Source organism: Aethalodelphis obliquidens, unplaced genomic scaffold, assembly GCF_003676395.1.
Source record: "Aethalodelphis obliquidens isolate GAN/ISIS:26980383/991018 unplaced genomic scaffold, ASM367639v1 scaffold21, whole genome shotgun sequence".
NCBI classification, from domain to species: Eukaryota; Metazoa; Chordata; class Mammalia; order Artiodactyla; family Delphinidae; genus Aethalodelphis; species Aethalodelphis obliquidens.
Window position 1 is genome coordinate 1,569,005 of NW_020837965.1, and position 72,089 is coordinate 1,641,093.

The window sequence follows — 72,089 nt, forward strand, 5'->3', positions numbered from 1 at the left end:
TATCTCATTTAAGTCTCCCAATAACCTAAGAATTAGTAAATAATATAATATTAGCAAATTATTAATAATAAAATTTATTAGTAAATAAAAAATACAAAATTTATTAGTAAATAAATAACATTATTTTTCCCTTGGCAGGCAAGGAAATGGAGTCCCAGAGGGTTGCCATCACTTGCCCACAGTGATGAACTCGTCAGGGACAGGGGCAGGATTCAGACCCAGGTCTGCGACCACATGCCTGGATACTTCCCTGTCTGGAGCCCTGCTTCCCATCTACAGCAGGGAAGGCAAGATGAAGGACCCACTGCAGTAGAGGCGGCAGCAAAATGCTGCAACTTAATGATGGGTGCTGACAGAGCATGGGGAGAAGCCTGGGTGCACTTAGATCTGGGGGAAACTGCCCCTGACCATCATCTCTCTGTTCAGTGCCCAGATGTCCCCAAATGCCAGGCAGGAAGCCTCTTTCCTTTCCTCCCTCTGGCTTACCTCCCCACTCTGCCACACCAACTTGACTAGGCTTAAGCAGGACTGAAAAAGGTTAAGAAACACCCTCTGAGCTGTGAACCGTGACCGCAGTGGATCTGAGAGGGCAGGAAACACATACACTGGAAGTGTTTCATGGGCGTGACTAGGATGGAGAGTCAGGGTGGGGACCCTCCGGGCTGCACCTGGGAGCCAATAATGGTCACTCAAATAAGAGAACAATGCCAGTGACAAGTATATTTCTAGTTTACAAAGCTCTTCCTCCAATGCATTTTGTTGGTTTTTACCAAGACCCTTGTGAGATTGGTAAAACAGGTAATATTAAATGTATATTTATATAGAAATATTAATAAATGAATTTGATTTATTAAATATATAAAAATATATTTTCTTATTTTTATTTTTTGGCCATGCTGTGTGGCTTGTGGAATCTTAGTTCCCCAACCAGGGATTGAACCCCGGCCCTCTGCAGTGGAAGCATGGAGTTCTAACCACTAGGCCGTCAGGGAATTCCCTAAATATATATATTTTTAAATGGAATGAAAGATTCTTTAAATTCTCCAGTGCTTTACAATTGGTCATATATATATTATTGCATGATTTAGCCTTTACTTAAAATCCAGCCATAGCTCCTGGTGGCCTTGCCTGGTGTGACAACCAAGGCCATCCTCCTGGCTCCCTCCTGCTCTGGCTCCTCTCATCCTGGACTCCAGCCAGACTGAAGAGCAGATGCTTCCCCCAAAACTATTCCGACATTCTTACCTTGGTCCTTCCCTAGAATGCCCAGGGTTTTATGATGACATGCCCAAGAACACACAATCAGGAAGTGATGGAGTTGATTCAAAACCAGATTGGTCTCACTCCGAAGCACTTGCCAAAGAGAATTCTCTTGGGGGCTCAGTGGTGTACCATCTATTCCTGTGAATGAAGCAAGTGTTAGAAATCCAGGCGGTGTGATACTCCCTCCCTTCACCTGGTGAACACTTGTGTCTCATTTAAGACTCAATTCAAGCACCGCTGTACTTTCAGTGGGTTTTTTTAGATTTGACGTTCACCTCATAGTGATCAAGGGGGTCGCAGAGTAAGGATGCTGATGTATTTCTCTAGGAAGAGATGGTCATACCCAAAGACAAAGAAATGGTGTGGAGGCTCTGCACTGGGGGAGAACAGGCACGCCTGTGGCTGCTGCCTAGATTCCCACCATCATGGCGCCTGTGTCGGGGTAAAAGGATGATGTGCTGCTGTGGATCCAGGAAGTGGTAACTCCTTAAACCTTGTCACTGCTTCGCATCTTCAGTGTGACTCATTTTGATGAAATTCAGCGAACTCTGAGCACCTGCTTACCGAGTGGAGTCTTTTTTAGCTAGAAATCTCCACGATTCCCCTCCCCCAAGACTCAGGAAGCTTAGACCCAGACTGTGAAGAGACAAAGCAGAGTGACCAGTGAAGCTCAGAGGACACTGCTCCTGTTCCAGCCAACTCTCATCCCCGTGCTGGGTGCAGTGGGGACTGGGTTTCAAAGGAGCTCACAGGTGAGCAAATGAGAGACACTTGGACAAAAGAACGACACATATATACATATACATACACACATTTTTTTTCTTGTTGGGTTTAAAAGTCAATCACCAAAGTATGTATAGTACTCACTTTATTGCAGTGGTCTGGAACTGAACCCGCAATAGCCAGTATGCTGACTGATAGTTTCATGAAGCCAAAATATGTGTAAATGTATACCTTTATATGTATATATATGTAACGCTACATCTATCCAGAAGGATATTCATTGAAATACTAACTGATGGCAGTTTTCTCTAGATGGTGGGATTATAATGGTTTGATTGACATGTCTCTGTATTTTCCAATTTTTCTGCTATTATCATGCATTAGTTACATGATCTGAAGAACAAGTTCAAAGCCCATTCTCTTTTAAAAGGCTGGGATTCCAAGTCTAGGGGATGCTTTCTGCGTGAAAGGAGAGGCCTTTTCTCTTCTTGTCCACCTCCCATCCTTTGAGGACGGTTCTAGACAGAACCTCAAACAGAAGTTCCCTGCCTCTGACCAATGTCTTTGCTGCCCTCTGGTGGTCATTTGAGACCTCAGCAAGTCCAATAACCAAGTTTGCCTTCCTAAGTCCCATTTCTTTTTTTTTAAAATTTTTTATTTTTGGTTGCGTTGGGTCTTCGTTGCTGCGCGCAGGCTATTCTCTGGTTGCGGCGAGCAGGGGCTACTTTTCGTTGCGATGCGCAGGCTTCTCATTGCGGTGGCTTCTCTTGTTGCAGAGCACGGGCTCTAGGTGCGCGGGCTTCAGTAGCTGCGGCACACAGGCTCAGTAGTTGTGGCACATGGGCTTAGGTGCTCCACGGCATGTGGGATCTTCCCGGACCAGGGCTTGAACCCGCATCCCCTGCGTTGGCAGGCGGATTCTTAACCACTGTGCCACCAGGGAAGCCCAAGTCCCATTTCTTATAACTGTTTTTTACCCCCTGAGGTTGAGCATCCTTATTAAACTGAATGAGATTTGCTCCAGTGCAAGCTTCTTTAAAGCTCTTGTGAAAATGTCATTCTTGTCAAGACCAAAGGCCCCTCAGCCTTGACTGCACAGCTAGAGGGCTTGAGTTACATCATGTGAAGGGCCCTGGTGCGCACTCACCTGCTGCTTTCTAACAGTCGATCAAAGCAGTATTTGGTTTTGGTCAGTATCATTACTGTAAAGCCACCGGCACACCTGCTGAAACGCAAAAGGATGGTGCTTCTCACGGTCCGAGAACGCCCTGTACTCCCACGGAATCACAGTAAGCAATGGCTGGTTCCAGGGCCCCAAACTGGGACTCATTGAGATTGTGTGGCTTTAAGCAAATTGTGTCACTTCTCTGTTCCTTCATCTGTAACAAGGGAATTGTGACCACGCCTGTCTGGATTTAAACCCCTGCTCTACCACTTATCACTTGAATGCCTTACTTAACATCAATGTGCCTCTGATTCCTTATCTATAAAACTGGGGGAAAACAGTGTCTAATTCACAGGGCTGGGAGGATGGAATTAATTAATACATGTGAGTGATTAGATCAATGCCTGGAACATAATTAGTTCTCAATAAATTTTTATTATTATTATTACAGTTACCAGTTACCAAAGCATATTATTAGTTAAATGTCATTCTAAGAATGCATATAGTTAGTAGTAAGGGATTTATTATTTGATAAGTCTTTTATGTCTTAGAAACCATTCTAGGTACTGTTTATTTAATACTCACTGCAACCCTTCAAGGAAGGTGTTATCTTCATTTTACAAATGAGGAAACTAAGATTCAAAGAATCTGTTCTTTCCCGTCTGGCTGATTGACTGCTGCCTCCTAAGGTAGCTTGTCTTTACTGATATGTTTTTCTGAAATACTTGGTTATAAGTTAAGGTGATGCCAGTTGCTGTAACAGATAAAGCCCAAATCTCTGTGGTTTGCGTAATAGAACTGTGTTTCTCATGAATGCAATAACTCATGAGAGCAGTCCCATTTGGTGGCAGGCCTTCCACATGGTGATTCAGGGATCCTGGCTCCTTTCTATCTCGTGGTTCTGCTCTCCCCAAGGGCTTTGGAGTCCTCTGCATTTAACTGGTGAGTGAGCAAAGAACATGGACCAGGCCTGGAAGTGACATTTCTCAACTCTGTCCATATTCCATAACTTAAAGCTCAGTCCCACAGTCACACTTAACTGCAAGGGAAGCTGGGAAATGTAGTCTAGCTCTGTATCAGGAGGCAGAGGAAACACAACCTGTCAGCCAGTCTCTGCCATACCTAGCTTATGTCTTTTGTTTAATTCTTTTTTTTTTTTTGGCCACGCCACACAGCTTGCAGGATCTTTGTGCCCTGACCAGGGATTGAACCCAGGCCCCGGCAGTGAAAGCACCGCCAGGGAATTCCCCCTGGCTTATGTCTTAAATAGCCTTGAGGTCTCGGTTTAAATTTCAATTCCTCCAGTAAAAAAGCCTGGCCCCTCGAGTCTGGATTGGGTGTCTCTCCTGTGTACTGCCTTTCTTGTGTCATTCGGTGCATGTAATTGTAATTCTTTAATCATCTGTCTCCCCATTATTCTGTGGGCTGCATTCGAGCAGGGGCTATGCTGATTTCCATCACTGCTGAATTCCCAGCTCTTACACAGGACTGGCACATAGTAGGTGCTCAATAATTGCTGAATGGATGACATCTGTTGCAAATGGTTGCAGGGGCAGAAGAAGTGGTTGGGAGTGGTCTCTTGGGCTCCCCTCCTACCCTGGAGGCACTGAGTTTCAGAATCATGGACGGCTCATCCGGGAACAGGGCTGGAAAGCCCTCTGAGGTTGAGGTCGGTGCGTCTGTGCTTTAAGAGTGGAACTGAGACACCAAGTGTGGTCACAGGTTGTCTGTGCCTCTGCACCTGCCCTCAAGGAGGACCCCATGCAGACCTCTCCTCCTGCACATGTACCCAACAGGGCCTGGCTTCAAGTTTAGGAAACAAACCACTGCCACAAAGGTAAAACGATGCAGCGCATTTATCTATCTGTTGACGATTTATATACTCTCCACTTCCCCAAAAACTTTGCAGTAGCTTGTAAAATGAGCACGATAAGAGAGAGCAACTTGAATGGCAGGGAAAAACCAGTCCTGTCCTGGTGATATTAGATCATTGAAAATCTGGTAGCTCCAGACATAACAAGATAAGTGTTTTTTCCTTACAATCCAAATCTCTATTTCGGGACAATATTTAGAATGTTTTACTCTTGGGCTCTTTTTGTTCTTCTCTCCCCCTCACTGTCCCTGGGTGTCTGCTAATGATAAGCCTTGGCCTGTAGCTGAGGCTGGGATTGGGGCGGGGACTGTGAACAGCTCATAGCCTCTCTTTTCAGGATTCCAAGCCGCTCTTCAGCTCCAACCCCTTGAGCTCATCCCCACTCCTCTTCCCTTGCTACAAACCCCCTTCCACAGACTGGCGCTAAGATGAAGGTAGTAGCAATGAGCAAAAAGACAGTCCTGCTATGCTGTCAACTATCCTCAGATGAGATGAAAAAGCCAATTTAACAAGACAGAAGGGGGTGGTTGGCAGGGGGATGGGCAAGAATCCCAGCCTGGAGCCTGCTGGCAAATCATTTCGTGCTTCTGAGCTGCCATCATCTCATCTATGAAGTGGGATAACTGAATCCAGATACCCTGGGTCGGTATGAGAGTTGGGCTAACCAAAATGGCCTCAGAGGGGCAACACACTTTGCAAGGAACCCCTTAACAAGGGCAAATGTCTCAGGTTACTGCTCTCAGTACCAGCTATGGGAGGGGGGCAAATGAGGGGGAGATGGGATCGTGGGGTCACTTAGCTCTGAGCTCTTCCTGGGGAGGAGGCCAGGGTAGTCTCATGACACCCCAGGGGAAGTTGAGGTATGGGGAGGAAGACTACCGTTCCCCGCTGACGTCTCCCTTCATTAAGGCGTGTGGATTACAGGGACCCTCTAGGTTGTCTCTGGGATTTGGGGACTGAGCTTTGTCTCTGAGCCCAGCCTCCTGGGCACAGGGAGGGCAGGAGGCAGCCTGAAGCCTGGGCTGAAGCAAGCCTGGACCAGTGAATCTGAGAGAGTCTGTAGGCTGAGAAGCACTAAGACCTCAGCAAGATTTGTATTCCAGAACCTTCTCTGGCCCACATAGGCCAGTTCTGTGTTGATTCATAAAAGGGAAAGAGAAAAAAACCCTGGGTTCCAAAGGAGCAAATTTCCAGTCAGTTTTAAAAAGAACCAAAGCCCATCTGAGCTGGAGAAGGGGTTTCCCCCAAACTCTCCCTCCACACACGACAGCGATTGACAAAGATGCTGAGAAAGTGCCGGGAAGTGGGCTGGGAGAGAAGGTGGGGAAGGGGAGAGGCAGCTGGAATGGGGGGCACTTATCACCAGGCTGACAGCCCATGACCCTTCCCCCATAGGCTTCCTGGTTCCATCACCCCTGGGGTGTTTGAAATCAACTTATCCATCCTGTAGTATAGTGCACCGCTGCATGAAAACAACAGAAATATTTACCAAGGAGAAAAAAGGCCCCATAATCTTATCACCCCACCATATCAACTGTTTTCGTTTTTTGGGCTTCCTTCCATCCCAATCTTCAGAGTTTAATCATAGATCTACTGCACTTATGATATTAGCTTCTTTCTTTCTCTCTTTCTTAACATGGTGTGATACTGGGCAAGTTTCAGTTTCTTCATCTGCAAAATGTGACCCTCTCAGCATCCACCTCACAGAGTGGTGTGAGCCTTGAATGAGATCATGGCTGTAAAGTGCATGGCATGTAGTAGTTGCTCAGTAAATGGTAGTCACGATGATTATTTCTGGAAGCATCTCTCTGGTTTTCATTATAAATTCTTCTGTACTGCTAGAAATTCTGAACTCTTTATATGTATTAATGTGATAAAAGAAATTGGAACTACGTACTTATTTTAAAAGAAGTCTGGTCACAGTGAAATGTATTATAATTAGTCTTTAAAGATTCGCATCAGTAGGTGCCTTTTCCGGTACCTCTGAGGTCTTTTCTGGCCTGAGTGGATGGTAGCAGGCCACGCTGATGTAGCTCTTTTTTCAAATACGGATTCCACCACCCACTCTCTCCATTCCTGTGATGATCTGGGCATAAGAAGCACAGGGCCCCTGGGAATCCCCACTCAGGTGTCCATTCACTATGTGTTCCTGGAGAAGTGACCTTTAGTCCTCGGTGCAGGGAACGCAAAGTGCTGGGCTCTTTCTCTATCAGGCTGCAGAGAAGGGGTGGTGTTGGGAAATTGTTCATTGCTGCATCTCTGCAGAGATGAGAGCCTGAGCTGGGACATGGGCTGCTGGGGGCACTTTGATTTTAAGCGTGGCTTTGGTGAGCCCAAGGCTCCCAGGATTGATGTCCATTGCAGGTGTTTGTGCTGCCGTTTCCAGCCCACCTAAGGGTGCATTGGATTACAGGTATATCTGGGAGGATAATGGGAAAAAATTGATATAGATAGATAGATAGATGATGGATAGATAGATAGATAGATATGGAATTTAAGACTCAAGATAGTCAACCCAAAGTCCCTCTCCTTTTGGGGACTCAGTTCTTTCAATAGTGAAATTCAATCTGCAAAAATGACCAGCCGTGGAGTTAAATTATTCTTAGCTCTGGGAGGGAACTGGGAAGTCACTGGACATTTGCTCTCAAGACTTGTCACATGATGCAACACCTCTTCAAACTCTTTAAGTTGGGGGACTTCAGAGGGGCCAGGGCAGTTTGGTCCAGGGCTTCATCAATTCAATTCGTTGAATGAATGCTGTGTGCCTAGACCACGCCGGACACTGCTGTGAATACCAGGGACAACCGTGATCGGCCCGGCTGTTAGTGGGCACACGGTCAGTTTGGGAGAAGAAACAGGATATTGCCTATGGCTGTATCAGCAATAGCAGCGGCTGCCATTCACCTAGGGCACCAAATGTAAAAATCTCATGGAATCCTCCAAAAGGCTCCATGATGTATATACTGGTAACATCCTCATTTTTCTGGTGAGGAAACTAAGGTGCTGAACTATGAAATAATTTGCCGGAAGTCACATGGCTAGCTAGTGGTGGAGCCGTGATTCAATTCAGTCTATCTGACTCTAGATCACCACCACCCCTCCCGGTTATAGTTGTTAACTGAAATAAAAATGCTCACTGTAAAAGTTGTGGGTTAAGTTTTATTCGAGGACTTTCTGAGGACTAAAGCTCAGGAGACAGCTTCTCAGATAGCTCTGAGGACCTGCTCTGAAGAGGTAAGGGAGAAGCTAGGGTATATATGAATTTTTTGCTGGGAAAAACATGTAGTCAAACATCAAAAGATTACTGCTAATCACAAAGAACAGACATCTCAAGCTAATGATTTTAGAGCTTTTCTATGTGTGGGAAGATGCAATTTCTTTTGACATAATTTCACATTAAGCATGTGCACAGATGGACATAAGAGATAGCTCAAATCTCAATGTAAAAGGGTTTCCTTTCATATTATTCCTCTCGGTAGAGTTTCAAGGCCCCTCTCTTTTGCTGACATTTGATATTTGACACCTTGAGATTTTATCTACAGGCACAGAAAGTAGCAACATCATCAGTACATAAAGACCCAGCTGGGACTTCCCTGGCTGTCCAGTGGTTAGGACGCCGCGTTGTCACTGCCGAGGTCTGGGTTTGATCCCCGGTTGGGGAACTAGGATCCCATGAGCCGCATAGTGTGGCCAAAAAAAAAAAAGAAAAAGAAAGAAAAAAGACCCAACTGCATGAGGTTGCAGTAGTCACTGCCCAGTCCTGAGGACTTAATTACTGCTTTGTTATTTTGTCTCAGATTTCAGCGCCATTTTCTTCTTCTATACCTCCTCCCCTCTCCCTTTCCCCCTCCTTCTTCTCCTGCCCCTTCCTCTTCCTCCTCTTCTTCTGTAAAGTATCAAGATATTTGAAAATACTTAGGACTTCTGTTCTCATTTCTCTTCATGCATTAAAGTAATGGAAGTTGGCAGATTTCCAGTTCCACGACCGCCCAAACATTCACATGATCTCATTGAATGGGATTTCTTTAACATTATAATTCCAAGTTTGGCAACCATCCTGGTCCAGCATTAGAGGCTGCAGGCTTCAATTTTCCAGAGTAGACCTTCTGCCGTAATGCCAGTCAAGATCCCAGATGTAGCTGGGGAAACACAGGTGTTACTTGGATCATCCAGAGATGATATGCTACCAGGTGTGCGAAATCCCTGGAAGTGGGATAAAGCCAGTGACACCTCAGGAAGCAGCCAGATAGTCCATTCTCGATCATTCTGCAATAAGAAGAGACCATAGAGCACAGACAAGTCTCATCCTCATGACCCACACATTTTTTTCACCTTGAAATAGTTCACAATACAACAATTAGAAAAGGAATTGTAAACGGTACTGATGAACCTAGTGACAAGGCAGGAATAAAGATGCAGGTGTAGAGAATGGACTTGAGGACACAATGGAGGAAGGGGAAGCTGGGTCGAAGTGAGAGAGTAGCATTGACATATATACACTACCAAATGTAAAATAAATAGCTAGTGGGAAGCTGCTGCATAGCACAGGGAGATCAGCTCAGAGCTTTGTGACCACCTAGAGGGGTGGGATAGGGAGGGTGGGAGGGAGGTGCAAGAGGGAGGGGATATGGGGATATGTTTATACGTATAGCTGATTCACTTTGTTGTACAGCAGAAACTAACACAACATTGTAAAGCGATTATAATCCAATAAAGATATTTAAAAAATCAAAAAAAAAAAAGAAAAAGGAAAAGGAATTGTGTCGCATACACTTCACAATCTAAAGAAATTCCAAGGAGTTGAAGATGAAAAATTTCATAGACTCTAAGAGTTTTGAGGCTCCTCGAAGGCTTCCCCTCAGTAGATCAGCGTCCTCAGCCCATGGATAAGGCAACTGATGCTGGACCAACGATGCCCTCAAGGTTATACAGCTAGTTGGTGGCAGAGGCAGGACCAGGTCCCTGGTGACTGATACTCAGTTCTTGGTTCTCTCTGTGCCACCACACTACATCCCTCTCTACACCGAAGTAGGTGTGGTGAGGGAAGGCTTCACAGAGAAGGAGGAACATGACCTGGGCTTTGAAGGATGCATGGGGCATGGGTGGGCTTGGAAGAGGGGCCAGGCTTCCTAATGCCAGTTTAGGCTCCTCTGTGGCTTTGCTAACTGAACCGTTAGCTCCCAGAAGGTAGGCATTTGTCTCCTCCACTTTCTCCCCATTTCTGAGTTCCTGGCGTGGGGCTGGAACAAAGGGACTGTTGGGGAGATGAATGAGGCCAACTTCTCCATATCCACTCAAGATCTGACTCCACATTTTAAGAGAATTGCTAAAGCACTTGGCACTGAATAGATACGCAGCTTATAGTTCCTTCCACTTCCTTCCTTCCTTCTTACGGATGACACTTTTGAGAGTGTGTGCTTACTTACAGTCTCTGAGAGCCATCCAGCCCCCCGGCCCCCTTAGGAATGGGCCCTGGCAGCCATGTTTGTAAGACCAATCCCTGACCCTGTGAGTTGTGAGTGGCTGAGTGACACAGGGGTGGACCCCTGACGCAAACTGCACCCATGAGACCCTCTATCCCAATTTGGAATTGCAACTTTGAGGGGCTCCTCAGGCTTCTCTAATGGTTTGCACTGAGGTGATGGTAGCTTAGGAACTGGGAGACAGCCATCTTCAGACATGGAGAAGTCCCGTGCGGGAAGGCGGGAGATGAAGCAGATGCTGAGGGGCAGCACTGCCAAGAAACCCCAAGACCCAACCGCCCTGAGCCGGTGGAGGCCCCCGCCCCAAGGAGGCCTTCACCTCTTTGTGAACGCCCTCCTCCAGTCACACGAGAAGGACAGTCTGTTGCCTGGAACCCTCACCGTGCTCTGATGTTATCAAGTTTCTGCAGAAGGGACTCACTCAGCCAGTCTCTGACAGGGGAAGTCCTTGGCTGTGTTTTGTGTTAGAGGAACCATACTCTGGAAGGGGGGAGTGTGGGTGAAGGGGAACTTTCTTCTCTTTCTCAAAGGGAGACCCTTGGCCTGGTGGTCTCAATTTGACCCAAGCTCCAGAAGGAATGGGACTCTGGAAAAGACATTAATTTTTTTTTTTTTTCTTTTTTGCAAAGTTTTTTAGTCAGTGGTGTGAATGGGAGAAAAAAGACCCCAGTGGTCGCTTCAACCATTGTACTAGGTACTGGTGACCAGAGACAAGATAGGACCTTCCTGCCTCATGGTTAGTGAGTGAGGCAGATATGTGGTTAGAATTTCACAGCAATGAGATGAGACGTAAACGTCATGATAAAGAAATGCACAGGCAGGGATGGTCCTCTAAGAACATCCAACGTGGGGGGTCAAAGAGGGTTTCCTGGCAGGGATGACAACCAAGCAGGAGCCTAGGGGTGTGTAGGAGTTGGCCAGGCCAGCAGGGTAAGGGACAACCCAGAGGAAACAACAAAAATAGAAGAGCAAAGTCGAGAAAGACAATGGTGGCTGCCGAGAAGTACAAGTGGCTAAATCACAGCTGGAGGGTGTGACTTTTCAAGGGAGCTGGGGCTTCTGCAGAGTCGTGATCTCTGAACCTTTTCAACTGTGTGCTTCATCTGTTAAATTTTTTTGAGCGTGCAAAAAGTTTTAATTAGCACGTTTAATTGTTTGCAAAGCAACATTGTATATTTATCTACAAAATAGATACTTGCTCTTGTACTAATATGTCAAAGATTGTAGCTTAATTTCCTTCTGACCTTTTCTGGGGGGTTAAAAATAAATACACATAGAAATTCTAAACTATTCTCCACACCTGGTAACGCATATGGAGAATTGCTCTGCAGATGTGATCAGGAGCCCCTGCAGAATGTGGGGCACCATCTCCCTCCTCCTCTGGCTGTACACCAGCCAGATGTGTAACTGCAGCCTGAGCTGTCCCAGCCGCAGCTGACAGCCTCTGTGCTGGGTGATTCAGATCAGGAAACCTCAGCTAGGTCCGGGCTGTGGGTTGCCTCAGCCTAGACTTCTAGAAATCCTTGTGCCTGGTTATCCCAGTCTGAATTTCTGGATGTGCATACCACCGTGACAGCCCTTTTTTCTTTTTCTTTTTTTTAAAGTTAACTGAAAGCTGGACTTTATGGCTTGCAGGCTGACAGCAGAGAAGTGTAGAGCTCACCTGGACTGCTGTCTTCCTGTCTACCATTCACTTTCTTTGTCTCTGAGAGTAAAGACTTTTGAGGCACTGGGGCCTCATCTTGTCCTAGGGGCTGAGCTCCTCCAGATGAGATGCCTAATGAGGGCTTGCAGAATGGCATCTCCCTGAGCTCTTTCTGAGGACTTCAGGAACAGCTGTGACAACTAAACAATAGCACAATGACACCAACACCACCGACACTGAGCGTGGTGACCACAGGCGCCATACTAATGCCTCTTTATATAGTTATCGTCTAGTCTAACTCTCTCAACTAACCCGTGAGCGGCTACGCTGACAAGCCCCACTCTACACACAAGGAAATGGGCCTGGGAGGGGTTGACTCCTTGAGTCCCGGTCCATGGGGACCTGGGATAGTCAGGATCCCCGACTCCCAGGCTCCTTCCCACGGTAGGAGGGCTGGGCTTTGGAACCTCATCTTCTATCCTCATGCCTTTGCAAGTTGCTATCATTTGAGGTTCTGCTAATCAAGCTGGGACTAAACCAGGTCAGATGAAAAGAGAACTCATAAAAGCATGGCCTGATGATATTTACTCAGAACTGTAGGGCAACGAATAGTTAAGTAAAAAAACCCAGCAAATAAAAAGGTAAAAACTTTTTAAAAATGTATAGCTTTATTGTGGTATAACTGATACACACAAAAAAACTCACATATTTAATGTAAACACTTGGATGACTTTAGATATATGCAAACACCCATAATACCATCACCACAATCAAGGTAATAAACATATCCGTCACCTTCAAAAGACTATTTGTGTCCCCCGGCTTTATGTATCTGTGTGCATGTTAAGAACAATTAACATGAGAGGCCCTCTTAACAAGCTTTGAAGTGCCCAGGACCCAGCGTATTTTTCACTATAGGTTCTGGGTGGTATAGCAGGTCTCCAGGACTTACTCATCTCATCTAACTGCGACTTTATATCCATTGAACAACAATTCCCCATCCCACCACCCCCCTGCCCCTGGCAACCACCACCATTCTATTTTCAGCTTAAGGACATAAACACAAAGTTAAAAATAAAATAAGAAAAAAATTTTAAACTCTAGGGCATCTTGTAAAGCCTGGTCATTGTATGCTTCCCTGGCAGGAATGAGGTGGGAGAGGCCATAGGATCAGTTCACCTGTAAGAAGGAGGGAAAAGGAAAAACTTTTTCCTTGCGGTTCCTAAGATGGAGTATTTGCATTGTCGCTACTGTTTTTAACTACCATAAAAATGGCTTATATCCCGGGTCATAACATTTCAAACAATTACAAAAAGAGTAAAGAAAATGTGAAAGTTCTCCGCATCTCCAGGCCTACCCCTAGGCCCACTCTCCACAGGCAAACATTTGAAATCACATCTGGGTTTTGTGCTTCTAGTGGTTACATTCAGAATTCAAAAATATGTTTATACTTCTGTTTCTCAGCTTATCCACTTTAAATATTATTTAAAGACCCCCTCACTTTAAATAATGTGGCCATTGAATATTGAGGAATTTAATTCCATGATATGTCACCTCATTTTTCCCCTCCCAATGTTTCCTTATATTTTTGCTTTTAGTCTATTGGTAAATCTTTATCACTTGAAACAATTTGCTTAAATCTATATTTCTTGGTCCATCACGTTTTACAGTGTCTTTTTTACGGTATCTCCCGCTCTCATTATGTAAGTCACTTGAAAGTCATTTCAATGGGATTTTCCTGTCAAGCACCTGGGCTCAGTCCATCTTAGACCAAAGGTATAAGGGCGTTTTGAAAGTAATCTTTAGATAATAACAGACTTGGAAAGTCCACTGGTACATCTATTTTCTCAGCCCCTAACCGTAATCCTACCACGTGACTACATGAATTCAAGGAAGCTACACTGGCCAGTAGAATGAGAGAGAAATAATACTTTTGTGTCCTCTTAGATATATCCTTGAGGGTGATAGTGAGCACAGAGGGACTGTTATATACTCTATCCCATCTATGTCCAGGTGGTAATACAGATAAAATGCTCCCTAAATGAATTCCACAGCTAATTCAGTACCACAGGATTCTATTTACAAATACATTCATGAGAGATTTCTCATTTACGCGAATGCTTCTGTGTTTCAAAGAATAGCTCACAAGGAAAAATAGTCCTTCCACTCCTGTGTAGCATTTAGTGAGGCTACATGGGCCCGACCACGAGTCTGGTCATCTAGATTCCCGAGGACAGGATGATTACCTCTACCACGGGGCGGATAAGATTGAGGAATTGCACAGGGAACACAGGGAGTATGGGAACATGTATGTATGTCTGTCCAAACACAGAGACATTCTGTTTGCTGAGACACCAGAGTGATGAAAGAGTTCCTAGGGACATGAATTGGGAAACTTGACAGAGGGACACCTGAGGCTGATGGACAGGAGGGTTGGGAAACTTGACAGAGGGACACCTGAGGCTGATGGACAGGAGGGTTGGGAAACTTGACAGAGGGACACCTGAGGCTGATGGACAGGAGGGTGACCAGTCTTGCATAAATTCATCGGTTTTGTCGAGCTATACAAACCACCAATCCATCCATACCACCATCTCCCTCAAACTGCCACAGACTTAGAAATGTATGGAGGTACTCTGGGACTTCCCTGATGGCGCAGTGGATAGGACTCCATGCTCCCAATGCAGGGGGCCCGGGTTCGATCCCTGGTCAGGGAACTAGATCCCACATGCATGCCGCAACTAAGAGTTTGCATGCTGCCACTTAAGACCCAGTGCAACCAAATAAATAAATATGAAAAAATAAAAGAGGGCTCATGTCCTTTGCTTTTTTTATTTAAAAAAAAAGAAATGTATGGAGATATTCTAAAATACCAGTCTCTTGTATGTACGTAATAGTTTAAATTCATTTTTCTTATTATTACAGTGTACATGTTTACTAGAGAAAATAGTTGTTACCATTCTGGTGTAGAGTCTCCCAATTATACACATACCGTTCATCCCACAGTTCAGTCTCAGCAGCCTTGCCTCTTTGATTAGTCTTTTTGTGCACCTCTTTAGTATTTTATTGCATGTTGCCCATGATGGTTAATTCTGTGTGTGGAGTGGGGGAGAGTCTGATATTTGGTCAAACATTATTCTGGCTGTTTTTGTGAGAGTGTATTTACATGGGTTTAACATTTAAACCCATAGACTGAATAAAGCAGATTGCCCTCAGCTGAGAGTTTAGCTAAGTTTCTCCATAGCATTGCTGCCTCAACATCCATTTTTGGCCAAGCGGCCTGAGGGGGCCTTGAACTAACACTAGCCCTGCATGGAAAGGCACACCCTAGGTAACAGCCCACCAGGTCACAAGTAAATGTGAGTTCCTGATATGACTCAGCAGCCCTGTGATTAACAGCCCACCCCACTCCCCTTGCCCTGCCTGCCCAGCACCTTCCCCTTGTGTTCCACCTTAGATAAGACCCCCATGGAGCTTCCCAAAACCCTGCTCCTTTTGGTTTAAATTGACCAACCCAGCTTTAGCCTGGGGACCCCAAAGCACAAATAGAGGCATGTGCCCCAGGTCCTGCCACTCTTCCTGCTTTCGCCCTGCCTTGACCTCCCCTCCAGGTGTGCCCTGTGCTTCCTCCAGGACCTGTGAGTAATAAACTTCTCCATTTCGATTTCTCTTGTGGTCTTTTGTGGAACCAGGGCTCACCATCCTGTACCCAGTGCATCATTTAACAAATGTTAATTTAAGAAAGTTGTAACACCTCCCGAATCTGGTGGGCCTCACCAGATCAGCTGAAAGCCTGAACAGAACTAAAAGCTTCATCCACACATGGGTATGAGGCGTTTCTCCTGCTTGACTGCTTTCAAGCTGTCTTTTTTTTTTTTTTTTTTTTTTTTTTTTTTGCAGTATGCGGGGCTCTCACAGTTGTGGCCTCTCCCGTTGCGGAGCACAAGCTCTGGACGCGCAGGCTCAGCGGCCATGGCTCACAGGCCCAGCCGCTCTGCGACATGTGGGATCTTCCCAGACCGGGGCACAAACCCGTGTCCCCTGCATCGGCAGTCAGACTCTCAACCACTGCGCCACCAGGGAAGCCCCTAAGTCTTTTTTTTTTTTTCCTGCCTTCAGACTCAAACTGAAATATCAGTTTTTCCCGGGTCTAGAGCCTGCTGGCCTTTGGACTGGAACCACACCATTGGCTCTTCTGGTCTCCAGCTTGCCAGCTGTAGATTTTGGAATTTGCCCTCTATAATTGTGTGAGTTGGTTTCTTATAATAATTCTCTCTCTCTCATATATGTGTGTGTGTGTGTGTGTGTGTGTGTGTGTGTGTGTGTCTATATATATATATATATATATATATATATAGGTTCTGTTCTGTTTCTTTAACTAAAACATTGCCTCTTTCCTTAAGAAAAAAAAGTAAAGACTGGAAAAGTGAAAGTGCTGTACTAATCACAAGAAATGGAAATCTTCTAACTTTATAGCAACTGAGATAAAAAGTGGAAATCACTGAGCATGTTGAGTGCAGCAAAACTTTACCCAGTTGATATAAATCAGTCCAATGGATATTCAGTTATAAAGGGGGAAATATAAGTAATTAAATAATAGGGTTGAAATGCTAGAAATATAACATCAAAGATGTGCTAACAATCCAAAATTCCATCAACAATCAAATGGATAAATAAATTAATTATATTCATTCATTGGAATATCAACATCAGAAGGAACAAACTACAACTACACTCAATAGACAAACAGAGAAAATGTACAAAGAAAAGAGAAAATCAATAAAGTTAAAAGTTTATTCTTTTAAAAGATCGAGTAAACCAACAAATAGGGAAACCTATAGAGAAAGTAGATTAGTGGTTGCCTAGGGCTTGAGGTGATAGAGATTTGGGAAGTGATGGCTAAGGGGTACAGGGTTTCTTTTTTGGAGTAATGAAAATATTCTAAAATTTATTATGGCGATGAATGCACAACTCTCTGAGTATGGTAAATGCAATTTATTGTACACTTTAAATGGGTGGATTGTATAGTATGTAAATTACATCTCAATAAAGCTGTTAAAATATAATGGCAAAATTAAGATATTCACAGATAAACAAAAGCTGACAATTTATCACTGGTAGACCTATCGTACAAGAAATACTAAAGGGAGACCTTTAGGCTGAAATGAAAGGATGCAAGACAGTGCCTTGAATCCACATGATGAAAATAAAGAGGACTGGTAATGGTAACCACATAGGTTAAAAGAAAAAGAAAATTAAAATTAAAAGGGGGGACTTCCTTGGCGGTCTAGTGGTTAAGACTTCACCTTCCAGTGCAGGGGGTATGGGTTTGATCCCTGGTTGGGGAGATAAGATCCCACATGCCTCACAGCCAAAAAACCAAAACATAAAACAGAAGCAATATTGTAACAAATTCAATAAAGACTTAAAAAATAAAGGTCCACATCAAAAAAATCTTTAAAAAAATTAAATTAAAAGGAAATTAAGGACTTCCCTGGTGGCTCTGTGGTTAAGAATCCGCCTGCCAATGCAGCGGACACAGGTTTGAGCCCTGGTCCAGGAAGATCCCACATGCTGCAGAAGCAGCTAAGTCAGTGTGCCACAACTATTGAGCCACCGCGGAGTAACTAAACCTGTGTGCCACAACTATTGAGCCGGTGCTCTAGAGCCCGCGATCCACAACTACTGAGTCCCCATGCCACAACTACTGAAGCCCGTGTGCCTAGAGCCCATGCTCCACAACAAGAGAAGCCACCACAATGAGAAGCCCATGCACTGCAATGAAGAGTAGCCCCCACTCACCACAACTAGAGAAAACCCGTGTGCAACAAAAAAGATACAAAGCAGCCAAAAATAAAAATAAATAAAATTTTAAAAAATATTGTAACAAATTCAATAAAGACTTTTTAAAAAACAAAAACAAAACAACAACAACAAAAAATGGTACATTAGAAAATATTTAACCCCAAAGCAGGAAGTAATAGAGGAATAGAGGCACAAAAAAGACATAAGAACATAAGACATGTAGAAAACAAGTAGCAAAATGGCAGACATAAACTCTACTTTATTGACAATTACATTAAATGCAAATGGATTAAACACTCCAATCAAAAGGCAGCAATTGGCAGAATGGATTTTAAAAAATGTGATCCAACTACATGCAGTCAATAAGAAGTGCACTTTATTTTTTTTCTTGCTATTTGCCACAATATATTTTTTCATTTTTTTAAATTGGGGTGTAGTTGTTTTACAATGTTGTGTTAGTTTCTACTGTACAGTGACGTGAAGTAGAGTTCCCTGTGCTATATAGCAGGTTCTTATTAGTTATCTATTTTATACATAGTAGTGTATATATGTCAATCCCAATCTCCCAAATCATCCCACCCCCCACCCCCACTTTCCCCCCTTGGTGGCCATACATTTGTTCTCTACATCTGTGAAGAAATGCACTTTAGATTCAAAGACATAAATAGATTGAATGTAAAAGGATGGGCAAACATATGCCATGTAAACAATAGTCAGAAGAAAGCTGGAGTAGTTATGATAATATCAGAAAAAAAAATAAACCTTAAGAAAAGTATTAGCAGGGTGGCAAAGAAGGATAGTTTACAATAATAACAGGATCATTCTCTCAAGAAGACATACCGATTATAAACATAGATGCATGTAACAACATACTCCTTAAAATACATGAAGCAAAAACTGACAGAATTGAAGGGAGAAATAGAAAGTTCAACAATAATAGTTGAAAATTCTAACACCCCACTTTCATTAATAGATAGAACAACTGGACATAAGATTAACAAGGAAATAGAAAACTTGAACAACATTCTAAACCAACTAAACCAGACATTGATAGAAAATTCCATTCAAAAGCAGACACATGTTCTCTCAATTGCACCATGGAACGTTCTCCAGAATAGGCCATTTATTAGTCCATAAAACAAGTCTCAATAAAGTTATAAGGATTGAAATCATACAAAGTATATTTTCCAACTGCAATGGAATGAAATTAGAAATAAGCAACAGGAAAAAAATAATGGAAAATTCACATACATGTTGATACTAGATAACACACTCCTAAATAACCAATGGATCAAAAAAGAAATCACAAGGGAAATGAAAAAATAATTTGAGATGAACGAAAACAAAAACATAACACATCAAAACTTATGGGATGCAGCTAAATCATTACTTAGAGGGAATTTTCTAGCTGTATATGTCTATATCAGAATAGAAGAGATATCTTAAATAAATAACCTAAACCTCTACCTTAGGAAACTAGAAAAAGAAGGACAAACTAACTGGAAGGAAGCAGGAGGAAGGAAATAATAAAAAAAAAAGAGCAGAAGTAAATTATATAGAGAAGAGAAAAACAGTAGAAAAATTCAAGAAAGCCAGAAGTTGGTCCTTTGAAAAGATCAACATAGATGAAAAACCTTTAACTAGTCTCACCAAGAAAAAAGAGAGAAAAGACTCAAATTAATAAAATCAGAAATGAAACGGGGCATTACTATTGATCTTACAGAAATAAAAATGATTATAAGAGAATAATAAAACAATTTTATGCACACAAATTGGATAACCTAGATAAAATGTAACTTCCTAGAAAGATAAAAACTACTGCAACTTAATCAAGAAGAAATTTTAAAATCTGAATAGAATGAAAACAAATAAAGAGACTGAATTAGTAGTCAAGAACTTGCCACCAAGAAAAGTCTAGGACCTAGGTTTCACTGGTGAATACTATACAACAAAATGTTTAAAAAGAATTAACATCAATCCTTCTCAAAATCTTCCAAAAATTAGAACAACATATGAAAAGGATTATACACCACAACCAAGTGGAATTTAGTCCAAGAATGCAAGATTGGTGCAACATACAAAAATTAATCAATATAATCATATTATTAGAATAAAGAACAAAACCCACATGATCATCTCAATAGATGCAGAAAAAGCATTTGACAAAATCCAACAGCTTTTCATGATAAACTCAACAAACTAGAAGTGGAAGAGAACTTTCCCAACATGATAAAGGACATCTATGAAAAACCCATAACTACCATGATGCTCAATAGTGAAAGACTGAAAAGGATATCGACTCTAACCATTACTATTCGGCATTATACTGGAATTTCTAGCAGTGAAATTAGGCTAGAAAAAGAAATAAAAGACCTACATATTGGAAAGAAAAAAAGTAAAACTATATCTACAGATGACATGATCTTGTATATAGAAAATCCTAAGGAATTCACACACAGATACAAATTTGTTAGAGCTGATAAACAAGTTCAGCAAGGTTGCAGGATACAAAATCAATTGACAAAAATCAATTATATCTCTATACACCAGCAACAAATGATCCAAAAATGAAATTAAGAAAACAATTCTATTTATATTAGCATCAAAAAGGACTAAATTTAACCAAAAAACCCCTGCAAACTTTACACACCAAAACTACAAAACATCATTGAAAGAAATTAAAGAAGACCTGGATAAATGGGAAGACATCCCATGTTTATGGGTTGGAAGACTTAATATTGTTAAGAGGGCAATACTTCCTAAATTGTTCCTACAGATTTGATGCAATCCACATAATTTTCCAACTACCGTTTTTTGCAGAAACTGATAAGCTGATCCTAAAATTCATATGGTATTATAAGGGTTTCAGAATAGCTTAAACAATCTTAAAAAGAATAAAATTGAAGGACTCACATTTCCCAATTTCAAAACTACTACAAGAAAACAAAACAAAACATACTACAACACAGGGTACTACTGGCATAAGGATAGACATATAAATCAATGAAGGAGATTTTAGAGTCCAGCAATAGACCCACACATTTATAGATAATTGATTTCTGATAAAGTTTCCAAGATCATTCAATGGGGAAAGAATGGTCTTTTCAACAAATAGTGCTGGGACAATTGGATATCTACATGCAAAAACATTAATTTGAACCCATACTTCACACCCTACAAAAATTAACTCAGAATGGATCAAAGACTTAAATGTAAGATCTACAACTATTAAAACTCTTAGAAGAAAATGTAGCTGTAAATCTTTGTGACCTTGGGTTAGGCAATAGTTTCTTAGATATGACACCAAAAACACAAGCAACCAAAAGAAAAAAAAAATACGTAATTTGGACTTCATTAAAATTAAAACTTTTCTGCTTAAAAGGGCCCTATCAAGAAAGTAAAAGACATTATTTCAATAGAAAAAGCAAGTCATCAATCCAGGTTCAGCTTTAATTTCAGCAATCCCATTCCAAGCGACTTGAAAATATATCTCCACACAAAACTTGTACACAGATGTTTCTAGCTTCATTATTTATAAAAGCCAAAATGTAGAAACAACCCACATGTCCATCAAATGATGAATGGACAAACAAAATGTAGCTTATCTACACAATGGGATATTATTGGGTCATAGAAAGGAATGAAATACTATACATGCTACAACATGGATAAACCATGAAAAGATTATGCTAAATGAGAGAAACCAGTCACAAAGCCTGTGTGACTCTATTTACATGAAATGTCCAAAATAGGTAAACCCACAAAGATAGAAAGTATGTTAGTGATTGTCAGAAAGGGAGGGGAGGAGGGAATGGAGAGTGACTGCTAACAGGTACAGAATTTCTTTCTGAGGTGATGAAAATGTTCTGAAATTAGATAGTGGTGACAGTTGTACAACTCTATGAACACACTGAATTTTTTACTTTAAAAGGGGAAATTTCATGGTGTGTGAATTATATCTCAATTTTAAAATCTGCTAAGAAGTATGAGCAAATAAAGTAATCCCAGGAATGCAAGGTTGGTTTAACATTCAAAAATCAATTAATGTAATTATCATAAAATGGAATAAAGGGGAGAGATCATGGAATTATATCAATAGATTAAGAAAAAGCATTTGACAAAATTCAACAAACATACATTCAAGATGAAGGCTCTCAACAGACTAGAAATAGAAGGGAATTTCCTCAACCTGATGAAGGAAAATCTATAAAGTATAAAACTGTATAGGTTACTTTCTACTTAATGGTAAAGACTGAATGCTTATCTCTCCAGATCAGAAATAAGACAAGGATGTCAACTCTCAATACTTTTATTCAACACTGAACTATACACAAAGCCTATGCAACAAAGCAAGAAAAAACGGCAAATGGGTTGGAAAGGAAAAAGTAAAACTGTCTTTATTCACAGAAAACATAATCATCTAAGAAAATCCTAAGGAATCTACATAAAAGATACTAGAACTAATACATGACTCTAGCAAGGTTGCAGGTATTCCTAACTAGGTAGTCACCCAAGAAAAATGAAAGCATATATCCCCCAAAAGATTTTTACATTTAATATGCGTAGCCACTTTACTCATAATAGTCAAAACTTGAAGACAACTCAAATGTCCAACAACAGGCGAATAAATAACAAACTGCCCTTGGAGGAGACATCTTTGTTCAGGGGCCAGTTGCTACTGAACCTTTGCCCTGTGGAGCCAGGAGTGGGTGGAGAGGAAGGCAATGGGACAGTAAGGTAAGTGATACTAATCTGGCCTGGCCAGCCTAGGAATAAAGAACACTTGGTTGGGAGGTAGAGAGGAGAGTTGCTTAGCAAGAGAGGAGTGAAGGTCTCAGACAGGACTGTGAGATTTGGGAAGTAGTAACAAAGATCCCAGAACAGAAAGGATAACCTGGTACAATAGCTTTGAGGAGGGTGACTCTGGGGAGAAACTGTGTAAAGAGGACTTTGGAAAGTTGGTATGTGATGTGATTCCCTCTTCTTTTTTTCTTTTTTTTTTGCGATATGTGGGTCTCTCACTGTTGTGGCCTCTCCCGTTGCGGAGCACAGGCTCCAGATGCGCAAGCTCAGCGGCCATGGCTCACAGGCCCAGCTGCTCTGCGGCATGCGGGATCCTCCCGGACCGGGGCACGAACCCGTGTCCCCCGCATCGGCAGGCGGACTCTCAACCACTGCGCCACCAGGGAAGCCCGTGATTCCCTCTTCTTAATGCTTCTTTTGGATGAGACACTGTACTGGGATAAGCCCAGATCTATTTGGGCTATATAAAATAAATACAACAGCAGTAATAGCTATAGGCACCAAATGCTTACTAGGCACCAATCATTGTGTTAAGCAATTTAAATACGTTCAATGTTATGAGGTGGGTACTGTAATTCCCATTACATAGATGAGGAAACTGAGGCACAGAGTTTTATGTGCTCTGCCTGAGATCACACGGTTACTAAGTGGCAGAGACAGAACATTTGATTGCATATTCAAACCCAAAGCTAAGAAGCTGTTTCCCTTTTCTCACCTTCTTCCATAGAGCTTTCTCCACACCCTTTCAGGGTTGGGTGGGTGAGGGAGGGGTGCTGAAAAGTGATTTGGTAGGCCTCATATTCCCAAAGCACCTTATGTCCAAACGAGGTCATATATCCAGCCAGAAAGACTCAGCCAGGCCTGAGAGAACGTTCAGGGATCCATCCAGCATTGAAGCTACTTCCCACTGCCAGTCAGTACCACCTCCAGCGAGCCATGAACTAATAATTGTATAAATACCATAATTATCTGGTTCTAGTGCAAATATGTTGCTTTCAAAATACACCTTTTTATTACCTTGTCTTGATATACCTTCATTTTTTAATCCAGTCGGCAACTAAAAAATGGAATGGCCTCTCTCATCCTTTGAGAGCCCCTGTTCCCTTCCCTCTGGTCTGCAAGGGGCAGGTAAGAGGGGAGCCTGCCAGAAGCAGCTCTGATGCTCACCCTAGGAGCTGCCCATGGCTCGGTGGTCAGCATGGCTACACCCACAGGCTGAAGTAGGTCCAAAACCTGGGGACTCAGAAGCTGCATGGAACAAAGCATATCTGTCCAGAGGTTTCCTGAGCTTTGAGGGGGTTTGTGAGGAGTTTACCAGGTCCAGGTTGATAGGGGGCATCGCTGCTTTAGGACGCATGGTCTTCAATCCATTGGTTCTCACCTGGCATTTTGATCCCACCCTCCCCCCACCAAAAGGACACCTAGCAAGGTCTGGAGACTTCTTTTAAAATTTATTTTATTGAAGTATAGTTGATTTACAATTTATGATGTTTTGTTAATTTCTGCTGTACAGCTAAGTGATTCAGTTATACATATATACATATATATATTCCTTTTCATATTTTTTTCATTATGGTTTATCACAGGATATTGAATATAGTTCCCTGTGCTGTACAGTAGGATCTTGTTGCTTATCCATTCTATATATAATAGTTTGCATCTGCTAATCAAGGTCTGGAAATATTTTTGATTTTCATAAGTGGGGAGTTTTACTGGCATCTAGTGGGTAGAGATCAGAGACGCCGATAAACAGCCTACAATGCACAGCATAGCCCCCCACAACAAAGATTTATCCACTCCAAATGTCAAAATGCTGAAGTTGAGAAACCCTATTTAACCCTTTGGGAACAGCACATTCATGGCGGCCACTCCCTCCTAAGAAGCTTCCTACAGACCTTTATCTGGGTTTAAAGCCTAGATTAAATGGTTGGACTACAGGCCCTGCCCATGCCCTCAGGGGGAATTTCCCTATCATCACCTGGCCACCCACTCTGGCCCCTTTGCTGGTGGGCTCTGCCCTCAGGTAAATATTTTCCCTACTTGTTTGGGAAACTTTGAGAAAAATCCCCTTTTGCCATCTTGTAAGCCTTGAAGATGTACCATACTCTGCTTTGTGCTTTACCACCAAAAAAAAAAAAAAAAAATTCTTTTTTTAATAAGGCAGCTAGGGGATTTTTATTATTTTTGCTCAAATAACTAAAGAGTTGCAGTCAGTTCTTAAGATTTCAAAGGTGGCACATCCAGCACGGTGCTCAGATAGAGCTCAGAAAAAAGAGTGGGTTTGGTGTCAATGCATTAATGGTCTAGATGGGAGGGGTGATAACCTAGAAATTCTGACCTGGGCGGGTGCAGCCTGGAAAGATGAGTGGCCGCTGATGGGAAGGCCTCCCACCTCCCCCCAGCCTCCAGCCACCAGTGAGGGGCCCTTGGGGACCCCGGGGACATTTGCCTGCACTCTCAGGAGACTCTTCTTTCCTCTTCCTGGGTTTCATCTTTACTAACTAGACAGTGAGCTCTCAGGGAATGTGAGGCAAAATGCTCTAGGAATGTGAAACTGCCTCTCAGAGGAAAAGGCACAGGGGCCTGAAAATGCAGCCCGTGGAGCCAGGTGCCCGCTGAGGGCACCTGAGCATCTTCGAGGGGAGGGGAGCACACCTAACCCTTCCTGAGCCTCAGCCCCCTCCGCGGCCGGCCCCCCTTTCCTGGCTTGCTTCGGTGGACTGAACCCTAGGGTTCACGCACCCAGGTCCTGTATCAGCTCAAAGCGGGTGAGGAAAGTAGATTTGGAGCCTGTTAACCCCAGGGTGTGAGGGTGTGTGTGTCCCAGAGTGGGTGAGAGAGAATGAACAGAGATGAAAGAGCTGGGCCTGGAAGCTTAACTGGACTCTGAGGCCACAAAGTGCCCCCTCCTGGAGACATGTGCTCCACGATTTCCCCTCCATGCAATGGCTTCATGTTAGAACCATCAGGGGAGCTTTTAAAAAATACCTGAGCTCAAACCAATTAAATCAAAATATCTGAGGGTTGTCCCAAGCAAGTACTTCCTTCCTTCTTTTTGACATTGGGAGATTTCCCACCTCCTTCCAGGGAAGGAAGCCTGACTCCTGAAATCACTGTCCTGAAGGAAAAGTACCTAGTTCTGTAGTCAGCCACCCCCCAACCCCCCCACGCCGGGGGACATGCCACAGACACTCAGGAAGTTTCTCCTTTGCTAGGTTTCTTAGTTTCAATCCATTTTCTTAACAATTTGGTCAGAGCATCTCTGCTTTCGTAAAACCTGGGTCTTGGAAATGAGCTGATTCAGTAGGGGTTGGACTGAAGTCTATATTTGTGCTGCCACTGGCAAGAGCAAAGGACCAGGAGAACTAGACTGGTGTGAACATAGCAAGTTTGTGGCACTTAAAAAATATCTATTTTCAATTACCTTAAGAAGCCCATTTGTCTACAACGTATCCTGATAATTTTAAACAAGGCTGATCTAATAGGCACTTGTATTATGATACTAGTTATTGAGACACTGAAATACATACTGGCAAATGGCTGCTGTCTTAAGTTCCCAGAGTTCCCTTCCCCCCACTTACCCCCTCCCCTCCCTCAGGACCACCCCCTCTCCCACCTCTGTGATCCCACCACTCAAAAGTTATTTGCTTTCAAAGAATTACACTGCCTTACAGTGTGCCTCTCTCTCATGTAATTGGAGAAACTGTCTGTCAGCCTATCACAGGTAAAACAATGTAAAAATGTTTCCCATACTTATTATAAATATGACTGTAATACTGTATGCCTTAAAAATTTTATACCAATTTGTTCATTAGCATATAGGCTAGGCTACCATAAAGCAATCATACTGCTGCTTCTTTGTTACCCATGAATGAATCATTATACCTGTGAATAAATAGGAATTTCTTCTTTTTCACATTGTCTTTTTTTAAAAATATTTTTATTTATTTATTTGGCTGCGTCGGTGTTAGTTGTGGCATGCAGGATCTTTTGTTGTGGAGAGGGGGCTCTTCATTGTGGCTTGTGGGCTTCTCTCTAGTTGTGGCATGTGGGCTCCAGAGCGTGCGGGCTCAGTAGTTGTGGCATATGGGCTTAGCTGCCCCATGGCACATGGGATCTTAGTTCCCTGACCAGGGATCGAGCCCACATCCCCTGCATTGGAAGGAGGATTTTTGTTTTTAATTAATTAATTTTTATTTTTGGCTGTTTTGGGGGTCTTTGTTGTTGCGCTCAGGCGACGAGCAGGGGCTACCCTTCGTTGTGGTGCGCGGGCTTCTCATTGCGGTGGCTTCTCTTGTTGCAGAGCACGGGCTCTAGGCGCACAGGCTTCAGTAGTTGTGGCAAGTGGGCTCAGTAGTTGTGGCTCGTGGGCTCTAGAACGCAGGCTCAGTAGTTGTGGCGCATGGGCTTAGCTGCTCCACGGCATATGGGATCTTCCCGGACCAGGGCTCGAACCCTTGTCCCCTGCACTGGCAGGAGGATTCTTAACCACTGCGCCACCAGGGAAGGGAAGTCCAGAAGGAGGATTCTTACCCACTGAACCACCCAGGGAAGTCCCCTCACATTGCCTTTTCATTTTTGATATCTAGTGTTAGTAAAATGTATAACATCTACAGTCTTTTGTATCATATAAGACAATATTGATGTAGGTATTGACAGACAATTCATCTTATAAACAGATGATGTAAACTTACAGTATCAATAAATGAAATATAGTACTATAAACATATTTTCTCTTCCTTTTGATTTTCTTAATAACATCTTCTTTCTTCTAGCTTACGTTATTATAAGAATACAGTATATAATACACATTACATACAAAATAGGCGTTACTCGACTGTTTATGTTATTGGTAAGGTTTCCAGTCAACAGTAAGCTATTAGTAGTTAAAGGTTTGGAGGAGTCAAAAGTTATATGTAGATTTTTGACAATGCGGGGGTCAGCACCCCTAACCCCTGAGTTGTTCAAAGGTCAACTGTACTTACCTCCTGTGACGGTTGTGAGAATTAAATGAGTCATTTTATGTGCCTGACATACAGTAAGTGATACACAGCAAGGGTGCTGGGTACAGTTGTACAAATTGTTCACTGCTCAAGAGCCCTGACCTTAGAAGTCAAATAGGGGCTCACCAGTGGCCTGCGATTGCCTACCAAGAGGTGGCACTGTTTTCTAATTTGTACCAGGGCCATGCATGAGCCAACAATTGTCGTGATAGGTGTTGTTAGCATAAGGGATTTAAGTTTCTAGCAAATGCTGCCTTAGCATTACCCTTAGGCTCTGGGCTGATGCTAACTGAGCTGATGCTGGCTGTTTTACAACAGGTACTTGGAGGCTTTGTGGTGTTCTCAGAACACCTCAGTGAGAATGCCTGTATTCCAAGCCTTGCAGTGACCATTCAGATACTGTGTAATAAAAAATAGAAATTCAATGTAAAAATATTGGCAATGTAAAAAGTTAAAAATCATGCACAGCAGCACTATGTATTGCTTAGGTATACATACAGATATGGTTCAAGTATAGAGAAATGCATAAGAATGATAAGAACCACATTCTGGTTAACGGTTACCTGGGTGGAGAGGGAATGGGATTAGGGAGGGATATACAGGGGCCTTCTGTTCTATTCATAACTTAATTAAGCTTAATGGTGGATATGCAAGAGTTTATTATTCTTTAATCTTAAATATTTAAAAATAATTTATAATCAGTACTATTGAAGAGATCATCTTTCTACGTAAGAGCTAATTTTTCATTTCTCTTCTCATTAGTCTCTGTTAAATAGTAAAGCAGTGTGTCGATTTGGAACCACTGAATCAAGCAATCATTCATTCAACAAGTATTTCCTGTTGAATGGTAGAAAGTTCAGAGTTAAGACCTTCACCTGAACATATATAACACTTCTGATAGCCTTTTTGGTTATTTGACTTCTTTCTAGGAGGGCAGGGTCTCTGTCTTATCAGACTTACAATTTCTGCTACATAATAAGGATTAATAAATGTTAAATTAAATCGAATGAAACACAAACATGAAGGTTTTTATCTTTACAAAACTTTCAGTACACTAAGGGTGAGACAAGTTATAGGACAAGGTAGATAAGAGTCCTAAGTTATGAGCAAAGTTCTCTGGGAATTCATTCAGATATTGATTCCATTGACAACTATTTATTAGGTATCTACCAGGCACTGGGTGTATAGCTGTAAACAAGAGAGTCACGGTCATCAGTTAGTATATGGCCCACTTCTCACCACCTTCATCATTACCTCACTGGTCACTGCCACCAGTATTTTTAACTTGGATTCTTAAGATAATCCAGCGCTGTAATCCTAACTGGTCTCCCTACTTCCATTTGCTCCTCTACAGTAAATCTCAACTGTGTCCAGAGAGATCCTGTTAAAACCTGAGTTAGAGCTCATCACTCTTCTGCTCTAAAACCTCCAATGGCTTCTCTTCTGTGGGAGACCACAGACATGGCCACAATTCTTTAAATTCGTCCCATCAAGAGGTGAAGGCTCTTTCTCAACCCAGGGTGCCTGGGCTGGCCTCGTGACTGTCTTTGTCCAGTAGAATGTGGCAGAAGGACCGTGGTGGGAAAGCTGAGCCTCGGGGGGCTTTGAATGCTTCCACTATTCCTCTTGGAATCCTGAAGGGCTATGTTAATGAGCCCCGGTAAGCACGTTGGGGGCGGAGAAACCACGTGGAACAGAACTCTCCTGGGGAAGGCCATCCTAGACCAGCCAATGATCAGCCAATTTACCAGCTGTCTGCGGACACAGGATGCAGCCCTGCTGGAGATCAGCCTAGCACAGCTGCTACCAGAGGAATCTTCCAGATGACCTGCCAACTCACAAGCTAACTAAATGGCTGTTGTTTTAAGCCACTGAGATTTTTTTTTTTCTTCTTTTGTGGTTTGTCAGGCAGCAAAACTAACTGATTCATCATCATCTCATTCAGAGAAACAGTCAAAATACTAACTGTATCCTCCTTAGTTAGAACCTCCTACAAGGTAGGTGCTCAATAAACATTTGTTGAGTGAAATTCACAAATGGAGCTAACATTCTAATGAGGGAAGCCAGGGGAAACAAAGTAAGTAGTTACCAAGTTTTATAAGTGCCGGGAAGGGAACAGACAGTGACTGAGGTAGAGAATCACAGCGTGGAAATGGGAGGGCAGGTCCTCTAGGGAGCTCCCCACTTCTTTCAGAACAAAAGCCGAACTCCTTACAGTGGCCTCCAAGATCCGAAGTAAACTCCTGGTACCTCTCTGACTTCACCTCCCGCCACGCACTGCTTCTCACTCCAGCTACACTGGCCTCCCTGCTGCTCTTCTACCAACCAAACACACTCCCACCTCAGGTCCTTGCTGGAATGTGCTTCCCCTAGATACCCATACCATTCACTCCCTCCTTTCCTTCCGGGCTCTGCTCATATATCCCCCTTTCACGAAGGCCTTCCTGACCACCCTGTAGAAGTAGCAACCCACTGACCCACAGAATTCCCTACCCCTTACCTGCTTTATTTTCCTCCACAGCACTTGTCGCCATCTGCTGTATTAGATATTAACTTCTTTGTTTACTGTCTGCTTCCGTCACTCGGATATAATTTCCACGGGGTAAGGAATTTTGCTTTGTTCAACTTACCTCTAGGACAGTATTGTCTTAGGGCAGAAATTCAGCCAGTGGACACAACATCCTTCAGGGGTCAGACTTCCTGCCAATTAGGACTAAGCAAGGCAAGTATTTAGCTTTGAGCCATGCTGGGAATAAGGCAAGACAGTTTTTAAAAGCCAGAATGCCCAGGTGTGTGTGGGATTGCTTACTGAGACCTAGTCCAACGTGCTCTCGGCCAGACAAGTAACAGCTGACTTCATGACATATTTTATAGTCTGCTGGGAGCCTTCTAATCCACTAATCCTCTTATTTGCTTCTTGAAACAGCCCTGAGGGGTAGGCAGGGCAGGTTCTATCATTCTCCATTTACAGATAAAGATAATGAGGGGTATAGAGTTCAAGTGAGCTACCCAAGGCCACAGACAAACTAAGTGGTAGAGGCAGAATTCCTGGTTGTTTTGACTCCAAGTACAGTGATCATTTCACTCTGTGTGTGTGTGTGTGTGTGTGTGTGTGTGTGTGTGTGCGTTTAACTGTTTCTCCATTCTGGGATCTGACCTTGTGACCTTCTTGAATCATTAAGATTCCAGGTCAGTCCTGACCCCCTGAAAGACCTTCAACAGAGGAGGCATCTTTTCTCTAAAGACAGCACCTGCCAAGAGGCATAGGTGATGAGTAAGCGTTTAGAGCATCAATTCCAGACCGGCCCCTGTGGCTTTCAGACCTACCACAGTCTCTTCTGTCTGATAGTCAGGAAAGGACCGTGCCCTTGGGCCCCTTCGCCCCTAGCCCACCCCAAGGCAGGCCGGGCTACAAGGGGAAAGGGGAAGGCCTCCCGCAAGACAGGACCGGCAGCTGTTTTCAGGTGAAAACCAGAAAGAAATCCCAGCCCCGCTGCTTTATTTTGGTTTAAAAATCAAGTCGGGTGACAATGGAAACTTTCCTTGCTGTCCTCTCCTTTCTGCCCATGTTGACAGAAGACAGACCTGCTAATTCTGGCTGGGGTTTTTCCCTCCCTCCGCTGTTTTTCTCTTTTATCTCCATCAATTGAAGAGAGCTGTTCTTTCAGACTGCCAAAAGGTATCTGGGGTTTTGTGTATTTTTTTTTCTTTCTTTCACATAATTCTGTGGGTCTTTTCCCAGATATGTATTTTCTCTCAAGTTAACTTCTAACTTGTTTAAGTTTCCGCCCATGTGACTTCCAGCGCGAGTTACCAGAAACCACAAGAGAGAGAGAGAGAGGGCGCAAGCCCCAAAGCAAGCGACATGTCCCTGTGGGGAGCAGAGCCTCTGCACCCCAGAGTGAGGAGGCCGCTGGGGTCAGAGGTGGCTGCAAGGCGGGCTAGAGGAGGGCCCTGCGGAGGGGGGGTGGGCTGGTGGCCCGGGAGCAGTCAGGAAGGGAGGCCGGCTGGGGACAGGAGAACCCAGAGGCGCGAGGGGCTGCGTGGAGAGCCCGGAAGACTGCAGCCATGCCTCACAGCTCCGACAGCAGTGACTCCAGCTTCAGCCGCTCTCCGCCCCCCAGCAAACAGGTAGGGTCCTGCCTTCTCCTCCTCCTGCCTTCTGATTCTCCGGGGAAGGGCGGGGAGAGGGCCGGGCTGCCTGGGCCTGCCCCGGGAGCTGAGAGGCCAGGAGATGGCTGGTGGCAGGAGTTAGACTAAAGACACAGGATCTGCAGTGAGGCTGTGCATCTTGGCGGAGACCCTCGTCCTTCCACCCATCCTGCCAAATTATGTCCTCCTCATCCCCCGATGGTGCGCATCGCCTCCACCTCACCTGGGGTCCCACCCCATGAAGCTTTCGAGGAAGCCAAGAGGAGAATTAGCACCAAAGAACTCTGGTCTCTCAGAGGAAAGAGTCTACCTCTCTCCAAGGCAGCAAAATGAGAGGAGGAGTCTTAACGCGGGCTACGGGCACGCACACCCTGAATGCTAGATGGTTGCCCAGGAGACAGCCCGCAGGACAAGAGAGGAAAGGGATGGGGGTAAAGTAAAAGGCGGCAGAAGAGCAAGTTGAAAGGAGCAGGACCCCGTGCCAGCTCAGAGGATCTATCTTACCTCCTGGGCATGGCTACTGTTGTTAGCACGGGTGGCGGAGAGAGGGCTGGGGGAGGAAGGAAATGAATCAGGGGATGGTTCTGGGGACTCGGAGACATTCCTTAGTAGCTCAGCTCAGCTCTGGGGAAACCAGAGAGATGAAGGTGGAGATTCTGGGAGCACTGGGAGTCTAGGTTGTGACTTCCACCTCAAAAGCTTTCAGCTTGAGGGTTGCCAAAAACAAGAAAACAAAAACGGGGCACCCTGGCTGCCTTTGCAGCTCCTGGGGCTTTCTCCTCACTACATCCCTCGACAGCCCTCTCGATAGGAAGCCCTCTTCCTTCTCATCTAATACATCAGTGGAGGACAATTCCTTATCCAACTTTGTGGTTTAAAAACTGCATTCTTTCATTAGCCTGGATATCCAAGAGGGCTTTCAAAATGCTGCAGACCAAATAACAGTATGTAAACATATACTAAAGCTTCTGTCATCAACATCTAACGGGAGAGCAGCAGGTAGGAAGGAGTCCTAGTGGAGACCTCTAGAGGACGAACAATCCAGTCCTCTGCTCAAGATGGTATCAGAGGGGTTCAGACTACCTGGAAGTTTGTACTCTTCTTAGGAAGGAAATTACTCATGGCTTTCCTGGTAACCTCGTTCCCCATCCCCCTTAGAGAAAGAGCACTTCCTTCCTATCTAACCAATTGCCCTCCGACTGCAATGGCCTGGAAGTATTGGGCACATTAGTGAGACATATGCTTGGTGGGCAGAGTCTTGCCCGAGGAACTGTGTCCCTCTAGCCTGTGGGGTCGTGAGAGAGGACAGGGCCGAAGGTACAGAAGGGTTTCACTCAGATTCCCCCACCTACCCTGCAGCATCTGGGGGAAAGCCGGAGCTAACCTCTCTGCGCATGTAGAGCACATGCCCATCTGTGGGGTGCACTTAGAGAACACCCAAGGTTCCCTGTGTCCTCCTAAGCACCCATCCACTATCTGCCGCGGCCAGGAAATCTCCACCATTAAAACTGTTCTTGGTCTCCAGTCTGTACTAGGCATTGTGCTCAGGGCCATGGGGGATATCAAGGTCACTGAGCATAATGAAGGGAATGCAGGGGAAGAAGAGGCAGATCTGGGAGAGGGACCTCGGTCCACGGGCACAGCAGAAGACACAAGGGGTACAAACCAGGAGGGTAGTGGTGGCAGGGGCGGGGGTGGCTTGGACAGGCATCAGACTTAGCATTGGAAGATGTAACTCTCAGATTACTGTGAGCTCTTGGGCAAGCTCTTTGAGCCTCAGTTTCCCCCACGTATAAGATGGAAATAATCGTATCAACTTCACAGAATTGGGGAATTCAACAGGAGCACCTCTGAGAAAAGGCACTTGCACAGAAGCTAGCACATAGTAGGTACTTAACAGAGTTTTGGGGAAAAAAATAGCAAGAAGGTTCTAGGCCAAAAGTTAGAGGGTGAGGGTGGAGCAGACCTGAAGAGGAGAGGTGATAAAACACACTTCATCGCCTTAACCATCTTTTTCCAAATACGGCCCTATTGAGTTCTCAAGCTCTTTTGCCCTCTTCCTGTATCTTTTGGCCAAAGTTATAGAGACCTAAGAGAGTGTAACAGAGTGTGGAGAAAAGTTCCCTTTTGGGTTCAGCCTTTTGGTAAATAGGGGGGTGGACGGGCAAGTAAAGATGAAGAAATGGAAGGGTGGACAGCAGGATATCAAACACCATGAGAGCCTGCCTCCACTCAGAAGAGAGGGTTAGACTCCCCTAATTCTCATCATCTCTGCTTCCCAGGACTCATCTGATGATGTGAGAAAAGTTCAGAGAAGGGAGAAAAATCGCATTGCTGCCCAGAAGAGCAGGCAGAGGCAGACACAGAAAGCTGACACCCTCCATCTGGTGAGTGTTCAGACCTTTCTTCACCCTCTTGAGCCGTAGGCGTTGCTCCCCACCGCCTGTGGACTCCTGGACCATAGCTTTGAGTCTGCCTGCGTGGGGATGTGTATGTGGGGGAGTTGGTGGAGGGATGCAGGTGAGGCGGGGAGGGGAGGCTCTCCTGTGAGTGCATTGAGAAGATTCCGAAACAGGGGATGGGCCAGGAGGCTGAAAGGGAAATGAGTGCCAAGGGGGCATGAGGAGTAAAGGAGCTGAGTGTGGGCAGCCCAGAGGCTGGTGGAAGGCAGATCTACATGCTAAGAGATGGGGTAGCCTGAGACAGCTCCATCCCTCATGAACCCAGAGAGCAGAAGGCAGGACTGCCTTTGGGAGGAAGGTAGAAGGTGTAGAGGAGCCCATTGTCCCACAGTGCTGGGAACACATATAGTCCCATCCCCCGGGAGGCCAGTTGGGCAGCCACCCTGAGGTTTGCATTTGGGACAAGGAGGTCCACAGGGTGCTGCACCCCATACCTCTTTTCTGAACATTATTAAGGTTTGATTTCGAAATTTCTATTTTGATGATATCCCAAGGGGTCTGTGAAAGATACAGTTTCAGGTGCACGTATCTGGGATGGTCACCATCCTGGTTGAGTTGCCTCCAGTCTCACACTTTCTAGGGAAGCCCTGATCCCTGGCTTGAGCAGGCGCCTTGGGTGATCTGAACTGCATTTCTCCCAGCAGTCCAAGATCCTGGTCAGTGTTTCTAAATTCTGGCTGTGTGCTTCACAAAGCAAAGCTTCCTCCTCATCTCCCACACCTTACCACCTCTTTTCTCTTCGCTTTGCCCCTCAATTTGCTCCCTGTTCGACCAGCTCTTATTTCACTGGCTCCTTCCTCTTCCGTCCCTTCAGCCCTTCCTCTGACACCTCTGCCTTCTCGTCCCTCCTCCTGAGCCCTTCCCAAACCTCTGGCATCCCAGTAATTCATTCCAATGGTAAAAAGGGCAATTGACACCAAAAATGAATATGCTTATGGTTATTTGAAAGATTAGCCTGGTAATTGGCCAGTTAAAGAACAGTTGTTTTATTCCTGTCAAGAAAAAGTAAGATGTAGTTTTAGGTAAAAAGATGCTGCTTTTAGCCTTGTAAGGAAGCAGAGAGCAGGCTGCACCAAGATCTCTGATTGGATGCTCGTGTTTCATTTGAAATATATTCAACATGTCTTCCATTGCATACTAATGTAGTTTTATGTTCATGAATATTTGTTGAATTGAAAGAAAGAATGAATGAACACCAAGTCTGTTCTTCTCTTTGATGACTGTGATCAGTAGTCTAAATGTTAAGTTGGTGGTGGCCCTGCTTCTTATATGTTCTCCATGATTTCATTATGGCTTAGGGGCTCACAACACTCCAGTTTATTATTTTAAGCTTGAAAATCTAGGATCACTCACTTGTCTCCATCGCAGTCTGATTCTAATTCAATATTCTTTGGAGCAAGCAAATGAACAAATAAATAGAAATTAGTAAGGATAAAACCTACCTTTTTGTAGAAGTAGACAATGTCCCAAGACTGGAAATATGTTACAAGCTTTATAAGTTTGTAATATTAAAAAATAAAAAACCCTGGAAACTAAGTAAAGCTCAGCAGTGCCACAGTCATAAGGACATGGTTTGAATCCCAGCTCTGCCAGTTTTTATCTGTATGACCCACCTTAGACCTTAGAGATGTTCTTAACCTCCCTTAGACTCAGTTTTCTTATTAGGAAAATGGGACAGTAACTACCTACCTCATAGAGATAGTGCATATAAAGAGGTCAAGCGTCAGTCACTGACATATCGTAAATATTCAAAAGTTTTGAGGATAATAAAAGTAATATTAATAATAGTTATTATTAGAAGAAACGATAATCACAACCAAGATTTTATGTATATGAATTTATACTAATATATAAATCACAGGATCTCAGGGCTGAAAGATTTCTTAAAGGCTGGAAAGTTCAGACACACGTTTGATGCTTGAGGCTCTCTACAACACCCTCCGGAAATGGTTCCCAGTGTATTGGTCACTTCTAATGATAGAGAGCTCCCTGCCTCCTAACACGAGCAGAGGAGTCTTCCTTATCTCGAGCTGTGCCACTGTCTCCCTGGAAATTCAACCCCCTGGTCTTCCTTCAACCCCTTGGGGACGTATCAGTGAGGGTGACATGTATGTTTCTTTGCTGTGGCAAGGTTTTCAACACTAACTAATCTGTCTCTCTTTGCAAGACAAGAATTAGAACCAGAAGATTTAGCCCATCTGATTATACTAGGCATGGCTCTATTGGGATAATCTCTGGGGGTTGGGGGTCCCTGGAGCCCCCAGTCATGTAGTCACCGCATCCACACTCAAACCCCCAGCCTCAGTCTCTAGAATGTTCTCATCTTTCCCACACCTGGACACAAACTCCTCCCCACTCCTTTCTTTTGAGCACCCCGGCACTCATCTTCAATTTTTGCCCAGTGAGTAGGACACCTCAGAGTTTACACAGCAAGCCTGAGGGTTGCAACCAATGCGATTTATGTTTCTTGGCTTTGGGTGGAAGCTTTTGGCAGCAACAGGTAAATCTGCCACCATCAAACAGAGGGTTTGGCTGTGATCTGAAATGTTCATTTCCTCTCAGACAATCATCACCCATCTTCTGCATCCATTATCCTCTTAATTATGTTTGTGATTCAGGTAGAAAACCTTCTACTTTACCACCAGCATTCTTAAGGTTGGGTGCTTGGTTTGCCCTTCACTCCTTTCTGTGCTTGTCTCCACATGCTGAGGCTCTGGAACCATTCTCTGGCCCTCAGACATAGCCATAGGACTCATCTACAAGATGTTAAAGACCAGGGTTTAGAAATTACTGAGCGTACAGTACCAAGTTTGTATTAGTGTGCTAGCCTCATATATGCTGGGATAAACATTGATTTCTCGGTTTCAACTTTGTCACTGTTCTCTCTCTTAAAATACCAAAAGAATTATCCTGTTTCTCTAGTGAGAGTGTGGGATACCTATTATTTAACGTTTTCAGTATCTATCCTATAAGTGGTTTACACCGAAACACTGTATATTGATTGCTTTTGAAATAGCAGAGTAGGGAAGTTGCTGCTTTCAGCAATGTGTTTAACCTCATGCCAATGTTATAACATCTCTGGCCTTGACTATCCCTCACATAAACCGAATCAGGTGCTTCTTTTCATACTTGTGATTATCAACAAAGTCCACATTCCGTGGGGTTTTTTTGCTTTGTTTTTGTCTTTTTTGTCTGCACCTCATGGCATGCGGGATCTTAGTTCCTGGACCAGGGATCGAACCCATGACCCCTGCAGTGGAAATGAGGAGTCCTAACCATTGGACCACCAGGAATTCTCCCACATTCTGTTTTAATTCTCTTTTGGTTGGTGTCTCAAACAGCACTCATCGCACTCAGTTCCTTTTCTCTCGCAGTCAACTATAGAGTCCATTAGGCATAGTAAAGGCATTGATTAAAAGGAGAAGGTCATATCTTGACCCGTTCACTTTCAAAAGATATTAGTAGCTAATAAGTGTATCCAAGATAGTCAGCTGAAAAACTAAGAAAAATAATAGGAATCCAGTCAGCTTTCAAAGTTAACACAAAAAGTAATAACTTTTCCTAGGCAAATTAGATTACAAAATTTAACAGGAAGAAAGATTCTGTTTATAATACCAAGAACAGCAAATGGAAGGAAGGACTAAATTTAACAAAAAATATGCAGGGTTTAATTTTTTAAACTTCAAAATTATTCTAAGTGATTAAAAAAACACTCAAATAAATGGAAAGATATACCTTATGTAAAGATAGCAATTTTCCTTAAGTTAATTTAGAAATTGAATTAATTTAATATGATCTTAATAAACTAGGATTTTCTGGGTATTGGAGGAAAACGAAATTAGCTATTCTAAGTACCTGGAGAAAAATAACCATGTGAGAGTTTCCAGGAAAATTCTAAAGAAGGAGGGTGATTAGAGACGATTAGCTGAATAAGATATTAAAGTGAATTACAAATATAGATTTCAAAGCAGTGTGGAAAAGACAAAACATTGGACAGAATAGAACACAGAAATAGACCCCCAAGCAAGCTCAAATTTAAGACCCCAATACATATGTCAGTTCCTAAGACACAAGTACAGATGCAAAATGTCTAGGATGGCATTTCAAACCAGAGAGAGAAAGATGAATTATTCAATAAATAGTGTAGGGACTAAATAAATAGGGACAACTGGCTAGTCATTTGAAGAAAAAAAAAAAAGGTAGAGTTTTCATTTCTTATACAACACACACATAGATTAAATGTGGGAAAAAATTAAAGAAATTTGAAAAAATTAGCATTAAAATATTTATCTTGGAATGAAGTCTTTTCCGGATAAAATGCAAAACCCTGAAGCCATAAAGGGAAGGATTGATATACATTACCTTTATACATGAAAAGTGAAAGTGTCTATACAGCTCAAAGTACCTAATATGCAAAATCAAAGGCAAGTGAAGACTGGGAAAAATACCTGCAACACAAATGACCAAAAAAGGGCATATTTGCTTAATATATGAGAGCTCTTATGAATAAGAAAGCGCTCAACAACCCAAAAGAAAAAATGAGCGATAATTAGGAATAGGCAATTTACAGAAAGAGAGAAATAAATGGCAAATAAATATGGAAAAGGTGCTAGACCTTACTTAGTTAGGGAAATGACAAAGCAACAGTTAGATCCCCTGCCAGATTGGCAAAGACAAAAAATGTTGCTAATACACCATGTTGCCAAGGTGATGGATAAGCAGGTACCACCACACACTACTAGAAGTCTAAGTGCGTACAGTTCCGTTAGAGGGCAATTTGACCATGTCCATCCAAATTACAAGTGCACATACACTGTAACTCGGCAATTTTACATCTAGGTGTCTGTTTAGAAACATACCCACAGATTGCACAATTATGTACATGTAAAGATAACCATTGCTGCATTGTTTTTCATAGCAAAGACTGGAAACTAGCTAAATATTCATCAGTAAGGGACTCAAATAAACTATCGTTTGTTCATTCAGTGGATACCACGAAGGTGTTAAAATAACGAGTTATATACAGATGTGCTAATCTGAAAAGATTATCTATATACTCTTAAGTGAAAAAGTATGAGTATGGTATATAGTTGTCTCCCATGCATATTTTTAATAAAAAGAAAAACATATGTGCATATGTGTATAAACTTTAAAATTTTCAAATAGGTTTCCCCCCAAAATTGCTAACGATATATATTTCTGAAAAGTAGGACAAAAGGTCTAAAGCAGGAGAGAGATACTTTGCATTTTTTTTTACCTTTTTATATAGTTTGGATGTTTTTATCATGTGCTTTTATTTTTATAATGTAGATATTTAAATTCCCAATATCGATCATTATTACATATGCATTAGGATGATTTCTTTTCTAATTTGATTTCAAACATTGAATAGTCTTCCATTGTGACATTTTATCCCTTGAACATCCTACATAAATATCTCAGTCCTTTGGGACAACCAACTGTCAGCTGGGATTTGTAATGAGTAATCCTAAGGTCTCCAGCGCTAGTAAGAGATGACAGACCAGTTTCATTTGTGTGGTTATCCTGGTAATTGTAGGATATCTCTGGTGCCTTGGAGCAGGAAGGATTTTGAGTCTGTATCCCAGGTTAGCAGGAGAGTTGAGATCAGTTGAGAAACTTTGTTCATGAAAAGGCTAAAAGTAGAGGGGGTGGTGGGCAGACAGCAATATTAGCTCATCACAGCAGAGAGCTGTGATGTTGACAAGTCAGACCTGGCCTTGAGGGTGGAACTGGAATAAAAGTACAGTAACAGGGCCAAATCTGGAGCTGGAACTTCAGGTACTTAGATGGGGGTAGGACAGGTGCTTGCCTAGGGCTGGCTCCTGAAGGAGTCTCACATTCGTTTAAAATAAGAAAAAGATTTACAGGTTCCAGGGTAGATCTTTAATGCCATATGTAACAAACATCATGAGTGTAAATTATGCCTGAAATTAAGCTGTGAGAAATAAGGTATTTACAATTGGAGGAAAACTGAGTAATGGAGGAAACGAAGCTCAGCAAAGATATTAACTTCCTGGGCCTTCTTAGAAAGAGACACTATTGTTCTTGGTTTTCTGGGAAGGCCTGGGAGAGAAGCCTGTTCATGGTGCTTTTTCATTCCGTCAGTTATTTTCTCTCTCTGGGAGACCATGCCATAAGATTTATTGGCATAGAGAAATCACAGGTAAAATAAAATAAAATAAAAGAAAACAAAAAGCTAGAAAGTATATTTTAGCTAGTTCCACCCTAAAGAAGTTCAGTGTAAAATCAGTGAACTTTCTGTGGAAAAGAGCCATTTCTCTTGGGCCTCTATTGCTATGAACTTCTCTTTATTAAAAACATACTAATTGTATTAGGTTAAGTAACTTGTCTGAGGTCATACATCTTGTAACTAGGTCTGTCTGACTGAAGAGCCCATCTTCCTAACCACTAGGCAACACAGCCTCTTCCTTTGGACTCGCATGAAGATGTATTCATCTTCCCTAACTGATCCTCCTTGAATCTCTTCCTGAATTTTTTTCTCTTGTTCTTTAAGCAACATCCTCCAAAGGTGACACTTTTCCTCCTCCATCATTAGGCCTAGTCGAGAAATTAATAATGTCTCTAAGCAATAGATTGATATAGCCATTGAGACCATTTTTAAATAAAGCTGTGTAGCAATAACTATTAACATCTTGCTCTTTGGTGCAGCAATTCCACTTACAGGAATTTGAAGAAACAATGATGCACAAAGATGCTCAATTCATCATTATTTGTTAACAGTAAACACTTTATCAATACTATAAAATTGGACATATACCCAACTACTGGAGATTAAGTATATTACGACACATTCATATGCTAGAATTTGATGCTGGCAATAAAAATGACTAAGTGGATCTGTATTTTTCAACACAGAAAGATGTCAATTACATAGCACGGAGAGAAAAAGCAAGTGACAAAGAGTATGCAGAGTATAATTCCGTTGATGTAAAATTTGTGGTTTGGAGGGCATGTTTGCATGCATAAAGAGATGTCTGGAAGAATATTCTCCAAAATGATAATAATGGTTATATCTGAGTGGTTGAATTTTGAATAGCTCACCTTATTCCTGGTACTTTTCTGTAATTCTTTTTATTATGATGAATGTATACCATTTAAAAAATCAGAATAAAAAATTAGACTATTCTCATTTGGGAAGGAAAAACACACTAAGGAATTCACCAGCCCTAACTGCTTGTCCTACTGACAATGGGTCAGTATGGTTATGGTCGGGAGGCATGTTTGAAAGGAGGCCAGCTTCTCACCAGTCTTGGCATTATAAGGAATTTCTGTCTAATGGGATTACATGTCCCAGGTCAGAAATTGATGACACCCATTCAGCTGAAGTCTTCATGAAGCTGTTCTCAGCAGCTACCAGACTACTTTCTCTTGGAAAGGATGAGGGAGCCTCTCTAAACCCCAAGCTGCTCTGGGGTTTTCCTTAGTCTCCTCTGTAGGACTAGGTCTGGCCCTCTGAGTCCTAAGGGGTTCCATAGATTGATTCCACAGGACAAAGTCCCCTTCAGATTGTGGGGTATCTGTAGAGGATCCTGCCATGGGTTCACATGGTAGCTTGTGGAGGGAATAACAAAAACTGTAGTCATACACCATTCTTGATGGAATCACAGAATTAAAAGGAAACTCAGAGATACTCTAGGTCACCCTGCTGTGTTACCAGTGAGGACACTGATGTCTTCCCTAAGGACACCCAAGAACCCAAACCTCTTGCCTTCCCACCTCTTGCTTTTGTTTTTGTGCCACTTTGCTGAACAGGACTTTGCTCGGCAGATGGTGCTGCCCTCACATGTCCTTTTGCAAACGGTGAGCCAAGAAGTAGGCCATTAACTAGGACACGTAAACGGCCTAGGCACTCTTCAGCAACAAAACCCAAGCACACAGCAAGAGACGAAAAAGGCAGAGAGTCCCAGGCTGAGAGGGGCTAAGTTTAAATGTTCCTTTATTTAAAAAAGGTCCTAAAGTTGTAATCCAAAATCAAAAGGATGATGACATATTGGAGGAAATATTTGTGTCAAATTAAATAATTTCAGATTTAATATTTTCTTTTTTAAAGAATTTTTTTTGATGTGGACAATTTTTAAAGTCTTTATTGAATTTGTTACAGTATTGCTTCTGTTTTATGTTTTGGTTTTTTGGCCGTGAGGCATGTGGGATCTTAGCTCCCCGACCAGGGATTGAACCTGCTCCCCCTCGCACTGGAAGTCGAAGTCTTAACCACTGGACCTCCAGGGAAGTCCCCTTGATTTAATATTTAATACTATAGAGAGAACATTCTTTTTAAGAAAAACATCAAGACTCCAATAGATAAGTGGGCAAAGGCTATGAACAGAAAGCTTACGTAACATTTTTTCCTACCAAAATGAAAATAACCCAATTTTCTATTCTGATTGTGCAAACAACATACACTATGGATTTCTCAACCTCAGCAATATTGACACTCTGAGTTGGGCAACTCTTTGTTGTGTATGTGGGAGGGGGTTGGCCCCCTGCACTGTAAAATGTAAAATCTACCCACTAGATGCCAGTAGCACGACCTCACCCCTCTAGTTGTGAAAATCAAAAATATTTCTAAATGTTCCCTTGGGGGGCAAAATTGTCCTTGGTTGAGAATGCTGTACTAGCGAATAGACATGCAGAAATCTTATTCTTGGTAATTGATAACTTGTAACATTAAAATGAAATTAAGAAACCTTCAAAAAGTTAGTTGGCAAAATAAATTATTTAAAATTACAACACCTAAATCCCAACGAAGTTGTAGTAAAATTAATATATACATTCACTGCCGATGACATTGTATATATTACATAACCCTTTTACAGCAATACTTACATGAACTGGAAGATGTTCACTGCAGCATTATTTATAATAGCAACCAAAATGTCCAACATTAGAAAGCCATGTTAAGTAAATTGTGGATCATCTATTTGTTGATGTCACCATTAAAAGAATAATTATGGTGATTTTTTAAGTATGACAAAATTATGACAAAAAGGAAAATACAAATTGTATATGTACTCTGAGATTTTATAAAAATAAGTATCCATGTTCGTTAAAAAGGACAAGATGGCAACATATACAAATGAAAAGAGTCACGTTTAGAGGACTGTGATCATGGGTGGGTATACTTTTTAAAAAATGTCTTTAGTTATACTGTATATTTTTTATTTAAAAACGTAAAAAAAGATCAAATAGAGCGCTGAGTGAATTCTGGTAGAAATCGAGGATGAGAACAGAGAGGGTATCATTGAGTTAGAACTTGGGGGGCAGGCTTTGGTAGGAGATCTTATCATTTATCATCCAAATAGGAACACTTTTGAGTGAAAAGAGGCACTAGTAAAAATTACACTAGGAGGGTAGCTATGAACTGAGACTGTCCCAGTAAACATCTGGTCACGCTAGATTTAGGGGAACCAAGGAGGGTGACCTAAAGCTCTTAGGAAAATTCAAGAGTAGTAATAAATTTCAGAGCCAAGCAGAGGGGGCTAGATTCCTGGTACCAAAATGCAATTTCCTGCACTAGATAACTCTGTAACTAACATATTTTCCAGGTACTCAGCTGGCACAAGACTATGCCTTATTGCTAAGAGTTTGGGGAGGTCCAGAAAATGACAAAAGCAAAGGCCATACTCCTAGTACTAGAGCTCACGTCAGCAGAAATAATTCATTCTGCTGTACAAGTATATGTGAAATGCCTCCTACGGGCATTTTTTCTAGGCGCTGAGAATTCAGCTGGGACAAGACACACTAAGTCCCTGATTTCAGGGACCTTACGTTCAACCAGAAGTCAGACTGGAAAATCAACTGACCAATCGTTATTTATTGTTTCACTAATGACACAAAGGGAAGAGGGCTTTGAAGAAAACCAAATAGTGCAATATTGACAGTGACTTAGGGACAGGGATGGGGACAGTGATCAAGGAAGGTCTTTCTGAGGCCCTGACATTTGAGATCAAATACGAGTCAAGAGAAGGAGCCTGGGAAGATCTGGGGAAAGGATGTTCTCTTGCAGAGACTTCAGGTCAAACTGTGAGGGGCCTGTCAGGGTCAGAAAGATGCCTTGTGGGGCCTGGGACTGTGAGAGCATGAGGAGGAACTCAGGAACAAAGGCCACTGTGCTGCAGGGAGCAGGAACCAGATTGGGGGTGGGGGGTGGGGGGAGGGTCAACAGAATGAATTCAGATTCAGTGGGGACAGAGTGGGGGCAGATATATCTGAAGCTAAATTCTGATCTACAAAATGGGAAGCAATTACACCTCACTGGGCTGTTTGAGAGTTTGTTCTCTGAACAAATGTAAAAACAAAGCAATAGTGCATTTTTTGTCTGTTTTGCATTGGAGAGAAGACTTTATTTGCTTAATGCAGAGAGGCTGGCATTTTCCTATAAATCAATCAGGTAAAGATATCAGATGTATTATCATATATGAAAACATATGCCCTACTTTCCAGTTGTTTATATGAACTTTAAGAACACAAAGGGACTTCCCTGGCTGTCCAGTGGTTAGCGCTCTGTGCTTCCACCGCAGGGGACACAGGTTCGATCCCCGGTCGGGGAACTAAGATCCTACATGCCAAAAAAAAAAAAGAACGCTAACGGTTTCACTGGCTGGGCTTTTCACCACCACTGGTCAAGTCTCCTTTGCTTGGTATGGTTCAGACAGGTCAAGTTCAAGCCAGGGAAACTGTATGCAGGGTTCTCACAGTGGTGTGATTCTGCTGTCCCCACTCCATAGCTTCGGTTTGGGGAACAAAAGCAGGGGTTTGACTGGGCCTTTTTTAAGAAAATGAATATCTTACACTCACTTGTAACTATCCTAGAGTTAAAAGTAGAAGCTATAAAAGTACTTAAATGCTTGGTTAAGCACTCCCTGGGGAATTTCATGGCCATCACATACAGCAGACCCTTCAAATGCAGGTCTCAGATTTTAGTAAATTATTATAGACTCCAAGTAGGCAATCAAGCAACATGATTTTACTGAACACCTACTATGTGCCAGGCACAGTCCCAGTCACTGAGGACAAAACAGTGAAGACAAGGATAGCTCCCGTCCTCATGGAGCTCAACAATCTAAAGGACAACTAATTTGATAAAGTTATCATTAATGAGATTCCAATAAGTGCCTTACCTCTCACCTTTCTGTAAGAATGAACTATCCTGGGCTACTTGAAATTTTCACCAAATATGATTCTTTGCCTTAAACAGTCATTAATTTTTTTTTTTTTTTTTTGCGGTACTAGGGCCTCTCACTGCTGTGGCCTCTCCCGTTGCGGAGCACAGGCTCCGGACGCGCAGGCTCAGTGGCCACAGCTCACGGGCCCAGCCGCTCCGTGGCACGTGGGATCTTCCCGCACCGGGGCACGAACCCGTGTCCCCTGCATCGGCAGGTGGACTCTCAACCACTGTGCCACCAGGGAAGCCCAGTCATTTACTTTTAGAAAAAATTTTTGACTTAGAAATGTCCTCCTCCTTCTTTAAAGGTCTTTATATTATAGTTATATTATTCATACTATGTTATACAATAAAATTATTTAATAAAATAAAAATATATAAATATATAACATATGGTATGATAAATTTAACAAAATCAAACATTGTATATATTTATATTGTTATATTATTTTAAAGAGGAATCCACTATGAACATAATTGTCAAGCTAGTTCCTCATTAAGCTCACCTGGGAAGTGTTTTTTTAATCTTGATGCCTGAGACCCAGTCTGGAACAATTAAATTGGAACCTGTCAGGGGTGAAATCGAGGAATTAAGATTTTTTTTTTTTTTTTTTTTTTTTTTTTTCGGGGTGCGGGGCTTTTACTGTTTTGACCTCTCCCGTTGCGGAGCACAGGCTCCGGACGCGCAGGCTCAGCAGCCACAGCTCACAGGCCCAGCTGCTCCGCGGCACGTGGGATCTTCCCGGACCGGGGCACGAACCCGTATCCCCTGCATCGGCAGACGGACTCTCAACCACTGCGCCACCAGGGAAGCTCCAGGAATTAAGATTTTTTATAGCTCTTCAGGCAACTGCAGTGTACAGCCAGGGTTGAGAATCAGGGAGCAGTGACATTTGAAGCCTGTCAGGTGCGTGTGGTGGAATGTGTGCAGTGAATTTGGGGCAATTTTGTGGGTATATACCCAGACAGTCTGTCTCAGAGGCCCGGCAGCTTAAAACAAAACAATTCAAACCTTGATGTTGATGGCAATGATTAGTTGTTTGTTTTTCAAAATTGGACTTGCTAGTGATAACCTTTCTAACTTGAGGTATCAGTCAGGATTGCATGCTGCTATGAGTTATAGAAAAACTATCAAACAGAGGCATCAACAAGTCACCATTTGTATTTTATATTTTTCTCATATACTAAGACGTTCAGAAGTAGACAGTCCAGGGATAGTGCAAGGATGTCATCAAAGAACCAAGCTCCTTCTTTCTCTCTGCACAGCCATCCTCAGTATGTGAATGAGTTTTCATCCTCAGGGCTGCAAAATGGCTGCTGAACCTCCAGGCATCAATCCGTGTCCAGGGAGGGTAGCCTTTGTCTGGTGAAGCTCTGCCTTTTTCCCTGAGGAGAGAAGCTCGTCCCCTCCCTTCCTACCCCCCACCCCCCCCCCCCCACCATTTCTGCTTATGTCTTATTGGTCAGACTCTGTCGCATGGTCATACTTACCTGCAGGGGAAGCTGGGTAATTGAGGAATTCTTTTCCCAGCCTCTCTAGAGGAAAGCAGGGGGAAGGAGTTTGGAACAGATATTGAGTGAGCCAACCTATAGTGTTTCTCACACATAAGGTCAATGAAATCATAGCCCTGAAAGTCAAAGAACAGGAGACAGGAACCCAGGCAGGGGCCTGAGGGGCATGGCTGATGTGGCTAAACATCAGTGGATGATGAGGTGCTGACGGCCCTGGAGTTTCAGCTTTAAGGTATGAAAGTGAAGATTTCTCCAGAATTATTCAGTGCAAAGACCTGTGGTTTAGTGATTCCTCTTCTCTTCTCATCCGGTGAAGAACAGGAGTTGGAGTTAATTTCCCCAGGATTCAGGGGAAAGGTAGGCATAGATCCCACTATGGCTTGGGATGTGCCCTACCTCTCAGTTCACAGACTCCTCCAGGAAACCTGGGCTCCACCCTATGTCTGCATGGGGGACAGGGGTCCGAAACTGCTGGAGACTGAACAAATAACTGGGTGTGAGGGACATGAGCTCGACACACTACTCTCGCATTGAAGTGTGGGTGGGAGCTGAAAGGTCACCTTGCCAATAAATGACTGCATGTTCTGTTGAGGAGGAAACACACAGGGACTATTTTCACCCTTCTGGAAAGTGTGATTAGAAAATTCAAGGAGAAGGTCAAGGCACAAACCAGAACTGGCAGGAAGGAGGACCAAGCCCTGCTCAGAAGGCCTGGAGAGGCCCTGCCAGAGCCTTGGGTCAGGGCCTGTCCTCAGCCTTGGTCCCAACTGGCTTCCCTGTGGGTAAGGGACCCACCTGGGGATTCCCCATCATTCAAGCGCTCTACAGTGACCCGTTACTTGGCCCCTCCACTAGGGAATTTCCCAGAATGTTCCCACACCCCCAGAAGCCTCCTCCTTAGCCACCCCCAAGCTGCTTGTGGTTCCTGGTAGGGGTGGCATCAAGTAACCTCACAGGTGAGTGTGAACTGTGAACATTAGCAACTCAATTTGCACGAGGCGGGAAAAGAGGGAAGATGAAATTGGAAAGTCAACCAGGCTGAGGCCTCACAGGAGATAATTACCAGATATCATAAGATTTAAACAGACTTCAAAGGCAAGAGAGCATGGTGGGCACAGACTCTGAAGCCAGACTGTCTCAGTTCAAGCACTGGTGCTGCAACTGACAAGCTGTGTGACCTTGAACAAGTTACTCAACTTCTCTGTACCTTAGGTTTTCCTCTTCTGTAAAATGTGGCTAATAATATTATCTACCACATAGGATTGTTGCAAAGATTAAATATAATGATAATTGTAATTATGTAATCGGGCACATGGTAGCACCCAATAAATGTTAGTTATTATTAAATCAAACTGGATTATTCTTTTAAAATTTTGGTTTCTACTAATCTTTCTCATATAAATTGAGTCTATGTACCTCTGCTCCCAACACACCTACCCCTTCCCAACAGTAAGAGGCTCTGGTTGGCTAATATACACAGGTAGTCAATTTAAAATCTGAAATATTTGAGCTGCAGAGGGCTTGGAGATCTTCTAATCCTGTGGTTTTCAACATTCACTGCACATTAGAATCCCCTGGGGAGCCCTTAACAGCCCAATGCCCAGGTGCACCCAGACGGATTAAATCAGAATCAGGCATCAATACTGTTAAAACTTTCCAGGGATCCCCCTGATCCCAGCGTGTGACCAAGGCTGAGAATCATTGTGTTGGTCCAGTCTTCCTGTTTTAAAGTGAGGCAACTGGGGCTCAGAGTGGGAAAGGGAGTCACCGAGGGTCACCCAGCCAGGACCAGGACCAGGACCCCTGTCCACAGTTAACTGATGGAGCCCACCATTGTCACGTATTTCGGACCTCACTGTGCATCTGGGGAAGGTCTGGCCCCGAGTTAACCCTCTCACAGAGTAGCTGGACAGGAGATTCCCTCCCAACTCAGGTCAGGAGGCAATGATCAGCTCTGTGATTGGAAGAGTGTAACCAACTCAGGGTTCTTGTACTGTGTTTAAGGATCACCCAAAGCAAGACCCAGTTTTCTCTTGGAAGGCTACTGATCTTAGTGACCTTCAGAGACCGCAAGTCACGAAGTCTCTCAGGAGAAGCCATGGGTGTGTTAAGAGGAGCATAGGGCTGAGGATGGGGAAGCCCTGAGCCCAGCCCTGCTCTGCACCTACATGGTTATGGGGCTTTGGATGAATCACTCAAAGTTTCTGGCCCTCTGAGAAAGTAGGTGTCTTGAGGTGAATCTCTAGCCCTTTGCCCTAGCAGCTGCTGCCACCAGCCTGTAATAATTTTGGGGGGTGTGCGCAATAGGTTTGTCCCAGGGTCTCAGTTGGCCTCATCTGTAAAGTAGGGATAATAGCAGCTGGCCTTGCATAGCCACCTCAGAGGGTTACTGTGAGGAGCCTGAAGTGCCTAAATGAATTCCAAAAAGTAAAAAGCAGGTTACTTGGAAGCCCAAGGGCAGGCTCACCCCTCCCCCATCACAGGAGAAGACATGCATGTTAGAAGCCAAAATTTACTTTCTAAACATTACTTTCCTTTTCCCCTTGAGTTCTTGGTTTCCAGCCCCCACTGGGAATTCAGGGGGAAATTAGAGGGGTGTGATCATGGTACCTCTGGGTCAAGACCTGCTCCCATGGCCACCTTTGCCATCTGTCCCCGTGTGAGAGCCCCTTCCACAGCATGACGGCCCCAGGGAGGGTCAGAGTGGACCAAGCAGTGGCAGGTGGGGATGTGGAGGGATGAAAACCCCAGATCAGCCACTTCCTTCTGCGAGCGAAGTCAAACTCTTCCTCTGCTAAGTGTCTGGCTGGCGGCAGGTCACCTGGGCTGGCAGTACTGCTTTCTCTGGGGCCCTGGCGGGAAGCAGTCTTGCTTCCCAAGGTAAAGACGAGTTTCTTGTCACAGTTGGTTATTTTCTACTTAGAGGCAGTGGCGGTTATGAATGCTCTCCTAGCGCTCTGGGATCTCCCAGGAGGGCGGGGAGAGGGAGAGGAGAAAGCCAGAGCTCAGCAGGGCTCGCTGAGGGAGGAAGAGCCCGCTGTCACTTCCCGAAAGCTGGGCCGGCCTCTAGGCGGAGAGAAGGTCAGAGCGATTGGTCCCTGCGGCCCGCCTACCCCACCCCTCCCTTCTGCCTCGGGGTTTGCCCAGGCTCTTTGGAGCACAGAACTTACAGTAAATGTTGTCACCAGTGGAAACTCTCAGAGGGGGTGAGGAAAAGGGCTAGAGGAAGGGGCCAGGACTCCCGGCCCCCAGTTCCCGTCTTACCAACACCCCCCGGTCTCATGTGTTGCTTTATCTTACCTTTTGGTAAAGAGGGGATGCCCTCTCTCTGGGATGTGCCCGGAAACAACCAAATGGTAAGATGAATGAGCCGGTCACACCCCGCAGAAGCGGCAGCCCACGCCCCTGACTCTATCATCATGGCTGTTGGTATCCCAACTCCCCCACCCCATTTTAGAGATGGGGGTTTTCTCTGTACCGACCTAGGCACATTTTCTAGCTCAGTGCCACATACAGGAAATGCCAGGGTGAGGCTGAGCACGCTCACACTTGTTCTGTACAAACGGATGGAATCTGGCTTGATGGATAAGGCCACATTCTCCTCTACCACTTAAAAAGAACCCCCAGGTGCATGGGTTAGGGCAATTGGCAGTGTAACTAGCTCTCATTAACCTGTAGCTTATGCTCCTGATGGATTATCTAAGGCAAATTTTAAATGTCAAGTTATCTCACATCTGCTCACTCCCCACTGTAATTCTGAGTCAACTTCTGGTCCAGCCGTTGATGTCATCAGGCAGCCAATCAACAAACACTTGAGTTCATACTCTAGGCCAGGCACTTAATAAGTGCTTGAATAATTAAAATAAATTTATTACCATATTTAACATTAATATCTATTGTTTTCAAACTTGCCTGATCATCAGAATAATCTGGGGCACTTGTTAAAACTTCAGATTCCCAGAATTCACAGAAAATCCCAAACCCACTGAGTTCAAATCTTTAGATTTGAGGAAGGGCCTGGAACTATATTTTTATCAGGCCCTCAGATTAATTCTAATGATACAGCAAGTTTGGAAAATACTAACCTAAGTGAAACAGAACTAGAAAAATAAGATCTGGACTCCAAATATTAGGTCGCTTTTTGAACTGAAATGTAATTTATTTGCATCTCCAGTGCTATTTTTCCTTCCTCTGTGGGTACCAATGATTAGCCCAGAAGGTCTATTTGAGTCAAGGAATGTGAACCTTAAAATCACATTGGAAATGAAATTCCCCTGGGTTTTCTGAAGGTGGGATCGTTTTCCAGTAAATGCTAATTACCAGGGTGTCATTGTTGATTAATTAATGATGTGATCAGTAATTAGCACTCTTTACCCTGAGTTTTTCTGATTAGCATGTTATCTGATGGTTCCCTTAAGCAACAGGGGAAAGGTGTTTCTGGAAAAAAGGAAGCACAGGTGCTTGGGACACACCCAGAGTACTACAGAACAAGCTGCTGGAAGAGCAGAATGGCGTGGAATCGAACGCTGTGCTGGAGTTTGACTATTTACTATTTAGAAATACCCTAAACATTCTAGAATCTGGGTGAAGTAGACAATTAACCGTGGACTCCATTTTTAAGACTAAATGCAAATGGTAACGTTAGGAGAAGACACCGTATAACATAGAGAGGAAAAGACTGAAATTAGTTTAAGACGGTCTCACAAACTCTTTTTGATTTTTGCTGGGCTCTAGCCTCCCAGCCGGTTTCCCTCGACATATACTTGCCGCTCTCAACCCTCGTACACACTCACAGAGATCTATGCATGTACACCTGCGCACAAAGGAGCACACATGCAAATTCACGCATGCCTTCACACACACGTCTCTCTTAGTTGGGACCATATGAAACCGCCATTCTTATAGGTCAAAACAGACAAGTAGCAATTTCGTATGGTTCAAGCTAAAAGCTATGCATATACATGCACAAATATACGTGTGCTCTAGATGCACCCATCCACACACAGGACACATACAAATATATATGCACACGTGCACACTCGCATGTGCAGAAAAAATCACCGATGCCCTTCTCCATGGCTGTGCTAGTGAAAATCTAACGCAGACTCCCGCTTCACAACGCCCCCCCCCGCCCCGCCCCCGCAATCTTGCAGAGCGCTGACATTAACCTGCAACGCCCATCCTTTCCGCTCGCAGGAGAGTGAAGACCTGGAGAAACAGAATGCAGCGCTGCGGAAGGAGATCAAACAGCTCACGGAGGAGGTGAAGTACTTCACGTCGGTGCTGAGCAGCCACGAGCCCCTGTGCTCCGTGCTGGCCCCCGGCGCGCCCTCGCCCCCCGAGGTGGTGTACAGCGCCCACGCCTTCCACCAGCCTCACGTCAGCTCCCCGCGCTTCCAGCCCTGAGCTCCCCGAGGGCGGGAGAGAGCGGAGCCCCCAGCCCCGGCTGCTCCCAGGCCTCGGGAGGGGCACGCAGACTGTGGCCAGCGGCCCTCGTCCCTCAGCGCCCTCTCTCGACCCGGAGACCCGGAGGTGGAGGCCTGGACCGGGATGGAACACAGGACGCAGCTGCTGGACGTGTGAACGGCCTCCCGAAGCGTGGCCAACCGCCCGGCAGCGTGGGCTGGACCTTCACGTGGGTGGGAGGCCGGATCCAGAGCTATGTCAAGCATAACGCCCAAGTCCCATGGCACAGAGGGAGGAGGGGTAGGGAAGGGTTATTTTTCTAAATAAATGTCTTAAAAGAAACCAGTCTGGCCAGGGCTTGAAACCTTAAGTTCTGTGGGGTTGGGGTCGTTATTGGTTCTTGGCCTCAGGAGCCCTTAAAGCTCCGGAGATTCAGCTAATATTGCTTCTTTTCCATGGCTTGTTAATCTACTTGGGAAGCTGGGTTTTCTCAAAGAATCTTCAATTCTCCTTCTAGGCATCTTCTTGATTTTCCTCCCCAAATCATCTCACTGTGACCTCTCACTTTCCATTCCTCATTGCATCATGCTTTCTAGATTGTCTAGACGTTTCTAGGGTCCTTCTTTAGACAAGAGAAGGACCAGCGCCAGATGCTGTGGAGTGGGATGGTCATTCGAGTTGGTACTCTCATCTCCCACGACTACACTGACTCAGCCCCGGCCAGACGGCCAGCGCTGGAGGATGCTGCATGCCAGGCCCCACGCAAGGAACTCCAGCAGCACAAGGAGCACCTCACGTGAAGGCGAGGCTTTCCTCATGCTCTCGTGGGGCAACATGTGGTTCAGAGACACAGGCGCTGCGTGTCCTGCTGAGGACTCCACCTCCCCTGGGAAGCTGGGATAAAGCACACACGACTTCGCCGTCTCCACAGTCTGCCATTCTGAGCACGGTCTGAGGGCAGCAGTGGCTCAGAAAACACAGGGCTATCTTCAGGGCTTCAAATCCACAAGTGCTGGCAGAGCTGAAACCAGTGTGCTCTGCTTCCCCTGCTCTGATGTCCAACTGCTCCTCAGAAATCCCCAGGCTAAGTGCCCGCTGGCCTTACCCACACCACTCCCCAAGAGCCATGGCAGGGCCTTCCCACACACGTGGCCCCTGCCCAGCCAGCTGGGGCCCAAAGCGACAGGGATCGCCACAGAAGGTGTCGGATGCAGCCCCTTCAGCAGCCTTCAGTGGGACTACCACTGCCTGCGGACCCCCTGCTGGTGGCCGTCTTGGTGAGCACAGGAGAAAGAGAGGAACAGGCCGGCTCCGCTGTGCCGGCACCTCCTCAGCCTGCCCACCAACAGCTCTGGTTGGCTTGAGGCAAGGTTTCAGCTCTAGACCTCCCCTGCCCAAGTGTCTCCTAACCCCTGGGATTATGCCGATGTTGTGCTAGTGTGATTAATAAACTCTGCAGAGGCCTGGAAAAGCTGTGTCCTAGCACGTGGGCATCTGACTTCCTTGCAGCCTAACTATGGGAGGAGTCCAGCCCACGAGCCTCTGAAGGCACACTGCCATCGTTGGGCTGCCCACCCCCGAAGCCAGTGCCTGTGGATGCCCAGAGTACGGGAAGTGGGCTCAGAGCCCTGTGGGAGACAGGCCAGAAGACCTTCCCCAAGGATCAGCATCGCTTCCAGTGCAGAGTCCTGCATTTTAACCTTTTGTCTCCCAACAAAACTTGGTAAATGAGGCTCCCCTTCCAGTGCACGGACTCGGTGTAGACTTGGGTGTGTGATGAGGGGCTACAGCAAGGAGGTTCTCTCTCATCAGTTTCCTTAGGGCTTGGTTCCTGGTAGCTGATGCTCAGGGTAGCTCCTTCCCCCCCCCGTTGTGACAGGCAAAGCAAAGAAGCCTATGGTCACTTCAGATGTGGCCTGCGTTGAATAGAATTCATTTTTCTTTCTTAGTCTTAGGAAGCGGAACTTTCCAGCTAGTTCTACCTGCACCAGGCCTCTCATGGGCCTCCTTCCAATCAGAGATGTTTCTCCCCCCACCCTGCTCTAGTGCTGTGATTTCCCCCCAGAAACCCCCGCAGAAGGCACATGACCAGTACTGAGCATCTTCAGATGACATTCAGAGCCAGAACCAGAAATGCAGAGCTCACATGTGCGGCTCGCATCTCTCGGAAGGACTTCTCTTCCCCTTTCATTCTCTACTTTCTAATGACCTGGGGCAGTTCCACTTCTCCTTTCTGATCAGTCTGACAGAGGCTATAGAAGTCTAGGGTGAGCGCCAAAGCTGACTTCGTTGCCACACAGGGAAATTGGAGGGGCAGCTGCAGATAGGTGTGAACTTCCAGAACCTTGACCACGGATGTCGCACCATCCAGGTTCTGTCCCAGCCTCCTACCCATGACAGGGATAGTTCCCTCAGGCTGGTGGACCAGTGACACACAAATGCCTCCAGGGCCCAGGCAGGGACTATAAATACATGAAACTCACCGGGAGCAGGACAGTTGGGAGTGGCAGGGAGTGTGGCAAACCGAGGAGTGAGTGCTTACCTGCCTAAAGCAGACAGCCGCCCCTCGGTTCTATCCCCTGCTGCCGTGGGCAGCACAGGAAGCACAGGGAGAAACAGCCCCCAGACTGCAGCCTATTCTCTTCTCGTCTCTCCCCCGGCTTCTCCTCAGCGGCCTCACGTGCATGTTGGTGGACATACCAGCTTACAAAACTGGTCCATCCACACTCCTCCCCCACAGCACCATCCCTGGGCCACCCCGTCAGGCCCAGGGGTGCACCTACCAGTGTCTGATCTACTCTGGCAAAGAGTTATCCAGGGAAGAGGACTACAGCTGCTGGAAGCCAGCTCAGGGGCACGGACAGGGGATTCCAATCTGCTGGGTATATGGAACTTGGTCTAAAGAGAACAGAGGGCTCTGGGTAGGCATGTCCCCTTGGTCCTCAGGACTACTGGCCCCATGAGAAGGGTGTCACAGGGGGAGGGGAGTCCCTGTAATGTGGGGAGTCCAGAGCAGGGGCCTCTTTTGCTAGGGTCTGAGGGTGGCCCTGCAGAGGTCTGCCAGTTTGTCACTCTGATCTAGGTTAACGATGTCTCCGTGGAAAGCCCAGGTGAGGGGAAGGCTCTGTGCAGCAAGAAATGGACACATCGCTATCTATCAGTTTGACGTGGGGGTTCCTGGGGAATGTTTGTTTCCCCACCTGCCGTCTCACTGTTTATCTCCTACTCGCAGTGTTCTTCCCCAAGTTAGTGTCAAAACAAATGACAGGAAAGCCAGAATTTTTGTCTTCAGGTTGAGAAGTATGGGTGGGGAGAGAAAGGGAGGCAAATTCAACTCAAAGGTCATGGGGTTGCCATCTGCTGGACCCAGACTTCCCAGCAGTGTTTATTCATACCGCCAGCCAATGTCCCAGCTGCAGCTGTGGCTTCACAGTGAAGGAGCAGAGCCAGCTGGGGACCCCACTTCTCTTCAGGACAGACAGGCCGGCTCAATGTGCTGCCCTGGCCTCCTTCTCCCTCACAGGATTCAGTGCCCCCAAGCTGCTCAGGAATTCCAAGGGGGGAAAAGGATAGTCAGGTGAACTAAGACCAACACTAAGGTGAGAAAGATTGAATCATCTTTATCTCTGGCAGAGGGAATTGGCATTTTATGAGGTACCTAAGAGAGTAATGCCTGGCCCAAAGGAACGATGCCTAATGGGGCATTTTAGTCTCGGCGGCCAGCGTGTATGTGATGGAATTCTTGCCATGTGGATGACAGGCTACCGCACTGGCCTTGTGTGGGTACCAGGCGACTGGGGGCTGGGGGCTGGAGAGGAATATAGACGTATCCCTCCTGAAAATCTTGTTTCTCAACTGCTTGATGTGTGATTTGACTTAATCTACTTCCAGGAAGATGGAATAAAAACTTGATCCTGGTTTAAACAATCTACCAGCAGGCAGAGATAAAGAGCCCCCTCTTAGAGGAGAAATTTACAGAGGCAAGTTTCATTGCTGCTTAGGAAGTTTGTCTGCCTCCTTCTGGAAGATTCCTGGTGAGAGGTCAAGGTTAGGAGCAGTGGCAGAGACCGACAGTTGACCTCTCAATGCCATTCTCCCCTTTTCCCTTACTGCAGAACCCTCATTTTGTCTAGGAAGGCAGTGTGCCCAGCTAACAAGATTACATTTCCCAGACTCTCTTGCAACTAGGGATGGCCATGTGATGCAGGCCAATGAGATATAAGCAGAAATTGTTGGGTAGGGCTTATGGGAAAGCTCTTTAAAAGGTGGGGCCATCTCGGGACTTCCCTGGTGGTCCAGTGGCTAAAACTCCATGCTCCCAATGCAGGGGATCCAGGTTTGATCCTTGATCAGGGAACTAGATCCCACATGCATGCCGCAGCTAAGAGTTCCCAAGCTGCAACAAAGATCCTGCATGTCGCAACTAAGACCTGGCACAGCCTAAATAAATAAATAAATATTAAGTAAAAAAAAAAGGTGGGGCCATCTCAATTGGCACATGCCTTTCTCCTTTCTGGAAGGCGGGTGCAATGTAGGAGGTGGAGCAACCATTTTAGGACCATGAGACAAGCATGTATACAAAGGAGGAAAAGAGATTCCAGATCCCTGGTAATACTGAAGAAATATGATGATACAAACTCTGGAAGGCCTGTCTCTGGGTTTCTTTTAATTGAAAGTGGATAAGAGTTTATTTGGTTAAGCCACTATGCATAGCAGTATTAAATGCCGCTTACCTTAGTCTGTCTAATGCAGGAGCCAAGAGAAGCAAACAACCAAACAAGGAATTTAAACCATTACCCCAAGTCAGTGGTGCTCAACTCAGGGTGATTTTGTCCCTCGAGGGATATTGGGCAATGTCTGGAGACAGTTTTTGTTGTTACAACTTGGGAGACAAGTGTTACTGGCATCTAGTAGGTAGAGGACAGGGATACTGCTAAACATTCTACAATGCACAGGACAGATGCCACAACAAAGACTTATCCAGTCCCAAGTGTCAGTAGAGCCAAGGTTGAGAAACCCCACAGCTAGGGAATTCCCCGGCGGGCTAGTGCTTTGGACTCGGCACTTTCACTGCCGAGAGCACGGGTTCAATCCCTGATCAGGGAACTAAGATCCCACAAGCCTCACAGCGTGGCCAAAAAAAAAAAAAAAAAAAAGAGAGAGAAACCCTGCAGCTAGCACTGTGCTTCCAGAGCACTAGACCTTAGCCTACTAACCTGCCCTGGCACCCTTGTCCATCCCTCTTCTCTTGGAAGCAAATCCTGTATACTGGCCAGGCTGAAAAATTCATGTCCCTGACCATATCTTGCATTTTCCTTTCGCTAAGCCTTTGCTCATGTGTTGTTTCCTTTGCCTAGAATCCCTCTATCATCTCTTCAGTCAGTCTTTAAGTGAGTCTTCATTTTTAACAAGATTCCCTGTTGTTTCCCATATAAGTAGCATGAGGTGAATCTGATCGAAATGGCATGAGATGCATGACTTTACTGTGCCACCTTAGTTTTTTGAAATTCTACCTGTTTTTCAAAGTTCAACTCGATCACCACAGGGCCTGCCGGGAATGCAAGATGATTTTAAATGATACTCGGATAAAACTTATTTACTTTAGTCAGTATATATATTTTTTCCAATAAGGTTAGAGGTTTTCCATTTCTTATAATGATATACATCTTCCTTTACAAATAAATTTACTTTCATAATAAAGTGAAATGATTTAAAGAAACATGCTAAAAACTACAGTCGATTAGGAAACATCACTTGTTAATGTACACAGTATGTAAATATTTGCTCTGTTTTCTATGTTGTTGCTTTTAATGTGCATTGAAGACAAGGACGAAAGGGGTAAAAGAGAGATGAATAAATCTTCCATGTTGACCAAAACCAACTCTCGCTCTCTTTCTCTCTAGATATCCATATCTATATATGGATATATATAGATTAGATAGATAGATTTAGATTTTTAAAGCCGGGAAATATAAGGTATAAATACTAAAGTTTGGAAGCCCAGCAGCATCTCTGAAATTTCCCCTTTCTGTTTTCTCTAGAGAAACATACAAGTCTGAAAAGTGAAAAACAACATATCTCATTTCCCCATCTGGAGGCATTTCCAGACGATCTTGCTACGGTGCAGTCATAGATCAGCTGCGGAGATTGGCTCTTCATAGCTGTGCATTGGAGCAGTGAAATTAGGTTAAGAGTCTCATCCGTATCAAGTCCCGCCCCATCCCTATTAGTGCATCTTCTCTGAGTGAAGTCAGCATTATTCATATCAAATGCTTATCAATTGCCCACTGGCACAGGGCATGTTTGGGGTGTAATAGTTACTCCAGGTGACTATTAAGGGGAAGACCCAAATCCTTGATGGGACCCTGGACATCTTACATCCTCTACCCTCCAGCTCATCTCACACCACCCTCATCTCCTCTGTACTGGATTCGGTCCCTTTCCCCAGTTCTCTGTCCTCCCTCCAACTTCAGAGTCTTACTCATGCTGTTCAGTGTCAACTGACCGCTCTTCATCCTGTACTGCCCCTTCATCTAGTTACCTCCTACCTTTTCTTCAAATATCGGTTTAGGGAAGTTTTGCCTGATTCCTCAGCTAGATCCGATTCCAGCTATCACATGGTTTCATAGCACCACACACACTTCCTTCATAGCCATTAACAGATTGAAATTTCACACATATCTGTGTGGTTATTTGGCTAACATTTGTCTCCATTCCTAGACCATGAGGTTCTATGAGGGCAGAACCTTGCAAAAGTTTTGCTCACCTTTGTATTCTCAGCCCCATGCACAGTAGCAAAGAGCCTGCCACACAGTAGCAACTCAATAAATATTTGTTGGCTGAATGAGTGAGAGAATGGATGGATGGATGGATGGATGGATGGATGGATGGATGGGTGGATGGATGAAGCACAGTGCCTGCCTTTTAGGAATGTATAATCCAAGACAATTCTTATTCTGACAGTGGAATACGAGCAACAAAATTACCATTCGACCAACAACATATGGAGAGTAAGCAACATTCAGATCTTTTAAGAGCAGGAATCAAGGGAAGGGACTCATTCCTGCAGAGATGGTAGAAACTGGGGACAGGAGCCCTAGATGGGGCCACAGGAGACACAGGTGAGCTGTGTCTCTTGAGTCACACTGTCGTCTAGCTTTTAGTCTTGTTTCCTCTGTTTCTTGTTTCCTTGTTTCCTTGTTCCTTGTTTCCTCACCAATCAGAGGCAAGGATCAAGATCAAAGTAAAAGCAAGTCAGAGTCCTAAACAGGACTCTAAAAGGACGTTTGTGTCTGTCTACCCTCATCAGCCTCTGTTCTATTCCTCAAAGTCCTGTTTCCATGATAATGTACAATGGAAGTTCGCCTGCCTCCCTGTCCAGCTGGCTCTCCATGCCCTCACCCCCTATACACGTGTGTGTGTGTGCGCGCACGCACACACACACACATACACACACACTTCCTCTCTATAAACCAGTCCTCTGACCCAGAAAGAAAGAAGACACATTCGTAAGCAACCTCTTCAATTGGAGCCTCAAATATGACTGCAAATACGTTGGTCTCTCCTGAGAGATAATGATAAAGACAAGACATCCACCCATATCATGGACAAAGCCACCAGTGGCGACTAATGGTGGACAGTCAAATGGCTGTCTAAATAGGCCATTCATAACCTATGAGCAAAGGCAGAGACTGTCTCTGTCTTGGTTACTTCTATATCCCTAGTGCCCAGCAAAGGAGACACAATATTTGTTTGTTCGATAAATGAAGGAAGGGAAGAAGGAAGGACTTCTTATAGTCTTTTTTTTAAAAAATTAATTAATTAATTAATTTATGGCTGCGTTGGGTCTTCTTTGCTGTGCACGGGCTTTCTCTAGTTGCGGTGAGCGAGCGCTACTCTTCGTTGTGATGCGCAGGTTTCTCACTGTGGTGGCTTCTCTTCTTGCAGAACATGGGCTCTAGGCACATGGGCTCAGTAGTTGTGGCTCGCAGGCTCTAGAGTGCAGGCTCAGTAGTTGTGTGCATGGTGGAATCTTCTCGGACCAGGGCTTGAACTCGTGTCCCCTGCATTGGCAGGAGGATTCTTAACCACTGCGCCACCAGGGAAGTCCACATCTTACAGTCTTAAGACTTGTCTACTTCAGGTTAAAGTTACGTATAGCCCCCCTCAGATGCTGTCCCATTGTTTATCCCCAGGGGTAAGAAGAACAAAGCTGTAGGAACCTGAAATCCTGAGAATCCAGACTGACTGGGCTGATCCGGTGGCCTCCAGGAAGTTTATTAGGATGGGGATCTAGTTCTGTCTGGGTCTAACACCTGGGGGCTGAAGACAGGGTGTCATTTGAGCTGTGACCTAGAACTGAGATGCAGGTGCTTAGAAGGATCATTTTTCACCACCCAGAATCCATGCCTCCTTCTTTTGGTAAAGCACCCTAATTTCCTTTTCAAGAGCTGCCTCTTTCCCATGTGTAGAGCTGTCAATCAGGTGCCTTGCCTCATCTGTCCAAGGTGTAATCATGTGACCCAGGCTGGTCCAATCAGACTCTGTCTTTGGAATGACTCTTGAGCAGAGCAAAGGCAAGACCCAAAAGAGGGAGGGAGCCTTCCACTCCCATTGTGAACCCTGACTAGAGAATTCTACGGTAGAGAACTATCCTGAGCCCTGCCTTATTTTGAGCCTTTTCTTCGGCATTCCTTTGGATTCTGTGAGCCACACCATCTCCTTCCAACAAATTCACTTCCTCCTTAAATCAGCCAGAGTCACTTTCTATTAAGAAACCCCAAACTCAGGAATGATGACTCATACCTGGGTTTCCCAGGAAGGCAGGGGGCACTGGATCCTAATTCTCAGGGGCCAACAGGAGTAGACTGTATTCTGAGAGGGTTCTGGGATGCCCTGTGCCCCAAGAGACGTGGGTGTTCAGCCATCCCTGCACCATCCCTCCATCCCTGGAGTGCCTGACCTGAATAAGACCCATCAATGCCTCTGGCAAGAACCAAAGGCTCTAATTTGAAAACCATCCCTGAGATGGACTTTGCAACTCAGCCTCCAGGCTGCACTCTCCATCCCCCTTAGTTGATTCTGTGTGGAGTCCAGCCAACCTGCTCAGGGGCAATATTCAAAATTCAGGCCAGGCACTGGCCAATCAGATTGGATGTTGATGCTAGAGCAGAGTGGCGTGTGCTCTGCACTGCAGCAGGGAGCAGCACGAGGGCAGGGGTTATTGACCAGTGAGAATGTAAATATGTTAACACTTTAACAACTGGTTCAGCTGCACTGGGCGCACACCACCTGGGTATCAGCTCGGCGCCTACAGGACCGGGAACACCTCTGAGGGAGAACTCTCTCCAGTGTGTATAATTCTGCTCTCCCCTGGGAGTTCCCTGGTGGTCCAATGGTTAGGACCGGGTGCTTCCACTGCAGGGAGCCCGGGTTCGATCCCTGATCAGGGAACTTAGATCCCACAAGCCCCGTGTCAGGGCCAGAAAAAAAGAAAAAATTCTGCTCTTCACTCCGTTTGCACACCCCACCTCTGACCTGTCCCTACCTAGTCCAGGGCTTTGCATTTGCCAGAGCAGGTGGTTAGCATACATTTGTAAATAAAAAATAAAAATCCCAGGGTAGAAGAAAGAAAATGACGAGAAAGAAAAGGGGTAGAAGGAGGGAAGGAAGGGGAAAAGTTGAGTCTGTTCTAGGAAAATCACACTGGACCTTCCCCCTGCCTTCCCACTCCCTCAACCCAAAATGTTTATCTATGTGCTTATTTGAAATAAGCATAAGGGGTGCTCTTGAAAGAGGAAAAGAGGCACAAAATAAGAGTGATAAAAGAGTAAGGGGACTATGCTGTTTAATTTTCTTGCTGGGGGCAGGGATGATAGTTGCTGCCACTTATCAAACATTTACATTATTTTCTGTTCACTATTATTTTAGGAACTATTATTATCCCCATTTTACAGATAAAGAAACAGACTCAAAAGAGGTTAAGTGGTTTGCCCAAGGTTACACAGCTATGTGCAGATATGGGACTCAAACTTGCCCCTGTTGCCTCCGAAGCTGGAGCTATATACCAAGCTTGAGCGCACGTGAGGGAATTTCTCAAGTCCCAGGTTACAGGCAGGATTATGGGGAGAGCAGCCTTGAGTTGGTGCTGCCACCTAGTGAAAAGGCAGAGAACTGTGGAGACAAACCCCCTCCTTCCTTCTCTTTCCTGGATCCATCCTCACTTTCCAGCTTGAGAGAGACCTGGAGAGTTTGCATTCTACCTCTAGCAGCCAACCATTTCTGTGTTTCTGGGATACAGAGAAGTGACCTCTAGATGCAAGCGGGTGCCTCATCAGGCTTCAGCATAGCGCCGTAGAAACGTCTTTTGAATAAATGAATGGCCAGGGATGCAAATCTCTACAGGTCTGGGGATCAACCTGGTCTCCATAGAAAACATCTGAAGACACTTTACTGTGAAGATCCGGGTTGATCACATCCTGATCTAGGGGCAAGACTTCTGCCTCATTGTGAGTCCTGCACGATCCGTCTCATTGAGCACCTTCTACTCCTTGGGCCCATGTTCACGCAGCATGTTTTGCGTTATCTAATTTCATCCGACACTCAAAGAGATCAACGTGGCAGGCCCAAGTTCACAGGGCAGGGACTGGAACCCAGATCCTGGGACTCCAAGTGCAGTGTTTTTCCTGCTCCACCACTCTGCCCTGCCACCCAGCTTCCCACCAATTCGACTCACCCCCCGAAACCTTGTTTTTGTCAGCCTAGTCATCCAGACGTGATGACTCAAGAGTTGTGGGGCACACCACCAGGGCGAGGAGGCCTGTGTCAGCACAGCGGCTTTCCTGACCTTTAAGGTAGCAGGGAGTTACCTCAACCTGAAACGTGGGGCTGACAAGCGATTTCGGTCTCGACCGTAATAGGACATCATAGCTGGGCAGATAAGCAGAAGCAATTCCCGCTCCCTGCGCTTCCCACGGCTCTTTCTGGGTCTTCACCCAAACCCAAAGTCACCTGAAACATGAAAGCCAGAAGCTAAGTTTTCCTTTGAGACCCGGTTCTTGGAATCTTGTTGGAAATGGAGAGAGAATAAAGGGTCACCTTCTAGAAGGCAGGAATGGTTTCACGAAACGTGCTTCACTCTGCCCAAAATTAATCCAGTCACTTCTCTGTTTAGTCCTCAAAGGTTGCCTCCAAAGTGCATCATTTGTGTCAGCAAATCCACTTAACATTTGGGCTATATAAACTGGTTGCCCGTAGTGATGAAATAAATGTAACAGAAGAGTCAGCACCTAACGCTGTGTATCTAGTGAGGGCAGATATTAGGTGGAATACTCCAAAGTAGACTTTTTTTTTACCTGAAATATCTGATTACCCATCGAAACCAGTGATTTTGATCTCAGAGAGACAGCAGTGAGCGGTCCTGAAGAGAGATCTCAGTTCCCTGCCCAGGAATTGAACGTGGGTAGCCTGGATGAAAACCAGGAATCCTAGCCACTAGACCACCAGGCACTAGAGGCTAGAAGCAAAATTCCCCTGGCTCTTACCCCCACTGAAAGCAAGAATGTTTCAAGGAAGCAAAAACTCTACAAACAGGTACAAAGTTTATTATTAGAGACACAGAATAATATGTGGGAGAGCACACAAAGAAGCAGTTTATTTAAGACAGAAGCAAAGCAGAAATACACACCTGGAGAGAAAGAGTATGGGCGTCCTCTCTAATGAGGAGTAGCACAGTAAAGAGGTATTTTAGGGCTTCCCTAAAGGTGGCACAGTGGTTGAGAGTCCGCCTGCTGATGCAGGGGACGTGGGTTCGTGCCCTGGTCCGGGAAGATCCCACATGCTGAGGAGCGGCTGGGCCCGTGAGCCATGGCCTCTGAGCCTGCGCTCCGCAACCGGAGAGGCCACAACCGTGAGAGGCCCGCGTACCGCAAAAAAAAAAAAAAAAAAAAAAAAAAAAAAAAGTGGTGATTTAAATCACTTACATAGGACGGTTCTTCTGGGTCTTTGTTTACCTTTGGCGAATCATCTTGCTGCTTTTCTCACACCTGACCTGCCCTAGGACCCTCCCCAATGTGCATGTGCAACTTTTTGTTAGATGGATTCCACTGCACTGGCCCGTGGGTGCACGTCCACACTTACTAGGGGGTGGCGCCCCTCCCTTTTTGACCCCCAAGGAGCCTTCCTGTGCCTGTGCAGACAGGGGCGTTTTCCTTGACCTCAGGAGTGGTCATCTTATCTCTTTACTCCAACAGAGCTCAGCTTCTGCCACTAGCTTTGTCCTTGGAGTGTCTGGGGGAGAACAGAGCTTCAATTTTACTCCACTTGACAAACACCAGCTGTCCAGCCCAGGGGCCCATCTATCTCCTACCTCAATGTCTTACATTTGGGGGCCATCGGACTGCTTTGAAGAGCTGATGAAAACTAGGCATTCCCCCTTCCCTTTACCAAATATATAGGTACTCACCAAATCTGTATTATACGATTTCAGGGGTTGATAGACTCTTGAAATCTATTTGTAGTCCCACCGGCCAAGATAAAAACAATTCATCAGTTGACATGGCAAGCACCTAAGATTCAAGAAACTCAGCTGCCGGTAGACAGTGTGGTCCAGGGCAGGGAGTGTTCAATTGGCAATCAAAAGTTCTCATCTGTTGTCGCTATTTAGTGAGCCAGGACAGCCTCATACTTGCGAGAAGTAAACTTACTTGACATGAAGCAGAATGTTTGACTCAAGGGCCATTTGGATCTGGCAACTCTAATACAATGTGTCATAAATGGTGAGAAGGAAGGCGTTGGGGTGAGGATGGAATGAGGTTCAGGGATGGAAGGAAGACATATGTTAAGTATTTTGCTTGATAATTTTATAATGATTGGAAGCTTCATAGTTTTTAAAATAGTATATAAAAATGTCCCTTTGACACAATGCTCTTGTGCTAAAACAGCCATGTCAAGTGCCTTCCAAGTACAGTGAATGAAAGATTAGGACAACCTTTGTGAGACAGGTGGCTGTTCATAGAATCCAATTACAAGGGCAGAAGAACCCCAGACTTTGCTCCTGTGGCTTAAGGTATTTATTACATCCAAAGTACAAATTCTCCCAGTAAGAGTAATACTTTGGGGCTTTCCTGGTGGCACAGTGATTGAGAGTCTGCCTGCTAATGCAGGGGACAAAGGTTCGAGCCCTGGTCTGGGAGGATCCCACATGCCGCGGAGCGGCTGAGCCCATGAGCCACAACTGCTGAGCCTGCGCGTCTGGAGCCTGTGCTCCGCAACAGGAGAGGCCACGATGGTGAGAGGCCCGCGCACCGCGATGAAGAGTGGCCCCCGTTTGCCACAACTAGAGAAAGCCCTCGCACAGAAACAAAGACCCAACACAGCAAAAATAAATAAATTAATAAATAAACTCCTTCCCCCAATGTCTTCTAAAAAAAAAAAAAGAGTAATACTTTGTCTTATCAGCCATTTACACTGTAGGCAGGATTTTTGCCTCTTCCTTCACTGAAGGTCTTTTGTTTTTTGAATTACAGGAGGTTAGAGAGGGCATGAGAATGCTAGAGATTGGAGGCAGTGGTATAGGAGGGCGCTAAAGGCATTGAAACCGAATTGAACATGTCATGATTTCTATTAGGACTGATCCTGATTTCAGTTGAGACTCATTTGATTGAGTTGATTGAATCGCTTGCCTCAAGGACAAATTCTGGCCATCTAAATATTAGTCCCGGTTCTTACTCCAACTTCAGTAAGTGTCCTGATTCGAGATTTTATGTAATCAACATATCTTTATGCTTCACAGCAAGAGACACTGCTGTTACTGCTCTGTGTGTATATGTGTGTGTGTGTGTGTGTGTGTGTGTGCGTGTGTGGCTTGAGACACCCAAATAACTGGAGACGTGGCTCAATCTCTTCGGTGCTGAGTTACATTTCCACAGAGGGATCCCCCATTTTTGACAGTTGGTGACATGACCCACCCAGCCCACCTGTCGATGCCTCTTACCCCAGAGCAGACACTTCTGCCCCCTCCTTCCTCCCTTGCCAGGGTCCCCCAGCTGCCCCTCTGCTTCTACCTTTGCTCCCCTGTCTACTCCCCATATGGCAGCCAGAGTGATCCTTTTTCAGTGCAAGTTGACCACCTCAGTCATCTACTTAAAACCCTCTCCTAGCTTCTTACCTCAGCCAAAGCCCAAGTCCTCCCCAGAGCCCACAAAACCCCATGCAAAGTGGCCCCCACTTACCTAACTGACCATCTGTCCTCCACTCTCGCTTTCAGTCTCTCTGCTCCAGCCACACCCAAGGGGAGACTGAGTCCGGGCTCCTGTGCCAGGGAGGCTGCAGGGGATGGAAACAGGGTTTGTGAGTAGTTTCATGTTGTGGTTACCTGATTCACAGAAAGAGGGGCTGTGCCAACAGTGAAATGACATGACACAGCTATTGTCACTGTATGAGTCTGGTGGCTGTTTTCCATCTGAGTTTATACCCATTCCTCTAACTCGGTATTTCCCACACTGTAGTCACCCACATACCAGCACCACCATTTCTGCAGCATCCATGAACTCTCTTCACTGTGACTTCATTTTTTTTTAAATTGAAGTATAGTTGATTTACCATGTTGTGTTAATTTCTGCTGTACAGCAAAGTGATTCAGTTATACATATATATACATTCTTTTTTTAATATTCTTTTCCATTATGGTTTATCATAGGATATTAAATACAGTTCTCTGTGCTATACAGTAGGACCTTGTTGTTTATCCATTCTATATATAATAGCTTACATCTGCTGACCCCAACCTCCCACTCCATCCCTCCCCCAACCCCCTCCCCCTTGGCAACCACAAGTCTGTTCTATGTCCCTGAGTCTCTTTCTGTTTTGTAGATTGGTTCATTTGTATCATATTTTAGATTCCACATATGAGTGATATCATATGGTATTTGTCTTTCTCCTCCTGACTTACTTCACTTAGTATAATATCTAGTGCATCCATGTTGCTGCAACTGGCATTATTTCTTTCTTTTTTGTGGCTGAGTAGTATTCTATTACATAATATATATGTACCATGTCTTCTTTATCCATTCATCTGTTGCTTCCACGTCTTGGTTATTGTAAATAGTGCTGCTATGAACATAGGGGTGCATGTATCTTTTTGAATTAGAGTTTTGTCTGGATATATGCCCAGGATGGGATTGCAGGATCATACAGTAACTCTATTTTTAGTTTTCTGAGGAACCTCCACACTGTTTTCCACAGTGGCTGCACCAATTTACATTCCCACCAACAGTGTAAGAGGGTTCCCTCTTCTCCACATCCTCTCCAGCATTTGTTATTTGCAGACTTTTTAACGATGGCCATTCTGGTGTGAAGTGGTACCTCATCGTAGTTTTGATTTGCATTTCTCTAATAATTAGTGATATTGAGCATCTTTTCATGTGCCTATTGGCCATTTGTATTTCTTCTTTGGAGAAATGTCTATTTAGGTCTTCTGCCCATTTTTTGATTGGGTTGTTTGTTTTTTTGTTGTTGAGTTGTATGAGCTGTTGGTATGTTTGGGAAATTAAGCTCTTGCTGGTCGGATCGTTTGCAAATATTTTCTCCCATTCTGTAGGTTGTCTTTTCATTTTGTTTATGGTTTCCTTTACTGTGCAAAAGCTTGTAAGTTTAATTAGATCCCATTTGTTTATTTTTGTTTTTATTGGGAGACTGACCTAAGAAAACATTGGTACGATTTATGTCAGAATGTTTTGCCTATGATCTCTTTTAGGAGATTTATGGTGTCGTGTCTTATGTTTAAGTCTTTAAGCCATTTTGAGTTTATTTTTGTGTATGGTGAGAGGGTGTGTTCTAATTTCACTGATTTACATGTGGCTGTCCAGCTTTCCCAACACCACTTCCTGAAGAGACTGTGTGACTTCATTTTTTAAATCACCTTACTTTCATTACTTGGATACGTGGATTTGAAAAGGGAGCTAGCAGATAAGGGAGAACAAGAAACGTGAGCATTCTTTCATGTGTTTGTTGGCAGTCTGTATATCTTCTTTGGAGAAATGTCTATTTAGGTCTTCTGCCCATTTTTGGATTGGGTTGTTTGTTTTCTTGTTATTGAGCTGCATGAGCTGCTTGTAAATTTTGGAGATTAATCCTTTGTCGGTTGCTTCATTTGCAAATATTTTCTCCCATTCTGAGGGTTGTCTTTTGGTCTTGTTTATGGTTTCCTTTGCTGTGCAAAAGCTTTGGAGTTTCATATGTTTATGTATGACTGATTCACTTTGTTATAAAGCAGAAACTAACACACCATTGTAAAGCAATTATACTCCAATAAAGATGTTAAAAAAAAAAAAAAAAGAAACGTGAGAGCAGCCTGAAGAAGGAGGAGCTGCCTGCGGTGCAGGCGGAGAGGGGCTGGGAGGGGGAGGCAGGTCCCAGGGGCTGAGCAGAGGGGAGGAGGAAGGGGCAGGGGAGAGGCCACAGGACCCTGGGAGGAGGGCAGGAGGAGGGTGCAGCGTGGGACTGAGAGCTGGGCTTGGGAGGCTGTGGAGGGGAAGCTGGGGGACCCTGAGGTGGGGACGGATTTTGGGGTGCTGCTGTGGGGGATCGGGGAGCTGCGCTGGGGGTGAGACAGGGCGGAGGCCACGGGGGGCCTGAGGAGGGCGTGGAGGAGAGGAGGGGGCTGCAGGGGGAGCTGGCAGGGGAGGGGGTGAGACAAAAGCAGGCTGAGGAAGGGTCTGCTGGAAGTGGGGCACAACGAAGGTGGCCCTGAAGAGTTAAGGGAGGAAGGCTGGGGGACGCGGAGGAGAAAGCGGAGGTTGAGGGATCACACTGGGGTGAGCCAGAAACGGGCTTGGAAGAAGGGCAGTGATGGGGAGAGACGGCGCTGGGTGTCCCCCTTCCCGGATGGGCCTGGCTGTCCTCCTGGGACTGGACAGTGAGTGTGTTGGGCTCAGCTGGGCGGCAGCCGTTTTGTTGCTCACGTCTGAAATGGGCTCACAAACCCCTGGTATGGGGACCCCTACTCTAAAGGAGGTCCATCAGGGAGCTTGTGGGCCAGAAACCCATTTGTGCTCTCCTGTTGGGCAGATAAAGGAGGTCTTGGGAGCACCGGGGACTAAAGCATGTTAAGGAATGAGAAAGAAGTGGGGGAGGACCAGAAAGATAACGTTGTCACAGGGAAGTGAAATTCCAACAGCAAAGACACAAAGCTGTGTTTGGATTCTAGAGTCATCATTATTGTGCATGAGAAATTGACACAGGCAGCCTCAGGTGTGGCTGTGATCTTGAGTCGTCACTCTGGAGAGTGTGATGGTGTTTATTAGGAGATGCTTCCAAGCACCAAGAAGAGGGGAACTAGCTACCTCACCTCTAAAGGCCCCTGATTCTCAATTCATATGAGTTAACGGCCATGGAAGGCACTGCTGGTTTTATCTCCTGGTTTCATCCCCTCTCTTTATGGGAACTGTCCTCCTCGACTCCATTGTGGCCCCCGTGGAGCTGGCTCCCTTGCCCCCATGGTTATGGTTGATGGGTCTTGGGATGGGCATCTGGGAGTTCGTGTTTAGGACAGAAAATCAGGACAGCCTTTCTCAGGCAGCTGAAGATGTCAAGAGGTGGAACTCCAGCTGGAAAAACCTAGTCTTCAGGAAGAGAGACAAAGAAAGCTGACATGCAGGATGCTATGAACTGTTTGTGTCCCCAAAATTTATATACTGAAACCTAACCCCCCAAATGTGATGGTGTTAGGTGGTGTGGCCTTCCGAGGTGACTGGATCATGAGGGTGTGCCCCCACGAATGGGATCAGTGCCCTTATAAAAAAAAGTCCCCGGAGAGCTCCCTCACCCCTTCTCCAGGCAGGAACATGGTAAGAGAAGCCTCCTAGGAAAAGGAAGGGGGCCTCACTAGACATGGAATCTGCCGGCACCTAGAACCTGGGACGTCCCAGCCTGTACAACTGTGAGAAATAAATTTCTGTCATGTAGAAGGTATTTTGCTTACAGCAGCTCAGGGGGACTGAGACACAGGGAGACTCAGAGAAGGAAAGAGTCCTGAGCGCCGTCCAGCCCTTGGCTGGGGCGTTCCCAGAGCGTCAGCCATGCTCTGCCCCTTCTGCCACTTGACTGGTCACCTCCTCCTTGAAGTCTGTGAGCTCCCCCAGCGCCCTTGAAACACACTCTCTTTGCACCTAAGCTGGTTCAAGCTGGGCATCTGTCCTTTGCAGTCAATGCAACGATGAAAGGAAAGGGTGATTGAAAAAAGTGGGGTGCAGTCAGCATTCTTGGTCTCCCCATTTGAGACACCAGGAAGCACTTTCAAGGCTGCTCAGAGCTCAGGGCAGCTGACGGCATCAACCGCAGGGACCTCACCCAGCTATTGACTTGGGAGAACTTAAGGGAATCCATAAATCCTTGGGTTTCATTTTGGACTTGCTTGTTTCTTTCTCATTAATCTATTTATTCACAGAATTAAGGTGAACCTGAGCCAAGTGTCCCACCCTGAAGTCTCAAGGGGGCGTGAAGCCAAAAAGTGAAAGATGAAAGGATTTACTTTCCATACGATTTGATTATTGGATTTTCATGGGAATCACACTCTGAATTTAGAGCAACTTCTGTGGCCTCTGGACCTTGCAGTGGCTGCAGCAGCTGCAGGAAGGGGAGGAAGGCACAATAAGGAAGCAGGAGAGAGAAACATCTCAGGGCAGGGTGGCGCTGGGCAGGGGGTGATAATACAGGGCACTTTTCCTTTACAACTTGTCTCTCTGCGAGATTTCCAGGAGGAGGCTGTTCCTCTCCCTCCAAGGGCATCATCCTGAGTCCTCCCTCTGCCTTTCCTTCCCCATCCAATCCTGTCCATCCCTCGCTCTCAATGCCCACTGCTCCTCATCCTCTCGTCATTACCCGTGTTCAGTTCACAAACTCCATTCTTACCTGGGTGACCACAGCAGCCTCCTGAGAGGTCTCTCTGTCCCCTCACTCACCGCCCCCCCGACCCCAACTGGGTTCTCCAGGAAGTCACCAGAGCAACCTCTCTCAGTCTGACGATGTCCCTCATCTGCTCGAAACCTCTCAGTGGCTCCCCTTTGCTCTCAGGATAAAGTGAAAAGCCCTTGATGGTTCCTGCCCCACTAGCTGCTGCCTCTCTCTCCAACCTTGTCCTCACCCTCACTCTGCTCCACACATGTGAACTTTGTTTAACTCCTTGAAGGGCTGTGCTCCCTACTGCCTCAGGGCCTTTGCGTGTACTGTTCCCTCTGTCTGGAATGCCTTTCCCCTGTCTTTCACTTACTACGTTCTCACTCTTTCTTAAGATCTGCTTTAAGATCTAGCTCATCTGTTCTTTATAAATTCTTGCAAATAACCCTCATGGCATTTATCCCAATTTTACTTATAGGCGTGACTGTTGGATTGATGGCTGTCCTCCCAACTAGACTGCAAGCTCTGTGCAGGGAGGGAGGGAACATATCTGTTTTGCTCACCACCGGACCCTAACTCTGCCACAGGCCCTGGCCGAGTCTTACTTGCCCCTCAAGATTCTGTTGGAACATCTCTCTGAGGAGCCCCTCTGGCTCCTGCTCTGTCAACCGTGAACCAGCATGGATCGCTACCA

At 44.9% G+C, this 72,089-nt stretch overlaps 1 protein-coding gene across 1 annotated transcript; it reads left to right on the forward strand.

The window, feature by feature from the left end:
• The first annotated feature begins 31,595 nt into the window (after positions 1-31,595).
• On the forward strand, positions 31,596-52,843 carry BATF (basic leucine zipper ATF-like transcription factor). The gene is made up of 3 exons (XM_027120072.1): positions 31,596-31,894; positions 34,198-34,302; positions 52,292-52,843. The coding sequence occupies exons 1-3, from the start codon at positions 31,832-31,834 to the stop codon at positions 52,499-52,501; spliced, it is 378 nt and encodes a 125-aa protein (XP_026975873.1). The 5' UTR covers positions 31,596-31,831; the 3' UTR covers positions 52,502-52,843.
• Positions 52,844-72,089: the final 19,246 nt, after the last annotated feature.

Bases quoted from the DNA above. Each gene is read 5' to 3' on its own strand.
- BATF (XM_027120072.1), top strand. From the start codon at position 31,832: ATGCCTCACAGCTCCGACAGCAGTGACTCCAGCTTCAGCCGCTCTCCG. The intron at 31,895-34,197 runs GTAGGGTCCTGC...TCTGCTTCCCAG, and splicing joins CTCCGCCCCCCAGCAAACAG to GACTCATCTGATGATGTGAG. The intron at 34,303-52,291 runs GTGAGTGTTCAG...TTCCGCTCGCAG, and splicing joins AAGCTGACACCCTCCATCTG to GAGAGTGAAGACCTGGAGAA.